Consider the following 61,020-nt stretch of genomic DNA (forward strand, 5'->3'; position numbering starts at 1 on the left):
TTAAAGCTTTCGTGACTGCAGGGATTCATCTTCTTGATTCTTTCGGTAAAGTCACGTAGAAGGGAAATAATAAAATAATAAAAATAAACATAATAAAATAATTTTCACGACGTTTCGGCCACAAAGCAAGCAGCCGTCCTCAGGTGAAGAACAGGTCTGTCGGAAAGACAGCGTCTGAATGGGCACCACCAAGCTTGGCAGCGTATATCTCCCCCCCTCCAACCCAGCTTAAATATACGCTGCCAAGCCTGGTGGTGCCCATTCAGACGCTGTCTTTCCGACAGCCCTGTTCTTCACCTGAGGACGGCTGCTTGCGTTGTGGCCGAAACGTCGTGAGAATTATTTTATGTTTTATTTTTATTATTTCCCTTCTACGTGACTTTACCGAAAGAACCAAGAAGATTTATCAGCATCGTCATATATTATACTCCACGGTAAAGCAAGTGTGTGCGTGTATGGCAATGTTGCCGCAAGTCTGTTAAAGGCTACACGGGGGGTCTTTGTTTTTGCTGTTGTCTTTGTGTATGGGAACAGGAGCGGTGGTGCAGTGGTTAGCGCCGGAGTTCGAATCCCGCTCACGGCCAACACCGGTGACGATTATCTGACCTGGTCCTGGGCCTCCCCTATGTCGACTCAGTCTCAAATGAGTACCCTGGTGCGATGTGTAAACATCACCACTGGGGAGACAAAGGTGGCGGGGCGTAGCGTTGGCCAACCTCGTGTGCCGTGCCGGCCTTCATATACTCTACTCGCTAACAGCACTTGCCCCAACAGTTTGTTGGGGGATCTTTTGTCTTCGTGTTCGGGAATGAGGAACATGTACCGGTGTGTGTGTGGCACGTCCTTCTCAGTCGCCTGACAAAAGGGGTTAAATCAACTCATCTCCCTTCTTGAGTTGAACGGCTTCGTCGTTTCAGCGGCGTCGCACGCACTTGAGCTCGCTCGGCTCAATGGCTCCGAGTCTCCATGCCACCACCACCCCATCGAAGATGCCAACCCTTGACCCCCCCACAACGCTTGCGGCAAGGGCTCTCTCCCTCTCTCTCTCTCTCCCTCTCGACGCGAGAGAGTTTCTTTCGGCGTCATGTTATTTTGGCGTGCAGCGATAGACGCACGCAGCTGCGCCAAGCACCCGCGCGTACTGCGCAGTGAAATGTGTGCACAGCCTACGCGGTCCCATACAGGTGTTCGAGGCAGGCTACATCATCGGCGTCGTCCACATGACGAGCGCGCACCGATAAGCACGGACGGGTGAGCCCACGCACTCCCTCACCTGCGAGAGCCCATACCTTGGTGGCCGGCCAACAAGCCGAGCCCTGCCTGGGACACGATGGGGCGGCCACCACAAAGGGGACCCTTCATCTGCACACAACGCATCGGACTGTGTGCGCTGTGGACTGACCTCGTGGGTTATAACCAGGAGAGTGGTCTCAAGTTAGGGGTTTCGTTTCAGATGTCCCCATGCCCACGATGTCACATTTTCGGACAGTTCGAAAACGAGCACAAAAATTTTGGATTATTGGAAATTTCGTATCTCGGTTCAACTTTAGGATTATTTTTTCGAGTTTGATATGAAAATCGGGAATACATCCTCGTCTCGTGCACAGTTTAGCTCTTCAAATTTGTTTCTTCGCGTTTGTTGTGGATATTGTCTACGGAATGATCATCCCCATAAACCCAGTTTGTTTATGGCACCTCAAGATGTATTGCACGCGGAGCGCAGCATCAATAATAAATTATGCCTGTGGCGTAGAGTGTCGTCAGAATATCGTGCCACGCAGTCTCCTATTGGCACGCTGGGCCCCTCTCTCCTGCCGAGATTAGCCCAACTTTGGCCCCGATGCCTTTCGTCTTGGGGCAGCCAGTTAAAGACTCTGGGGCAAAGATTATTTTGGACATGAAAGCATATATCGGTCAACAGCGATACACCGCAGACACCAACAACACGCGATAAGAGACAGCGTTTGGTAAAGCCAGTTTCTTAGCTGTCGCATGTGCAGGCGGTGCAACTGCACAGGCCGGTGGTACGAACAGGATAGAAATTTGACAAGTGGTGCCCTTTTTCGTTATTTGCACCGGGGCCCATACCAACCACACTATTCCATTTAAAACTCCTGTATTTACAGTCATCTGTAGACTAAAATAGAGACCCATCGGCTCTATGAAAGTCCATGTTGTAGGTCTATCAGTGTTACACACAGACTCTCATAGATATATATACACAACCCATAGACTCACGGAATGACTCATCAAGGACCGACAGATTCAGTGGCAGATTGGACTCAGTGGCAGATTGGACTCAGTCGCGTGGCTATTAAGTGTAGGTGGGGACACCTGCAAGAAAGCTCACGGACCAGTAGGGTTCTAGGTTCCAGGCTATGAAGACGGGGAGGGAATTGACAAGAGGGCTCCATTTATATCTTCTCATTGGGGCCACTCCCAACCACATTACACCACTATTACACCTGTGTTCAGAAACAGTAACCCACAATAGCTCAACTGATGATATTATTATCATCGTCGTTCGGCATGCAATCATTCAAACCCCTCCCACGCGATGCCATGAATGTGTCACGATTTGGGGCGAGATTCGAATGAGTCCACTTCGTACGTGGACGGCCACTTTGTCTGTCAATCCACTGCTGGATGAGCGTCTTCCCCATGCCGTGCGGTTGTTTGGCCATACGTCACCACGCTGGTCAGTGCAGATTGGTGAGGGTGGGGGTGAGAGTTGGGGAGCATATCAGTACAGCACAACAAATGCACACAGCCCCCGCGGCGACGTTTGTGCACGATGGCCACCCATCCAAAGTACACCGCGGGCTCAACCCTGCGTCAAGCGAACGTACCCGGTTGGGGGGGTTGGGGGGGTCGGGGTGTAAAAAGTCCGCGTGCGTACAGGGAGGGGGGTAGGGGGTCAAGTTTTTGCGTATCTACTAAATAGATGGCCCGTTAAGCCTTGTAGCCTTTTGGGGCAAGGGCTGTTTGTGAGCAACTATTATAACGCCGAGCACGTCGGGAAGAGTTCAGTTAGCACCACGCCTGCCAGCCTCTATCTTCTCAATGCTCATGTTTACACAATGTATGCCTGCAACTCATTGAAGACTCAGTCTACCTAGCGGATGGTCCTGGATTGGTTCAGATAATCGCCACTGGTGTTGGCCGTGAAGGGGAATCGAATTCAGGTCGCCGACTTTGTAGCGCGGTGCGTTAACCACTGCACCACCGCTCCCCGATACACATCCACAGAGTGGCCCGGACACTCACAAATGGCTATAGAGGATTGAGTCATTATTCACTCGGGGGCCTTTGCCATTCCACTGCTTAATGCAGCCTCTGTCCTGCCTGTCGATCGTGGGAGGTGAATTGGCCATGCCTCACCACGCTGGTGAGTGCGGGTTGATGAAGGGATGGCAGGGGATGCTCTTGAACCAGGGCGGGATTAAAGTGATCAGGAGCCGAAGGCTGTTCGGAGGGAAGGAGCCTAATTATGTACGGTATTACATATTTGTAAAAGATAAATATTCCGAAGTCATCAAACATGTATTTACTTACTCACATATGTTACTTTCACAAATATATTCGAGTTCAAAGTAAATGCATCAAACATAAATGGCTCACCACGGCTGACTTCAAACAATATCTTTCTGCCTATCTTCAGCTGTGGCAAAGTCACGGAACGAAGTCACCGTAATTCAAAGACAAAAAAAATGTTCCGATGGCCGCGCCATTTCAACGTGGGATGGTGGGCCTGTAAATTATAAATAAAAAACTTTTTTATTTTACCACGTAAGGTCGACTGAGCCCTGTAGCTCTTCTTTCGAAGCGATCCGGCTACAAATGATGGCTCAACAAAGTGGCTTATCGTATGCGTATTGACAGTGGCCAAGTACTCTAAAGGCACGTGTGTGTTTTTATGTGGAGGGGAAAAACTGGAGGAAAAATACACGGGACCACGGGGAGAACACGCAGACTCCAAATATACAGGAGGCGTCAAGGTCGGGATAGAACCCACGACCTCCTGTATACCAGGCGAGGTAGTCAACATCTCGCCACTGCGGCACTCCCATCATCACGCCACCCCTAAACAACATGAGGACCTCAGACCCTTTTTAAATCCTTTATATTAAGTTCGCATGCTTGCTTGCGTGCTTGCTTGCTTGCTTACGACCGTGCAAATCTTTCGGTCGTTTTTTAACCCACTTCCCGTGATCCAATCGAGCTGACATTTTCCACACAGACTCGTTGTGCCAGACAATTAATGTTCGTGAAAAAAAATTCCCTAAATGTTACACTTTTTAGGCAAAAAAAATTATTTTACATATATTCAAATATAACTCATTCATCGCTTTGGCTGAACGTCACAGTATAAGAGCCCAGAGCGTAACCCCTCCACAGGCCGTGGCGGAGTAGCGCAGTTGGTAGCGCCCTCGCTTCCCATGCCAAAGGTCGTGGGATCGATCCCCGCGTCCTCCACAGGCGAATATATTTTTAAATCCTTTATATTAAGTTCGCTGCCACGCATATAAAGGATTTATAGTGAAAAACTTTGTTTTTACGGGTTTACTTGTTACCCTTCGGGTTAATCCGGCCATATCGAGAGAACCAATTCAGATATCCCTCGCCACTGATGTTATCCATGGGCAGGAATCAAACTCCTGTCACATCAGACTCGTAGGTCAGTGCGATAACCACTGCGCCCCCCCCACACCCCTCCCCGTGTACACAGACACAGGCGTGGTGGCCACGGGAGCTCGCTCAGACCCTCGCATATGGCTTCCAGGGGGATTAACGACGCACCACAATAAGTGTGGCGTCACATCAGCCTCCCGCAGGCGAGCGTCTCCATGGAGTGAAGACAAACAACGGAGCCCGGCCTGTGGTGGTGCCGCCGCTGCTGCTGCTGCTGCTCGACTCCCGTGCGCGTGATGCGGAGGGGAGTTGCCAGGACTCCCCGGCGTCTTGTGCGTACGCCGCGGCTTCTTTGTGGGACGGAGCCAGCAGGAGTCCCCCCCCCCAACCCCGCCTTTGTTGTCTTAAAGACACTAAGAGCTGGACGCTGCCTCTCAAAGGCTGGCGTGACATCACGGAGAGTGGCAGTAGCGTGGGTGCTGCCCCCGTCTCGGCGCACGTGATGGTGGTGGTGGTTTCCATGCGGTGGTCGTAGGGCCGTGTGGTGGAAGGAGCTTCTCCACCCAACACCACCCTCCCTATTCTTAGGTTTTTTCGGTAAAGTCACGTAGGTAAAACATTTAAATTAATACAAGTAAAATAAAACAAAATAAAAAATCACGACGTTTCGGAAGCAACACAAGCCTCCGTCTTCAGGTGGAACCGTCACAGCCACGACAGCAATATCAAGTAAATGAGAGATCACAAGAAATACCACCCCGTATATATAATGGTTGAGGGGGGAAGTGCCAGGAACGGCACACTTTTTATTAATATGGTAAGGTGAGGCTGAAGACTAAGAATAGACTGCATAACAAAGGACTGAGCCTTTGTTATGGAGAGGTGCGGTTTGTAACTAACACCTAGCATACATAACAAAAGTGTGAAAAAAAGAAAGCAAGTAAAAACTAAAACTGGTAAAACAACAAACTGGCTGTCTATCAGTGGCGGCTCGTCAATAGAGGGCGCAGGGGCGCCGCCCCCATCAATATTCAAGAAATATATATATACAAAATTTATATAAAAATACATAAATAAAATATTTTTTTCATACGATGTGCCGGCTGGTAGTAAGAAAAGCATCAGCATTTAATAAAAACTGGCTTTAATCGGTCAACTATTTTCTATGTTTTTCAATGTGTTTCATGCGGGGCGCCGGACAAATGGATGTCTATGTGAGACTTTACATTTTCGGACAGCATGTGACCTGAAGCTGGTCTCTAATTGGTTTCTTAAAGATTCTCCTCGGGGCGCAAGTCGTTGCGTCCCTGGCCAATCAGAATTGGATACATGTTATTTTATCCAATCTGATTGGTTCTCGTCACCTGTCATTCAAATTTACGCTGTAGGCCACTACTGCGAGTGCGAAGGCGACACCACTTTGACACTTGCTAGGCTGATCAAATTTTTTGTGTAAACAATGGCAGCAGTTCATCCAAATTCTGTAATTTATTTACAAAAAAACCCTTTCACAAGGCTTTCGCTGGAAGAAATAAAAAAGATAAAGGATCTCGGACCGGACCAACCCGATTTACAAATCCAGCAGCAGGCCAGTGACAGAGGACGAAGCTACACACGAAGCTTCACCCGCGCTTGTTATGAGAAACGGAGGTGGCTGGCTGGATGTGATGTTAGCAATTCTCTTTTTTGTTTTCCCTGTCTTTTATTTCAAAGTGTCGGCACTGAAGTTTTGTGGACAACGACGGGGGTAAGAGACCTCAAACATCTCTCTGACAAATGCAAACGTCATGAAAGTAGCCGCAGCCATATTGATAATAGCATGAAACTAACGTTTTTATGTTCAAGTAGGAAACATGCTTTTTGGTACTTTGGTCTGAAATGTATATAAAAGAGAAACATTTATGTTCAAGTAGGAAACATGCTTTTTGGTACTTTGGTCTGAAATGTATATAAAAGAGAAACATTTATGTTCAAGTAGGAAACATGCTTTTTGGTACTTTGGTCTGAAATGTATATAAAAGAGAAACATTTATGTTCAAGTAGGAAACATGCTTTTTGGTACTTCTTTTGGTCTGAAATGTAAATAAAGATCATCAAAATTTATATTAAAGTAGTCAAAATGGTTTTTGGTACTGCTTTATATTTATTTGCCCCCCTCAATAAAATAAAAAAAATGCGCCCCCCCAAAAATAAATATCACCAGCCGCCACTGCTGTCTATCAATAACCTGTAATAGTTGTCTGTCAAATAAGATGGTCCAAATAAGTGTAGTTACATCTCTCTCCACACCACCACCGCCACCCACACACACAACCCTTTATAATTCGGATCGATTTGATTACGTATAATCCGGGTTCATTGTCTTTGGTGACACTTTCATCAAACGTTCATCACACGTCCATCCTGGTTGGATCACGCGTGCGTTCTCTACGGCCCAGATCACTCTCACTGGTGTCTTCAGTTCTCGCTTGGTGGTAAACAGAAAACAATTACTTGAAACTTGTTGTTAAGAAGAGCCAATGGCCGAAACGTTACCCAATACATATTTCCCCCCCCTCTTTATGATCAGTGTTGTTCAAAACACGGTGCGTTTTTTTGTTATTTTGTGCTTTTGCACCACTGTGCCAAGACGGTATCACGAAAATATGTGAAAGCTGCAGGAAGTATGGACTTGGGTTTCTGATGCAGATCTCATCACTGAAGGGATTTAAAGTTTTTGCAAGGCCTAATTTAAAGACAATGTTAATTGCACGCCATTCAGTGAATTATGACTAAAATTATCCTGAAATCAAAATACAGATCCAACACATATACATATGAAGGGATTCATCTCACACGGCGTTCAACAAAGGTATATTTCATGAGGACCCACAGGTAACGCAGCCGGTCACACAGCAGGTAACACTCGCTCCAGCAACTCCTCACTCGGAACTCCCCTCGTCTCTCTCCATTTACACACATATAATATATTTCTGAATTATTTAACTGAAATGTCACTTTATTCTGAAACATTGACTTTTTTTTTCGAGTTTATCAGCACATCACCGGAAATGTCGTAAACGCTTTCCCTTCCACCCCTTGAAGCCCTTTTGTCAATCTTCGAGTGAAGGCCTTCACCGTGCCCTATCAGTCGTGGGGGTAACTGAACAGACTTCACCACGCTGGTGAGTGCGGGTTGGTGAAGCGGGGGGAGGAGCGGGGCAGGACCAGAACAGACACTCACCGCTCATGCCGGGAATCGAACTCAGGCCAAAACGTTCAGAACAATGTGCTAACCACTTCACCACCGCTCCCTCCACCCAGTAAACTATTTTTTTGTTATCCAATGAAGTGGCACAATCAAACTGATGTTCAAAAATCGATTACGTAAATACTATTAAGCTATGTGAATTTTTATGTTTTATTTAACCACGTAAGGCCCACTGAACTATATAGCTCTTTTTTAGAAGCCACCTGACCACAGAAAATAGCTCAACGAAGTAGCTTATCATGCGGAAATATATAGTAGCCAAAAACTCTAAACGAACGTTGATTCCAAATGTGAAGGTAAAAACCAGAGGACCCGGAGAAACATCCACGCGACCACGGGGAGAGCCATGCAAACTCCAAATATACAACAGGCGTCAGGGTCGGGATCGAACCCACGACCTTTTGTACACCAGTCGAGGTAGTTAACATCACACCACGCTCGTCTAATAGAATCTCCTGCCACTTACAGAAGTTATAAAGCCCTCAAACTGAGATGGCATCATCAAGCCCACCTGCACCCCCACACTTTTACAAGCTGCCTCACCCAAACGGTGACGACAATCCCACCTGCCCGCGTGGGAAGCACGTGTCAGCTGCGTCGCTTGAATACACTCCACACAGCTGACGGGTATAAACAGCAGAGCGAAGCCCTCGCGTGAACACAAGCAGCTCGCGATTCATAGCTAGAGAATGATAATTAAACGGAGGGCTAGGTGAAGAAGTGAAGGTCTGTTGTGCCTAAGCAAATGGCTCTGGAGAATTGGGAGTGCGCGTTTGATCGCCATCTAAATCTTTGGGATGTGTATGGTTCTTACGAGAATTCAGTGGAATTGGCAGGAACTATTGCACTCTAGCGAGACATGGGTTACGTGTATCGTGGGACGAGACAAGGCTTCTGTACTGGGTGAATAATTGATCCATCACAACTTGAATTTGCGCAGTCGTCTCCGACACCTGTTGACAACAACAACACAGTGGCATAGCAGAGTTAGCCTGCCCCCCTTCCCGCCCCCCTCTTCGTAGCCTGGGGCTTGGACCCATCTGGCCCGCAGGACCCACGGTGCAGTTGCACCGCCTGCGCACTCAACGGCTATGCCATTGGCTTTGGCAAATGCCGTTTTAATAAGTAATATTAAAAAAACTTTTTTAAAAACACTCTTTTATGAAATGTACTAGTAATGGCAGAACTCCACGACTCCAGGAAGTGGCCCCGAAGCTTGGCATAACGTAAGGGGACCGTGGCCAATTACATCCAACGTCAGTTGACTGTGGACCATAAGACCCAAGCCGAAACATAACATGTAAACCATATTTAAAAATATAGCTTTGTTTTATGTTTTATGATAGAATATAGTATTGTCATCAGTATGACATAAGTATACCAAGTTTGCAGTCAATATCACATTGGGAAGTGGGTTCAAATTGAGTTACAAGATTTGAGGATACAACAACGACAACATACAGTGAGTTAAATAAAAAAGCGTGCAATAATATAAAAAAGACCCGGTGTTGTTGTGAGATGTCTCTCGCATCTGCCTGGCGACTGCTTCGTGTTCCCGTCCAGGATGACGTATTGGCCCAACGTTTTAACTCGCCCATCCATTCTCCGACATAATTGTGGGGTTTCTTTTTCCTTTTTTAATCTCAGCAGCACACGCTGTGATTAGGTAATTTCACACTATATCACTACGACCATTGTATTCTTATTGAAGCGTGGGGGGGGGGGGGTGCTCACGCCGGAGAGCATTTGTTAAGATTGCAGAAAAAACTTTTGTTCCAATTTTGACCTGAAAATTTGTTCTCTTGAGATAATTGCTTTTTAAAAAATCACTTGTTGTACACCGGTGCGTAGACAAGATTATTTTGTAAATAAACGCGTGAAACAATTAATTAGAACAAGTGACAATTCGTAATCTTCGGCCACGACACCGACAACAGCAGCAGCCCTTCCGCCAAATCGTCAGAGATCCCGTCTGTCACTCGCCTCTCACCTGCTCCGCAATGAAAGGAGCGACTGATTGATGCTCCCCGAGGAGCCACTGGCCCCCTCCCACGCCCAGCTGTAGAGACACAGCTGGGGCACTGCTGGGTGCCCCCCCGGGGTCTGTAGGGAGCACAGCAGCTTGCCTTGTCCCTGGGTGACTGCCCTTTTGTGCCTCGTGTTTGTGCGATTGCGCGCGCGAGCTGAGCGCCCTTCAAGGAGCCAACGCCCGCCCGCTCCACCGGCTTTGGTTGGGGGGTGCTGCTACTGCTGCTGCTGGGGAACGGGCGAAGGGAGAGAGAGGGGTGGGGAGATGGGAATCGCTGGGGGTGGAGGAGCGACCGCCGCTGATGAGGTTGGGAGCCGCCCAAGAAACCGTTCCCACAACTGTGGAGGAGCGTTTCAATGTTTGATGTCGGTCAATTTGCCCCGTGCTGCAAAACAACTCCCTTCCCGCCGCCGAAGCACCAAAATCTCTCCCCATTCCTCTCGGTCACACGCGCAGACGCTCACCCTCACTGCTGTGGCAACAGCTCAGCTGGGGGACCATCAACTCCACGACTGGGCAGAGACGAAATAGCTTCATAGCTCATCGGATTTCTCCAAGATAAATAAAGATTCGGATTCTGAACAGCCCTGGGTCCTCGCTTGAGACACGACTCGCGAGAAGTGTCGACTTTCCTGCTTCTCTTGTTAAACACTTTGATTCCGTCTGGCCAATGATGAGCAACTCTTAGAGATATTCAGTTATAAGTGATTTAGCCATTGCATGCTTCGCCTGAGAATTGGTAAATACGTGTGAACACACGGACGTTATTTGAAACTCTTTAAGGCGTCAAAACATAATAAACTCGCTTTTTGGTCCCAAAGGATGATGGCCAAATATTAGTCCGACAGATGGACATCTCAATAACATGCAATTCAAATGTGTAATTTAATTCCATTTGTTATTGGTAAAGTATACAACTTCAAGTAATTGGTAATGTGTATCTCGATTACACTAATCCAGTCATTTGTAATTTGAAAGTTTTTTTCCACGTATCTGCATGAGAGGACTTACAGTCCCCCACGATTCTATGCAAACTCATCTACAGTTGCCCAGAGAGTACACACAGCAGAACGACAGCAGCCACCACCCTTCAAACCAAGGGACCCAGAGCCCTGGAAGAACCCAATAATCAATAATGTACATTTTCTCACAGACACGGTAAACAGTCTTGTATAAGATCACGTAAGAGCCTGGAACATGTATACGACCTATATCATGATGGGTCTCTTTTGTTTTTGATCAGGTAAGGCCCACTGAGCTAGAAAGCTCTTTTTCAGAAATGACCTGGACATCACAAATGACAGCTCAACAAAGTGGCTTATCACGTGGGGACATTTAAATCAGCCAAATACTCTTAAACACATGATTATAAATGTGGAAGGAAAAACCAGAGAACCCAGGGAAAAACCAAGAGACCACGGGTAGAACATCCAAACTCCAAATATATAGGCGTCGGGGTTGGGATCGAACCCACGACCACCTGTATACCAGACGAGGTAGTTAACATCTCGCCAGTGTGGTGCCGCTAAAAAGTGTTGCATGCACCCTCGGGGTAACAACATCTGAGGGTGCATTCTTTGCTAAATGACACAAAAGTGTAAAACTTTAGTACGTGCATTAAACTGTCTGTACTATAACCAGCTGGCAGCATTACCAGCATGTGATCCTAAAGTTACGGAGACTTGAGAGAAATACAATTGGGTTCCCACTCAATTGGAGCGCTGACTCGGTGGTGGAAATTCCACATTCCAATGGAATGGCAAAGTCTTTCTACAAGACCACAGACTGCAGACTTGCCCACAACGTGAAGGTACCAGAGTTCGTCTACCCCAGAGGAATAAAAGCCTTGACCGGCTTGGAAGCAGCCCCCCACTCGACGACTGCAGTCACCTGCCCGGAAATCAGAGGTCGCAACCGGGTACCCGATACCCGTACCCTACCCGATACCCGGCTACCCGTACGCGACCCTGGTGCGGCCGGGTACGGGTAGGCCGTGAGTCACTGGTGAGTCACCGTTTGTCACTCATTTTCCAACGTCTTGTCTCTTCTCACAATTCAAGTTCCTAGAATCAACCCACTCGCGCCTGCAACATGGCTTCATCCCAGAGGTCGCAATCAGGTACCCGATACCCGTACCCTACCCGTATCCGGCCAGGTACGGGTAGGGTACGGCCCGGTACGGGTACCCGTTTGCGACCCTGGTGCGGCCGGGTACGGGTAAGGAATCAAAACCCGTTTGCGACCTCTGCCGGAAATGCACGTGGTGGGTAATGTTTGAATAAACTCAACTCGGCTGTTTCGCTGGGATTGTGATCCCCTAGTCCCGGGTATTGTCATGCCATGCAGCGATACCGATCGTCGTGATGGATGGCAGGCAATGCCATGGCAGTCTGCGAGCAGGCTCCGTGTCACACGTGTGACCCCTTGTGGTTAAAAATGGAACGCTGCGTATTACTCCAATCCGTACAATCGGATTCCCCGCAAGACCGTCCGAGCATTCAAACTTAAGGTTCCGTTTGTGCCCAGAAGGTTGTGAAAAACTCCTCTCGCGAACTGCCACGGATCTCCGACGAGTGCGGTTCAAGGATAACTTTCACTTCAAGTTCTGGACATTTTACCAGCGCATTGAATGCAGCTAAGTCTATATATTCTAAGAGACATTCTACTGTTGCTGCAAATGTGTGTCCTATCGATGTTGTGAATGAAGCCTCCATACCAAAAGCATAGAATACTTATAACATGTCCACCGCCGTCACAGGACATGTCTTCATATCCTCATCACTTTATTTAAACCCTTTGCACCACTCAAAACACAAGTCAGCATTAGGCATGTGCCTGAAGACGGTGGAGGCAACACAGCGATTTCCAACCATTTTTATTTTACCAGACAAGGCCCACCGAGTTCTAAAACTCTTTCAGAAGTCTCCTGGCCACAAGTGATAGTTTAACAAAGTGGCTCATCACGTGGAAATGTATTGCAGCCAAATACTCGAAAAGCATATTTCTAAATGTGGGAGAGAAAAACTTGAGGACCTGGAGAAAAATCTACGCGACCACAGTGAGACCAGGCAGACACTGAGCGTCAGGATCGGGATCGAACCCACAACGCCCTGCATACCAGGAGAGGTAGTCAACATCTCGCCACCGTAACGCCCTCATGGTGGTGAGATTTCTCATTGTAGCGCCAGTTGCAGTGCGTTACAGGAGGCAGTGGCCTGGTGGATGAATTACCACAACTGCCCGATTAAAATGTATTGTTGAGGCTACACGATAAGCTTGGCAAGAGTGTTCCACAGTGGTGGCTCGGCAGTGGTGGAGCACGCTTGTAATCCAGCACGGCAGTAGAGGTGAGGAGGGTTCGTGGATTGCACAAATGTTGTGAAACTCCCTTCCCGTGGGGGTGCCATAGCCTGGCTTGCCAGGGGAAGGCAGTGCAGCAAAAATACTGACTTCCACCGGATCCCGTCTGTCGAGAGCTAGCGAGCTTCACGCTTGCACGTGCAGGGTTTTACACGCTTTTATTTAACTCACTCCATCTGTTGTCGTATCCTCAAAAAATATTGTAACTCAATTTTGACCAACTTCCCAATGTGCTATCGACTGCATACTTGGTATACTTGTCATGATGACAAGACTATATTCTATCATTCAAATTAAAAATATATATTTTTAACATTTTACACGCTTTTAACTCGCTGTTGTCGTATCCTCAAATCTTGTAACTCAATTTCAACCGTCTTCCCAATGTCGTATCGACTGCAAACTTGGTATAGGTATGTCATACTGATGACAATACTATATTCTATCATTAAAAACAATATATTTTAAAACAATATTTTTAACAGCTCTAATTGTCCACGCTCAACTCACGTTGCCTGTCAATCACCACGGTCCCTTACGTCACGGCAAGCCTCGAGGAGCCACGCCCAGGGGCGGGGCATGTGGAAGGAGGGGAGGGGCGATGGGGGCAGGTGGAGGGGCAGCTCGGACAGTACATTTTTAAAAAGAGTGTTTTAAAAAAGTATTTTTAAATATTTTATTCTCCTGATGCTCCCGTTTCCTCCAACATAACATAACTCAATTGGTGGATAACCCCTCAAAACATAGCGGACCACCATCCCTTGCTCGTCTGTCGTCCCTTGTGTGCCTCGCAGTATTCGCTCACTCTTGCAGTCACTCGGTGTCAATGACAAGTAGAAATGAATGCGTGCAGGAATATCCAAACAAAATATAAATATATATACAGTACCTGCAACTCAAACGTCAAATCAACAGCCTTTATTTCACTATAAATATTCAGATTTTAATATACAGAACTATTCATCTCAGTTAAGGCGCTGTAACGTCAATTACACAAAAATCAACCAAGAAGTTATCTTGATGCCACAACCTTGCAGTCATTACGTAAAGAATGATGAATTGCTATTTTAAGAGGCACACGTCTATATATAGCAAATACGTTGCTTTCCAACACACTTATAATCAACACCAATTCATAACTTGATGTGGTTAGTGGATATTAGAACACAGCACCGACGGCAGTGAAAGATGTTGGTTAATTTCCATCGGACCATCACGACGACGCTTAGAAGCCAGATTTCCTCCGGTTTGCGTCTCAAAATCCTCAGCATGTCATGTGACTTAAGACGTGGCTATGGCTGGTATCGTGAGTTTGTGTACGACAGAGACTGCCTTCTAATTGAGGCAAAGTAACCACAGGAAAATCCAAACACACAGCAGGCACGGCTCAGGATTTTACTTTTAATAATATTTATTGGAGGCAATTACATCAGCGAAAACTGATAGTAAGTGTCAATAAACAAAGCTTTATACTCGCATCACCATTGTCCTTATTATCCAAAGTTACCACTGTCCATTTTATAAATCGCGTAAAAAAATAAAACTTCATTTTTGTACAACTGCAGGGATTTCTCTGGGGTCCAAAACGCATCCTATTTTTTTTTCATTTTTTATTTTTGTTTAAATTTAACTTCAGCCAATAACGGCATTCATCCATTCACAGCGCGAGGAGAGACGAAAGAGCAGATAATTTACATAATATACCAATTTTCCACCCAGTAACGCACAGCCAATGGATATAGGCAACTTTGAATAATGGAGGGGGTTCTTCTTTGCAACATTTTGGTAAGGGGGAGGGAAAGAGACATTGCCAAGAAAGGAAAATTAAAGCAAAAAAAATACTCCACAACTACAAGATGGCAAAGGAATAGAAACACGAAAGAAAAACGTAAAATCAAATTTTAATTACAAGAGTGTAAGCATAAAAAAACCAAGAGTTGCTTATGTACATGCAGTGCCATTCGCAACCATTTATAAAATAAGCTAAAATTCACAACGGCAGCCCCCTTTTAGACTCTGCACGCATCCACTCTTTCCCAACTTGCACTCGTTCCCCAATTGCTCGGAGAAAAACAACAACGCTCCAGTGCGCTCACGCGCGGCATTTCTCAACGCACTGCTACGAGCTCGCGTGCACGCAAGCACGCACGCCCCAACAACAACACCTATGTCACCCTGCACCACGCACGCACAAGCAGACCGTCTCAGACTCAAACGAGGAAATACCACGGGCCCAAAGCTGAATGCTGACACTTAAATGAACGACAAAGCGTTCAAAAAGAAATGCGGCCGAAGACGTGGGGCACGGTTATAACCCAAAGTCACTGTCCACGTATTTTTTCCCTCCCCTTGTCTTTATTTCTGGCCCCAGCTACTCCTGCCAACAAGCGAGAGCTCGCCGACGCACGCCGTTTGCGACCGTGCCGAACGGGTTCATCGCAAGCACGGACTGGGGGGGGACGCGTCACACGCACGCCTGTGCCGCCACACGTCCATGCAAAGCCTAAAAGCCTTGCTCGACCAGTTCTAATTACGTGTTCGATTTAGTTTGCTTGCTTTAAAAAACAAATCTCATGTACTAAGAGTTCTTCTATTTAGCCCTCGATAAAAAGCCGTCTCGGTAATCGGTTATAAAGCCCCAGCGAGGGGCTCCGGCGTTGCTTGCGAGGGAGATGGCGGCGGTGCGGGGCATGCAGCGCGGGCGGCCAGGGGGAGAGGGCCTCCCCCACCCCCCCGCACGTTACTTGCGGCGGCGAACTGCGGTCTTGTATTTACGGTTTTTGAGGGTGGCGCTAGAACTACCCTGGAACTGGTTCGCTGGGCTCCCGGACATCCTGTGAAAGCAGAACGAAGCGAGGGGGTGGGGGGGACACAGAAATACTTCAGAACGGGCCGACCCTGCGCGCCCACCCCCCCCTCCCAATTCACAAGCGACCTCAATGACGAAGCAATTGCCCTTCACAGGCGTGCGCTTGCTAAATGCGATCGTCTTGCGCAGCCTGAGAAATCCTGTACTGCCCCCTGCAGGCGTATAGCTATTCCTCCGCATGTGGGGCAGAAAGGGTGAATGTTAATCTCTAAGCTACCCCAGCTGACAATTATTAAGGTCGGAAGTCACTGACCCTCCACGATTTGATGAATTGTCATGATTTAAGAAGCCGCAAAATTTAATTTGCAAAATAAATTAATTTGGTGTTGCTGTTCATGTATAAAATCTATGCATGTAACAAAATAAAGTACTATTACAACTCTAAAATTATTAACTGCACAATTCTACGCATATTTTTGGAGCGTAATAACCAAATTTACTCGATAAATTAAGAAGTTTTCTAACAATCCTTGTTCAAGATTAAACAGGAGCTGGGTCAAAAACAAATGTTACGTGCCGATGAGAAAGTAGGACTTAAGAACGTGGCTGTGAACAGTTGTGGGGTGGGGGGAGCTCACCCGATGTTGAACCCTGGACGGGCGTTGAACTGGAAGGTGCCAGGCGCCTGCTGTGGGCTCCCTCCAAACGTCAAGCTGCTCCCGCTGGGACCCGGCGCAGGACTCGCTGCTCCGAAGTTGAAGCCTTGAGCTGCTGCTGCCGGGGCAGCGCCAGAGAACTGGAAACTCCCGGAGCCTGACCGCGTACGACGACACGGCATTGGTAAATGACATCTGCATCTGCTCAATAATTGTCATTGAGAAAAAGTTGGGAGATGCGTCCCAATGTAGGACCCCCACTGAGCTATTTCGCTCTTTCAGAAGTGACCCGGCCACAAATGATAGTTTAACAAAGCGGCTTATATGAACATTTAAAGCAGCCAAAAACTCTAAAAGACATGTTTCTAAATGTGGAGGGAAACACTGCACGACCTGGAAAAAACACTCGCCCACGGGGAGAACACGCAAACTCCAAATATACAGACGTCAGGGTCAGGATCAAACCCACGACCTCCTGAATACCGGGCGAAGGCGTTAACATCTCGTCACCTCGACACCTGAATACACCGTCAGTAAATGTAACACCAAGAAAGGTGAGCGAGCACGAGTCTGGTTCTCAATGTTCCATCTCTGCAGTGGTTGTCCTATTGGGTTTGCTCTCTTCAATAGCTGCCACTCCGTCACCGCTCTGATCCATCGGCCAAAATCCCCATCAGCGAAGAGTCCTGCCCAAGCTCACTTGCTTGAACACTCAATACGATGCCACTGCGTGCTTTCCTCTTTACTTCTCAGTGCAATGCCAAGCAAGCATCACGCGCAATTACTTCGTTTGATGCACTCCTCAGCTTTTGTAAAATTTTGTCTGTCTGTGCCCAATACAATGAAAATCAATATCCCATTGTGCCCACAACGGCACACGTTGGTTCGTTCGTTTTCAGTCCGCTTGTCCTGGTGAGGGTCGCGGCGGCAGCATGCCGAGTAGTGCGTCCGGACCTCCCTTTCCTTGGCGACAGACTCTAGCCCTTCCTGGGGAATTCCCAGGCGTTCCGGGGCCAGCTGAGCGACATCGTCCTGCCGGCGTGTCCTGGGCTGGCCCCAGGGTCCTCGCCACATGGGTTGTCATTGTTTTCATATAATTTAGCAAATTCGCAATTAATTAAATCGCACTCAAAATTCGATGCGTGCATCACATTCTCTAACACTTTGTTCTTTACCCTAAAATGGAGTGCAAGAATGGATTTTGGAATCGGTGAACCGACGAGGTCTTCAGATGCTCGGCGTGCACTGCCACTCACCAGCGGGCTGCCCAGCGGCGCCACCAGGTCCGAACGCCGGCTTCTGCACCGCGGCCGAGAACAACGGCTGCTGCCCTCCGGCGGGCGCTGCCCCCGAGCCAAACGCGGGCGCTTGCTGCTGATTGGCCGAGAAGCCAAAAGCTGGCGGGGCCAACTGCGAGGGCCCCGAGGAGCCGAACGCAGGCGGCTGGGTGGGCGGCTGCTGCCTGAAGGGTGCCCCGCCGGGGCCGCCCCCGCCATCGCCGCCGCCGCTGCTGCCAGGCTGGGTGCCGAAGGCGTGAGCGGCGCCCGCCGGGGAAGCGGATGAAGCGGTGCCGAACGTGGGCAGGGAGCTGCCGGGCGCCGAGAAGATGGAACTCGAGCCGGAGCCGAAGCCTGGATTGTAGCAGAGGAAGAGCGGGGGGGAGGGGAGCAGCAGCGTGGTAAGCGCGGAAAAACACATCGCACACAACACACACGCGCGCCCCGTCACGGTTAGTGCAGCTTCGCAAGCAGGGGTAGAGATCTACTCTGGTAAAGATGACCTGTGTGTAAATCGCAAGCCAATGCATCCAAGAATTAACAATTAAATTATTAGGTTCATCATCACCTGCATTGTCCACCAAAATAGTTATCATTCATCGTCATGCGCTACCGTTTATCGTTACTAATTTTTTCCGTAATTTTGTTTCCCGTTCACGCTCCTATTCTATATGACTTCCCAGCTTCCTGTTTTCTCTCTGCCTCCAGCCGAGTCGCGTTCTGCTCCGAAGCCTCCAAGGACACAATCTTCCCACCTTTTTCTTGTCCTGGACCCTGATTTTTGACAAGGGAAATTTCCACAATCCCCTTCATGTGACCATAACATTTTGGTCTTGCCTGCTGCATTCCAGCCATTTGCCTTTCCCCCCCCCCCCCCCCCCCCGTGTCTGATGTGCTCATTCCCTCATCCTATTCCCGTCTCATTTTGCCAACCACGCTGCAAAGGAATTAGCTGGAATCTTAATTTAATTAGTTCAATTTTTCCAAGCAGCCATTTGTCGAGTTATATAATTATGTAAACATGATTAGCCCGTTAGCAGGTCGGCAACGAGTCTGAAAGGGAGTTGGCGCCGAGGGAATAATTAAGCGTGGTGGTGGTGCATTTATTTGGAGGAAGATGGAACCATCTGTGCTCTGGCACTGCCCAACATGAGTTTGACGCTTCGTTAAATGAAAACACAGACCAGAGCATGTCATCATTGCACACTCGTGTGACATAACCTGACCGTGATTGCGACGTCTTACTTTCCTCACTAAAAAAATTCTAATGTGTTGAAGTCCCAGGACCACACTTCCCAATCTACATAAATACACAAAAACTTCCATTTGCCATGTGGGTTACATCTTCCTATATCTGGAGGACCAGCACAAGGTCCAAGAGAGCGACTGAATGTAATGCACATTGAGTACGAAAGACTGTGGTGCATTTGAGTGTTGAGCACGTCACATGAGTGTTGAGCATGCTGGAAGTGTGGCGCGTCATGCTGACGAGCACTGGTGATGACCACGCAGCATAGGCAACAAAACGAGCGCCAGTGTTCGCGAGCGTTGTGCCGCATGTGCAGCGCGGGTGAAATGTGCCGTGCTGGCGAGTTCCCGCAGACGAGCGTGGTGACGGTGAGCAAGCCGCCAAGCTCTCGCCGCAGACCTGCGCCGCTGGAGCTGGCTGCGCCCGTGACTCCACCGAATCCGAAGGGTGTGACGGCGGCCGTGGCGGCGCTGGCCGCGCTCCCGGCCGAGGGTCCGAACATGTACGTGGAGCCGCCCGACCCCGGAGCCCCTGCGACGCCGGAGTTTGCGGCCGGCGCGTCGGTCTTGGGCAACGCGCCGAACACCGGCGGTGCCGCGGCCGCGTTGGTCGCGGTCGCGTTGGTCACGCCCGGGTCCGTCTTGCCAAACACAAACGGCGCCACCGGCGTGGCAGAGTTGTTAGCGGCGGTGCCCGCGAGCTGCTGCTGGGACTCGTGGCCCGGCCCGAACAAGAAGGTCGTGGTAGGCTTGTCGAGCTTAGCCGAAGGGGCGAAGCCGAACGGCGCAATCTGCGCGGACGAGCAGGCGGGGGCGGCTCCGGTCGCGGCGGGGTCGGGCTTGGCGGCCGACACGGAGGCCGCGGGGCCGAACATGAAGGGCGGGGCAGCCCCAATGGAGGTGGAGGGACCGGCGTTGGCCGCGGGCGCGTCCGGTTTGACGGGGACGCCGAACGCGATGGGCTTCGTGCCGAACGAGAAGGAGCTGCCGCTCGCGGGCGCTGCAGCAGACGAGGAGGGCGCAGGGGTCGCGGCACCAAAAAGGCCCGGGGTGGCCGCAGCGGATGGGTTCATGGTGGCGAAGCCGAATGGTTTCTTGGCTGTTGGTTCATCTACAAAAGGAACAGCGGAGATGGAGGGGGGGGAGCGTACAGGAAATGTGTAGGGGTCAGGTGACAATAGTTGTCAGAGTAAAGAAATACCAAAATACTCCACGATAAATAAGAAATGTGTTCCTGGGAAATACTACTTAAATCTAAATTATTCAAAGCAAACTCTAATTTCCCATCGCCATAATGGTAAAATCAGTGGTTGTTCCTAGCCGAGATTTCTGGAACAAACACCAAGACAACATACCTTTAAGCTAATATTAAATACAAATAACTATTTAAAACTTGCCAGAGATAGTTTCAAAGTTTGCTGATCAATGATGATGCCTAGTTGGGTGAGCAGGGGGTGGAGTTATGCAGATGAAAAAGCAGGATCACCTGCCTCTTCATCTGACGATGAAGCTAAAGTCACAGAAATATTCCCCAAAGGAAGCTTTTCTTCTGGGCTCTTTTCTCAACATTGTCTTGATTGTACAACTCTTTAAAATATATATCCAAAGACAGCTTTTTCTGCTGGCCCAGCTCCTTGTAGCAGTGAATGCCAGTTAATACTCGTGGTGGTGCTGGTGGTATCATCTCCTCGGCCTCTTCCTATCAGATTACTCATCTAATAGGGCCTCACCATGGGATTCAAGCAACTACACCACCAGTGTCGAGTCCAGCTTGAGAGAGAACTCACCACATGGTGGAGGGATCTCCGGTGGTACACGCTAGACATGCACATTATGGATGGTGTTACGTAGCCAAATAGCCTGCGTTCCACCCTTCCAGTGAATTCCTCGTTTTAAAATTGTGCAACATTTGTGTTTGCTATTTTTGTCCAAAGAATGTAACGGAAATAGGTTCCCTAATAAAGAAATGTGTTCCCTATTAATCAAAAACGCATATATGCGAAACAACACAGCATGCTGCAACTCATCGCGGTGGATACCAGTACAGACCTCGTGAACTGTTTATATTGGCTACCGTATATACAAATATACAAACACAAATACCGTTTTACAATTGTCATTTCTGCCGACAATAACTTTCATATTTGTCATCCGAGCTATGCCAACAGCAACACAGAAACTACCACTTGCCCATTGCGATATTCAAACCGACAACCGCAATCCTTTTCCAAAAGGGAAGCAACACCGACGACCCATCATCATAAAAAAGCACGCCGCCGATCGGTGTCGCGCACAAACCTGCGTCCGTCTTCTGCGCCGCCTCTTTGGAGAAGCTGAACCCCGTCGCCAACGGCGGCACGGCCTTCCCCTCGGGCCCGGCGCCGCCCGAACGCTTCACGCCGCCGAACGCACCGAAAGTCGCCGTGGCCGCCGGCTGCTCTGCGGCGCCGCTCGTTTTGAACTGGAAGCCGCCAAACGTGGCCGGTGCCGCCTCTTTGTCGGGCGCGAACGCGAACCCCGCCCCGGGCTTGCTGGCATCTGCACCGCCGGCCAGCGCATTTTGTCCAAACGACGGAGTCGCGACGCCGAACTGAAAAGTGCCGCCGCTCGGGCCCTTCGGTTCTGCGATCTTTGCGGTCGACGCGGCGGCAGATGAATCGGTGGTGGCGGCGGCGGAGACGGTGGAGTTACCGGCACCAACTTTGGTACCGAACGTGAAGGTGGCGGCGGACGTCTGTGCCATTTCCGCGGCGTCGCTTGACGGGAGCTTGAAACCGCCGCCAAAAGTCACGGTGGAGTCGTTGGCTGGGGCGGTAGTGCCGAACGTGAAGCCCCTTGCTGCTGCCAGGCCACTCGTGTCCGTGACGCCACTAGCACCAGCGGTTGAGGAAGGGGCAGTAGTAGTAGTGTCTTTGCTGGCCGATGTGGAGCCCGTGCCGAACTTGAAGCCGCCCTGGCTGTTGAACGAGAAGGTGGCGGCGGCGCTGGGCAGGGCACTGGCGGCAGAGTCGTCTGACGAGAGGCCGAATGAGAATGTCGGCCGGTCGGGCTGCGCTGCGGCCTGCGCTGCTGAAACAAATGCAAAGGTCGATGAGCCTTGCAGACTGTGGGGACCAATGATGTTGAGACAGCCTATTAACATTCAGGCCATCAAGGAGAATGAATGGGTGCTGTCGGTGGGTGGTGGGGCCAGGCGCATGGTGGGGGTGGGTGAATGGTGGGAAAAGAGGAGGTTGTTGGCTGAGGGTTTACACCTGTGGGTTGGGTAGGTGGTGGGACCAACTGCCGGAGCGAAATGGGTGGCAGGGCTGGGGGTGTGTGGGGCAGCGAGGTCCCAGCAGTGGGGCCAGGGTTCGCACCCAAGGGCTGGGTGGCCGAGTGGCTGGCGGTGTGAAGGCGAGTGTTGAAGCTGGGGTGGTGGGGGCAGATGACGGTGGGTGGAATTCTCACCTGAGGGCCGGGCGGCTCCAGGCCGTTCGGTGGAGCAGCAGGCGCACACGTCGGTGCTCGCCGAGTTGGACACCATGCACGTGTCGCAGTCCCACGAGCCCGCAGGACGCTTGAACTTGTCTCCAAAACCGACCGGGGTGGCTGCTGGTGCCGCGGACGACATGGGGGCTTTGCCACCTGCAGGGATGGGAAACGGGACGTGTCATCACTCCACGCACAGGACCCAAGTTGTGCCAAGCACAGTGTTTTAAGTCTTCTGATGATGTCATTAAAATTACAACAATGATCAATCGACAAATGTTCCCTTTAATCCCATAGTTAACCCCATATACTTGACTCAAGTTGTTTTGTGCAATCTGATACTGGGAATTGTGTGACAGGAACATTTGTGGAAATTAACCCGACACAAGCAGCATGTGACTCAGACTAAGCTACAGATTCCTCAAGCAAACCTTTGCCAACTCGCACCACTCCCAAATCCTTGTCCTGAGTGTTGCGATAGCTCAAACGGCACCCAGAGCCTCGATTTCCTCTGCTGCCCAGTGACGTAGGCTTCGCGGATTCAATCCATTGTCTTGTGCAATGTTTCAACGTTAAACGTAAATATCTTGATTTGAAGCTTTCGTGACTGCAGGAATCCAATACTATTTGGTTCTTTCGGTAAAGTCACGTAGGTAGAAAATAAAATAAATCACGACGTTTCGGGCACAACACAAGTGTCCGTCATCAGATAGTATAAACGTAAATATGTTGCAACAAAAACTGGGACCCGATCCCATGACTTGGTATGCATGGGGCTACTTGGGGAAGGGCCTACTAAACATCGTCACGAAAAAAAGGATTGCAACTAATGATTGTGTGCTTGACGATGGTCAACGAATGGATTATACCGATGAGGTTAACGTACGATGATGAGAAAAAGATGATGATGACACTGCTGACGGTTATGCCAATTGATAATGATGATAGACAGCCAAGGAGCTGGCCAGCGGGTGATAACGAATGACCGTGAAGCTGCTGCTAACGACGTGTGTTGGTGACACTACCGATGACAATTGATAGTTTTTTTGGCGTCATCTGGTCCAACCCATGTGAGACTAGGCTCTAAGGAAAGCTGTCTCGGGTGTGGACCAATCAACTTCAAGGACAGTGCACATTATCAGAGTTGTGTTTTTTGTTTGCATTATGACTGCAGGTATTGTGGTCTATGCAAACATGACTCCTTGTAAAAAGGTGTCAGTTTGGTTGCCAGATAGAAGGGTAAAAAAACAATTATCATATTTTTACTGGAAAATGAGGTTCCAATGGTGACTACCGATGACGTCGATGATGACGGAGTGACGCGTCGAGGGCTCACCGGACTTGGCGGTCTGACAGGCCGCGCACGAGCCACTGCCGGCCTTGTTCTGCACCATGCACACATCGCAGTCCCACGCGCCCTCTGGCCGGACAAACAGGGAGGCCAGGCTGGAGGCGCCGGCGGCGGCGGCTGCCGAGGGCTTTGTGTACGCAGGCGGCGGCACCGATGATGCGGGCGCTCTCGTTATCGAGGCGGGAGCGGTGGAAACGCCGCTCGAGAAGAAGGTGGAGGCGGCCGAAGAGGAGGAGGTGGACAGCGGTGGGGCGAGCGCGGACCGCTTGGGGGCGAGGCCGGCGCGCGGCGTGTCGCACGCCACGCAGCGGGAGCTCTCGCCGCGGTTTGACACCATGCACGTGTCGCAGTCCCACGAGCCGGGAGGGGCAGCAAACTGCTCGGCGAGCGAGGGCCCCGCAGCCTGCGGCAGTTTGGCGTTGGCCTGCAACAAAACGGTGACAATGGAAGATCCCCCGCCCGCCCCATTAACAGCCTGCTTGAGAAAAGGCCCCATCGTAGTCGTCTTCATTGCCTGTCGTCAGGTTAGGCGAGCACGTGGGTACCAAAACTTAGACATACGTAAATGGATATTGCAAGGCTGTTCGGAGACCGCTCCCACCAATTTCCAATGCATGTGGCATCATTTAAAAAATAACGTTGTTTATGCAAACTAGGTGTACAGTACAGAAACAATGGCAATTTCATTTAAAGATATTTGCTAAGCTTGGCTTATTATCCTGGCCCTGCTTATCCACATCACAATTTACAAAAGTCTTGTGGTGACAACGAGCCCAGTTTTGAAATCATACATAAGACGGGCGTGTGCCGTTGGAGAGAGCTTTGGTGAAGAGATATCCGTAAGCCCTCAAAGTAAATTATTTCCATTAAATCTCCATCAACTTCCCCAGAATACATACAATGCACCATACAATTCACCTCCACGGCGATTTGATGAACCGACATGATTCAAGGTAGGGATATGCTTTTAGAACAAGTTAATTGTCTTAATTATAATTTTGTTTCTGCATTAGTTTCGTTTGCACTGTTAGTGTACATTTAACATTACAATCTTCACAAAATGTTAACACTTTCACACGTGATTCGACGCATGTATCGTGAACGGATGTGTTCAATTGGTACATTGTCAAAATTGTGGTACATTTTATTTTATAAATGCGGTATATTTGACCCTATCATGGATTCGAACATAACTGCTATCATTGGGAGTACTGCCGCAAAGTGATGAAACTTTGGAACCCCTCAACTCCGCAAACGATCACATGTCAAGCAACGACCCTCGAATACGACGCCACTTCTGCAGTCTTATGAAGAGGCCTCTCACCCAGCACTTGTCCTTTACAATCTGCAGAGAATCGCTTCACAAAGCACCCATCCATCAGTCTATAGATATTCAGCCTTCAGCGATCGTTCATACCAAATTCAAACATCATATTACATGTATTGTTTTATGTGCGCAGCCACTGCCCAACTCCTCAGAAACCCAGTTTTATAAACTCACACTATTTTATGTTACCAGGCAATGTCCACTGAGCTATGTAGCTCTTTTTCAGAAGCGACTTAGCCGAAAATAAAGCTCAACGAAGTGGCTTATCATGTGGAAATATATAGCAGCCAAATACTCCAAACGCATGTTTCTAAATGTTGAGGTAAAATCCGGAAGATCCAGAGAAAAATCCACGCGACCACTGGGAGAACATGCAAACTCCAAATATACAGCAGGCGTCAGGGTCGGGATCGAATGCACGACTCCTGCATACCAGGCGAGGTAGGCAACATCTCGCCACCACGGCGAACGCCTGCCCAGAATCAAAGCTAGGATTCTCTGTGTGTCTGGTTCAGTATTCTTGACATCCATAATTGAATTCTCAAAGTCATATACCCAGAGGCCCTTGCAATCAATCAGTCAAAACAGCCAGCGAGTGCTGCAGGGTTAGGATTGCGTCCTACTCACAGCTGGAATGCTGGAAGGGGCTGTGGCTCGCTTGGGCGTGGGCTTGGAGGCCTGGCAGGCCACGCACGTCACGTGCGACGCCTGGTTCTGCACCATGCACGCGTTGCATTCCCACGAGCCCTCGGGCGGCCGGAAGCGATCTCCGAACCCAGAGGCGGTTGGTCGCACCTCGCCACCACTACCGCCGCTCGCCGCCGCCGCCTCGCCGAAGCCTGGCCCTGGGAAAGAATTCAGAAGGCAAATGCATGTGTGACTACGTGAAGAGTTGAGCATTCAACAGCAGACTGCCGACTAATGGCATCGCGATAGGGAAGGTCGGCAGAGGCGGTGTCACGCTTAAAGACGCAACCCATAAAGTTGTTGTTGTTTTTCTAGATACACGCCGAGGCTGTGCGCGCTGGGCTGTCCGATACGGGTTTGCAGCTTCGTTAAATGAGGATGAAAAATTATTTATATTTGAAAAACTTTTTTTAAACACGCTTTTATGAAATGTACTAAAAAGTACATGAATGTACTGTATTAATGGAAGAACTCCACGACTCCAGGAAGTGGCCCCGAAGCTTGCCATAACACAAGGGACCGTGGGGGCAATTACAATCAACGTTAGTTGACCGTGGACAATTAGACCCAAGCCGAAACATAACATATAAAGAAGAATGTTTAAAAAAATATATTTTTTATGATAGAATATAGTATTGTCATCAGTATGACATAAGTATACCAAGTTTGCAGTCGATAACACATTGGGAAGTGGGTTAAAATTGAGTTATAAGATTTGAGGCTACAACAACAACGACAACAACGACAACAACGACAACACACGGCGAGTTAAATAAAAGCGTGTAATCCCGTTTAAAATGCCACCACAGACATGGCTGCCATGTCGCTCCAGTGACAATCACTGCAAACCCACGGGAACTACGTCAAGTGTTGTCATGTTCAGCCTGTGACCAAACTGCTCGGAAAGCGCCCGATCTCGTCGGATCTCAGAAACCGCGAAGGCTTCAGCCTGGATAATTGCTTGGACTTGCGGCCATCACGTGCTCAGCAGGTGTTGCAGGCTCCTGCTGAAAAATGTTGTCAGCAGAGGGACGTGCAGCCAAATTCATGGTTGGACTATACTCTACTCAATATCTATGCTCACCACCATCAACCCCCACTAACGAGCATGAAGTGTGGTTAAATAGCGCACCACGACCCACACGGTGTGTGGAAGCCCTTATCCAGCGGTGGATTGACACAAAGGGCTTCAACGTGTGCACCATGACGTTTCTCATTAACGAAGCCTCAAGCTCGTATCGGACAGCCGAGTATGCACGGGTTCTGTACGCTTCATTGTAATGTGGATCCATCGTCACCGACCTTTGGGTGCTGAAGAGGCCTTTAGGATGTCGAGCACACTGCCAGACTTGAGAGTCTTGGCTGCCTTGAAGGGACCTCCTTCAGAGTCATTGTCCTCATCTGAGGAACAACCACGGGGGGTGGGGGGCTCGATTATTAATTATTAAGCATCTTCCTAACGAAAATCAACTACCGTAAATTAAAGGAACCGACATGGACTTGATGCAAAGTTGGGCTCAAAATGAGCAAAACAAGAGTCGCTCACAGTAAGCCGGCTAAACCAAACAGAATTGGTTCACAATTGATATGTAGGTTATACCGCAAGGCAAAATACAGGGACTCTTCTACTTACGAACGAGCTAAGTTCCAGAGGTCCGTTTGTAAGTCGATTTGTTCTTAAGTTCAACTTTACTCCTGTCGATTCCAAACATGTTGTGCGGCATGTACACTAAACACGGAGAATGGCTTTAAAAGTTGTATAATAGCCTGTAGATGTAGATGCCGGTGGGTCTTCATGTTCTGCAGATGTAGATGCAACCACTGCCATTCTATTGCGCATCGGTTGACCTTACGACTCTCGGTCCAAACAGGCAACTGGACATACGGACAGGTTTGTTCGTATCTCTCAAAGTTCGTAAGTCGAATGTTCATAAGTAGAGTCCCTACACATTCTTTTTTATTGTAACGTGTCGAAGAGAATTGACGGACGTACCATTGCTTCGCTTGCTCATCCCCTTTGATCCCTTGAGATCCCCGGCCGGGGACGTGGCACCACCACTCCGCTCCTTGTGGCCAGACAGCGCCGCTGCCGCCGCCACTACGCCCACCGACGGGACCGGCGTGGTCTGTGTCGCCGAGGGCAATCTGAACGCGAACCCTGCAGCCGCTGGGGTGGGGAGACGCACCACGGCACAAACCAAACATTGGACGGATTGCGTGGACTCACAAATGCGAATCCTGAACACGTTTTTTTTTTGTCTCGTTTGTCCCACTCCCTTTGGTTGTGCCGTCTCACCGGTACTTGCGATCTCATTTGTAGGCAGGTAAAAGTGTACTACTTTGCGATTAGAATCGTTAAGCTCATGATGCGAGCATCAAGACACTCTGCGGTTCACGCAACTATTGAACGTGATAAGTTCACGACAATATTGGAAAAAAGATCGATGGTCGAATGAAATCGCAATCCCGAATTGTGATATTTCATTGAATTACAATGAGGGCAAATCATTTAATGCCAAATCATTCGTAGTGTCTCACATGTGCTGTCTTTGTCTGAGTTCATTCTGAACGTCAGCTAAAAATGGAAAAAAAATGCCTAAGATTTACATTAATAACTCAATTATCCATTCATCCACACAATTAGATGCACAGAAGGAGATCATTTAAATCAACGAATCCATGAATCATCACGTGCCGTATAATTTGGCACTCAAACGGGACGGACAAAAGGCAAAACAGCCAATCAAAGCAAAATCCTTCTTCTACATCTCCCCAGTTAAAATAAGTCTAGTTTTATATGATGATAATTATTACTTATTACTGGTAGGAAACCTCCTGGTTACACCAGCCCACAGGAGATTATTGTGTCTGTCCATCCATCGTGCATCCAAAAATGAGAGGGGTGGGGCTGGGTGGAGAGGGGAGGGTGGGGAGGGGCTGGGTGGGGAGTGGGAGGCGTGGGGCTGGGTGGGGAGGGGCTGGTCACCCCGTGGTGCCCTTATAAAACTCAACGTTTAACCTACTCATGCCTGGCTTGTGCCCGCTCTCACAGTCAGCCATATTTGCAGAATACACCACGCTGCCCTTGACCCTGGCCATTGACCGAGCAACCCAACATTCCAACCAGCTCCCTCCACAGGAATGAATGTGTTTTGTCATGCCACACGAGTTTCCTGGCTGCCACGAGAAGCCATACCTGTGCCGGAGCTGGGCAGGGTGGTAGGGGTCGTCACTAGGCCAGCTTTAGTGACCGGCGTGCTGAACTGGAATGGTGGCTGCACCAATGTAGCCCCGGTCGTGCGAAGAGAGAGACGCAAGTACCGCAAAACACACGCACACACACGCACGCATTCATGACATGGGGAAAAAGCACACATGTGCTGGCGCGTACCACAAGGACGTTTGAAATGTACGCCGCGCAGAATCAAATCGCAGACCGTCCGGGATCACTTTTTTCAACGAGGTTCAAGCCCTCGTGTGTTTGCATTGCTCATCTCAAGCAGCCTGCGGGCGACGTGCCACGTGTTAATGGCAGGGCTCTCACCGGTTGGCTGGTGGGCGGCTGCTCGATCTCGGTGGCCTTGACGGGCGGAGTTGTGAACGCAAACGGCGTCTGCAAGGACAACGATGCCACCTTGAACGCAATGCACTGGTGTGTACTCTGCGGTGGTGTACACGGGTGTATATTTTGTGGGTACACAAATGTAGTAGCGGTGTGCACCACGTGGTGGCGAAGAGTTTAGGCAGTGGTGGTGTATGCACCTCCGATTAGCACGGTTGGCTACGTTCGGTACGAAAGCAGATCAACAAACATACATGCTATCCAATGGCAACTTGCTTACACGACATTGTCGTGTTCACTATGATTGTATGTTGTACATTCCCATCCACACCATGAAGCGATACACACAAGCATGTAAACCACCATACACTCCGTACACTGTTGAAGAGTACCATCCGATAACAGACTGATGCACACCACAGTTTACAGACACACAGTAGGCAACACCGACATGTTCACTGAACACTATAATTGTACACCAAGTCCAGCGCGATGTGGAATGAGCACCTTGTCAGTAGAGCCACTCCCACCACCACCACCACCTCCGCTGCTGCTGCCGATGGCGGCGGCAAGGGCAGCAGACCGCGTGTTGGCCGGTGTGGAGGTGGCCACAGGGCCAAAGCTGAATGATGGCAGGGCGCCAGCACGGATGGGGAGGGGCACGCTCGGCAGCGCTACGTCCGACTCCTGCAATGCAAACCAGGCCCACAAATGGCGACTCCGCTCTCCTCTCTCAAGCGGCCATCCTTGCACGCACGTCTCGTGGGGCTCGTCAGCGCCGACACGGCGTCACGGCGAGATCTAACGGCGGGAACGCGATGTTGCCCCCTTCAACTTAAAACGAGAGCAATGACTACACACACTGCTCGACTTGGCGAACGTCTGGAATCCAGCATTTTGGAGGCAAGGGCTGGTGGGTTTGTGAATCGCCCAAACCCACTGTTGCTGCAAGGTGGTACTGAAGCACATTTGTGCACTCACCTGTGCATCTCAATTACCGGACTTCTCCAAGGCTATTGTTTGGTGAAGGCGTCTCTGCAGCGGTAGTGGGTTCCATGCAGCGGCAGTTGAATCAACAATTTGTGGATTATATAATTTGCATTTCCTTTGTCAATCCACTGCTGCATGAACGCCTCTGTTTGCCATATCGGTTGTGGGGGTCAATAACCGTACTTCACCATGCTTTGTTAGTGCGGGTTAGTGAAGAGGGGGTACACACGCCCAGGACGAGATAAATATCACTCGCCACCGAATAAAACTTGTGCTTTTGACAACCACTGCGCCTCTGCTCCACCCAAAGTGAAATATACGACACCAGTAGTAAATAATAGCATGGACATAAGTGCCAATTCCTCAAGAAAAAAAGCATTAAGAGTAGGAGAAAACTTTCCTAAGATTAACAAATAAAAAAAATTAATCTCGCAGAGTAGCTCAACCTTATTCAGAAAAAGAAACCAACATTTTCTGCCCGAGCTAAATTTCAGTTAACCGTCATGAATGGGGAAGTTGTAGCATAGATTTCCACCTAAACCACGAGGTGGGGAAGGGGATTGCTGGCAAAGGGACCCCCACCCAGAGCTTTTCTTGGCACGAGAAAATGCTTGGTGCAGCTCAACTTGTGCAATCGCCGCGACGCAGCAATAAAGCAGGAAGCGACCACACGACCGAGCCGCCTCCTTGTGCACGCTCACTCGAAGCCAGAGCGCAGCTGCTGCACACACGTCGCACGCAGACAGCAAGCGACGGCTGTGCGCAGCTGTGGGAGCTCCGCAGTCACCGCGACGGCTGCGCAACCACAGCGGTAAGAGTCCGACAATCGTGTGTCTGTGCTCACGTGACCGATAGTGCCGGCGTTGATGCCCACGTCCCATCAATTATAATTATTATCATGTTTGCACATGCGCGCATGTACGAATGTCTGAAAAAGCTCGTTCAAACCCAGGCAAGACATTTTAATTTGAAATAACATGTTGCAGTAGGTATAAACAACCAATTATCATATTTTGTTACTGGCAAATGAGGTTCCAATGGTGTAAATGCTTAACCCCGAGCTCTCATACTCTGATGGTGCATTGTCTTTGAGTTGTGCGCCTTTTGGCGTCATCTGGTCCAACACCATGTGAGACTAGGCTCGAAAGAAAGCTGTCTCGGGTGTGGACCAATCAATTTCAAGGACAGTGCATACATTATCAGAGTTATGTTTTTTGTTTGCATTCTGACCGCAGGTATTGTGGTCAATGCAAACAAGGTGTCAGTTTTGTTGCCAGATAAAAGGGTAAAAAAACAATTATCATATGCTGCAGTAGACAATCAACAAGTGGTATTTTTTTTGCAATGATACTATTCGTGGGCACGCGCACTCCGTACTGGGAACGCTTCTGGGGAATTTTCTTAAGGCGACAAGTGTTAGTCACACGGATTTCTGAACACCCTGACACATGGCGGAGTTGTAAACACAGCTGAAGGGACAGCCCCCCGCCTGCTTCACAAGTAATGTTCGTGCGAGGCGAGGGAGCGGGCAACAAAGAGCGGCTGTAACGAGCAAACACTGTGGCTTGTCTTATTAGTGGCAGGTGGTCACTGACAATAAACACACCCCGTGAAGTTCATCTCAATTGCCAAAGAGCTTTAACCCCCCCCCCCCCCCACTTTCACAGCAGCCCGGGGGGGGGGACTGCTTATTGCAGCCGAGTGGTCAACGTTGGTAAAGAATTGCAGACGCGCGTGGTCTCAATTACACAGTTACGGGCATCTCCCTCACACTCCCTCAGCTGACAGCGGATAACCGTTCATTGCATCGGATTTGCTACACAGCCACCACACATTGGTGTGATATACTCTGGTTCTGCATACAATGGGGTTTTTTTTGGAAACCCCTAAAAGCTGGGAGGAGGGTTGCTACTTTTTTCGTCAAAGTCACACTGCACGAGTTCAAAACTGCGACGGTGTGCGCACACAGCAATGCGCGTGTCTCCACGTCGCGGGGAAACCTCACGTGCCAGGACGTCCTAGTTTGGTACTGTACAGCAACTACTGTAGCAAGGGATTGTGCATTAGAAGAGTCGCTTCAGTGTGTATTAACCTTCCTTTAATATATTTACATCGTGTTAGGGGTAATGTAAATAACAATGGAAGCTGTAAATGGGCAAAATTTTGGTTTCCACGGTAATAATGGTAAATAAAGCTGTTACGCAGGGCACCCTACCCCTCCACCACTGAGGACATTACGCAAGGGACCGGGGATAGCTGGCACGGACAAACAACACGGTCACGGCAATAAGGCTGTGGGGTTAAAATCCCTGGCAGGGTGAATTCAACCCATCATCCCCGATGCAGGTAAAAAATTAGCAACGCCGAGTTAGCTGCACCAGGCGGACCTCAAGTTCCGTTGAAAACAAATGTTGAGTTAATAAGAGACTGGACCTTCTGTTCGAAGAACAATTAGGAACATCTACCGATGGATCAGTACTAGCAATGAAGAACAAGGATTGACGTTTGGAGAATGAAGACACGCAAGTTGTATATCAGATAGCACTGGGTTGGAAAACGCCGATAACCCACGTTCCCCCCTGTGCCGCCATTTTCATAGCACTATATCCACACAAAACAGAGGTTCCCTCTGTAGCCTTAACAAACTGTTGGGGAGGCCAAGGACCGGTTCATATAATCGTCATTCGTTGGCCGTGAGCAGGAATCAAACTCAAGTCGCTGGGTTTGTAGCGCAGCGCGCTAACCGCTGCACTACCGCTCCCCCCACACACACGAGCATCCCACACACGCACACTCACCGATTCATCGTCTTTCTGGGCCGAGAAGTGGACGGCAATCCGCTCACGCTTCATCTTGCCGCCACCACCACCGCCGCCGCCACCGCCCCCCCTGGGCAGCCCGTTGGCTACTGGGGTCGCCAGCTCGGCAAGGGCCTTGGGAGGCCCAGGCAGCGAGGCCTTGCTGCTGCAAACAAAAAAGGTAACGGGTCAAAGCAACGTTCTCCAACACTGCTACGCGGATGGAGTCAGACTACTTAAGTAACCGATTACTGATCGTCGGTTCAATTATTTGATGAATTAAACAAAATGTAAAAGGAATTGAACGATAACAATAAAGGTCGAGGTGCCCCACTCTCCATGCTGGCGAAAGGAACCCAAAGCTAAAATAAGTCATCTGCAAAGCTTAAGACCACAACAGAATAGGTCAGCGTATGGACACTTTAACCCCTCCATCCGCAATATGCAGATCGTCTTAACTGTGGTGTACCCAGATACAGCTGAGAAATGTACAAAAGGTGAAGTAAATAAAAATATTCGTTCACAGACTGCACATGACTCACCTTTGCAGTGTGCGATTGTCACAGGAAGTTCCCGGCTGAGTGGAGTCCTGAAAAAGACAAATGAAAACACCGCCATTGGGAAAGTGTTCCTCGTGACTCGCAGCACCCACAGCCGAAGAGGCCTTTGTTCAATAGGAAACGTGCATCAACAGAGTGCTTTAGGGACAGTCAACAATCCCATGTGTGACACAGAGACGGATGGATTCGTAAGCAGCGACGGTGTGCTCCTTAAAGACAGACACCTCAAAATACAGAGCTCTTACGTGGCTAGAGTCAAATCTAGGTTGTGCGTCCCAGGCTATTCCCAAGAGAGAACAAAGCTGAGTTAATTAGAAAAATAACTTACATTTTAGCCTGTTCAAGCATCAAGGAAAAGTCACTCTCATGTTTAATACAACATAAATGGGGAGTATAAAATAAAATAAATCTTGCAACAATTGTTTCTTGCAACAATTGCAATTGTTTCTTGCTGTGGTTGTCCCACCTGATGACGGGCGCTTGTGTTGCGCCCGAAACGTCGCGATTTATTTTATTTTATTTTATAAATCCGTGACTTTACCGAAAGAACCAAAGAGTATGGATCCCTGCAGTCACGAAAACTTCCAATCTAGATTAATGGTGAGCTCTATAAATCGGGGACCTACGGATAAGTGTGTCATTTATGAAGCTTCAGATAAGTGACACACAGTATGGGACACCCAGTATCGTTAATAAGGGCTTTATTTATTCATTCAATCTTCCTCTGACACAATTTTTACCCGATCAAGACTTTGGCAGTCCGACATCCCGTTCATACTGAACTGACGATCCGTAACTATGCATACATGTTGAACTTCTTTGGCACCGTACATAGTCAACCGCGCTAACCGGATATTCGGGGGAAGGACAAACTCAACAAAAAAAGCAGTTCTAAAGAATATAGTTTTTAATCTAGATTTACAAGTGCATAGCTCCAGTGGCTTCCTAATGTCGGAAGAGCATTCCAGACGGCCGCAGAAGCGCATCCGTAAGTGCAGCGGATGCAGTGAACGTCTTTGTTTGATGGCCAGCAAAAACGACGGTAAATGGTGCACCATCGCCTCGTTGGGAATCGTGGCTACGCTGTGCCGATAAACAATCAACAGAAACAAGGCTGGCGCTGGTTATGATGCAAGACAGTGGGGGAGCTGTGTACTGCACTGGTAATTATGGACTGGTATGGGGTCACCAAGAGAGTTATTGACCAATGCGTTTCATTTTCACTTGTGCACCACTGCCAAAGAAGAATCACACAAAATTAATATTTCACTTTCCTTTCACTTGTGTGTGTGTATATATATTGCCAAATTGCTAAGATACAATTTTGACCATTTAAGACTTGTGAAAATAATCGTTTTATTGGAGTCTGTGTGCACAAAATGTTCATGCAAGAATAAATTAATGAATTCACACAAATCGTGCGGAGTGTTTTTTGGAAACTCTGCAGGTTCATGCAAATTTTGCATCCAATATCGATGACACATGAACCACAATAAAAAATGTAATCAAATCACGACCCCGAACTATGCCAACTTCTTGTCGAATGGGGCAAATAATTACATTTAGCTTGCGAGGTGGTATTGTTACATTGTGTGATCCATCAAGCCGGAGAGTGAAACATCATCCGGCTTTGTGCACATGTCCCTTGGTTGTGCGTCCTCTATAAACGCAGAGCCATGGCAAATGTAGCACTATGTATAGCACTGCGCTCACTGCAGAAACGCCAAAGTTCAAAATGTACCCATAGATTTAAATCGATACACTTCTACCCACCCACAATTCAATGAACTGTCGCTATTTGTGGTTACAATTTAATCCAAGAAGACACGTCTTTGTTTGTGCACATCGTGTTAATGTTCACTGGCTCTAAAACAATGCCTGCACTGTGTTGCCACTATTAGCTTAAAGGAAGCATTTGCATTCAATTAATGCAATCCGACTGAATTGTCAAATAATCAATTCTGACATGTACAATTGGAATCACGTACTGTGAGCATTAGATCAATTTTAATCGATAAACAGTTATCGCCACGTCAAAGGAGAGACATTATTGAACAGCACCGTTCAAATTTCAGTTCATCTTTCGAAGTCGGCTCAATGCAGCCTGGAGATTTCCACTGATGTTGCGGCAGAACACATTTCAGTTAGTCCCAGAGAGAAAACCTGGTCATAGGCCCCAGCCAGCCTGGCAACAGCGGAGAGCTTAGGAGAGGCAATCAGCTTCTCAAGTCTATATATATATATATATAACGATCGCTCGGGCAGCGGGAGGAGAGCAGGCGGACAGGAGTGTGAGCCCGCAACGTAATGTTCCCGGGCTGGAAATAGCAAAGCACCGCGCGGACGCGCATGCTAACGAGACGGGTCGCACGTCACCCGCCCCCGGATACTCCTCTTGGGTGTACCGCGGCCACGTGACGCTTGGCTCAAGGCTCATACAGCCCGCACCGAGTGACCGTGCTTCCATGGGACATAATGGATCCATGAGAGAATAAATGATTCATCATGTTAATGTTTCGGGGGGGGGGGGGGGGTATTTTTGCCCAAACAAAAAACTCTACTGGAACGGGAATTGTCAGAAAAGATACGGATTTTTCATCAGCAAAATAATCGATCAATGAATGCTCAACCATCGCTCAATTACTGCTCGATCACAGACGCAGGTATTCAAAATGTCATAGCTCTATAAGTGCTTGATTACATTGACACGAATTTAACATCTAAAGCTCGACTGAATACACATTCACAATATCATAGCTCGGTCACTGCTCGAGCATACAGACACGTGCATTTAAAATCAGTTTAACACGTAGGCTTGTGGGAATTGTCAGAAAGGATATAATGTATTATTCAAAATTTAATCGCTTGATCATTGCTCAATCGCATAGAAACACATTCCAAATTTCAGCTTGGTCAGTGCTCAATTTAAGTAATATAGTAAATTACAATTGTGATTATTACGCCTGATTGAATTAAAGCCATTGTCTTTACTCACTGATTGCTCGCCTTTGCCGAACATCACGTGATTATACGATTTGCAGTCTGTGGTGCTGCTCGCAGCCGTTGGGAGGGTAAAATTCCCAATTATTGATCTACCGATACAGCTGCAGGTAATAAATCTTGCAATTCACACTGGCGAGTATTTATTTATAGATCTTGTGTATGAGCTTAGTCTGTGTGAGAAAGTGAGTCAGAGGAAAAAAAAAACTAACAACTTAAAGATCAGCGTCTGGTTTCATTTATTTATCATACAGAAAGGTTAGTTTTGATTTTCACTTGTTATCATCACTATCATCACCATGTATGTAATGTGGAAATAACAGATTACATCATAACCAACTGACATGTGCTGTACAGCGCAAGTCTACACTGCATCACGGCACTGCTGTAATCACTACTCCACTAGTGTACTACACTGTCAGACAGCACGAGTTTTTATTATAGCAGCATTAAATACTGTTGTGACACGTGTTTTTCTGCGTTCCGCTTTAGTTGAGTGCATCTTTACATGTCGCTGTAAGGACCTTCCGATTTTCTTCTGCTCATCCTCTGCTTCACAGCTGCGAGCAGCACCACAGACTGCTTTCCACTGGACGCAATTTCGGCCCAATATTCCCAAGCTAAAACACGGGAGGACCTTAACGAGGCAGACCAAGAACGGCGAGGAATACCCAAACTCGGCAAAGAGAGCCAACGCGATCCTCACGGCCCAAGCGGCAAAGCTGCTCAGTATTTTACGAGCATCCTACAAAACACCGTAATCACATCCAAAGTGGCCCCCGGACGAGAGGTTGGCCTTCCAGCAATGGAGGGCCATTAATCAGAGAAGTGGGTGCGTGACGGTGACGTTCGCGCCAAGGCGGCATCGTTGAACAACCTCTCCCCCCAGGCCTCTCGCCTAATTGCTCACGCGTGACGCGCACTCGGCGGCGTCCACGCTCGTTTGTTCGATGCTTGGGAGGAGCGTGGTTTTGTTCCCGTGTCGGGTCAAGAGAGAACAGCTGTAATGGGGGTCCTGCAAGAGACGCCACCCACCTCCCTCCCATCACTTCCTGTAGCAAGGTGCGAGCATATTTGAATTCAGTGTATTCGGAAAGGAAGACCGAAGGGAAAGAAATTAAGCGGTGTGGGTAAACCTTGTATCATACAATGTCGGAGTGCAGATGTGTAGAAATTATATGTATAGTGTGGCCAAAAAGTCAGGACACGTGGTTCATTCGCTTACTTTAATAATCTGTTTTCATCGTTTAGTCTTTAAGTTAACATTTTATCTATAATCGTTATTAATATCGATGTTTCTTCTTCATGTGGCGTCACCTCAAATCCGTCGGTTACAAAACTCGACCAAGAACCTTGAATTAAAACAAAACAATTGATTAACGTTGAAAGATTACACCTATAATCTTAAAAAACGAAATCCTTAATTATTTTCAAAAGAGATTGCATGCATGAATTAATGTTAATGGCAGTCAGATTTAACATTTAGTAAAATAAATTAAATAACCGTGTCATTTATTCAAATAAATATAATTATCCTACTTGCTGACTTATGTGATTTACTCAAATAAATATTACCCTACTTGGTGACTTTTAGGCCAACTTGTATATTACCAAAGAAAGCAACCACGAAATGATGGGTGAGCCAATAAATTATCCTTATGGCAGTAGCCCGGGGGACCAAATAATACTAAATGGACCAAGGCCATTACATTTTTTTTTCAGGGGTGTACTTAACTCCACAACTGGCGCACCAATCAATCCGAAATTCTTGCCACTCCGTGATGTCGATACGCAGCGAGGACGATTGCGCCGAAACCCTGAACGCTCGCGGTACGCACCGTAGTGGTGCATCGTGTACAGCTCGTCGAGATGAGTCGATCGCCGCATCGCCAACTCATCAACAGACTAAAAGTGACTGCATCACGGACATGATGCGAGAGCCAGGGTACAGCCATAAGGTGCAATTGTACACAGGGTGGTCCAGATGTCTTGTGACCCCCAATTAACCCCTTTTTTTTTCCTTTGCATATTAATTTTATATTTTAACCTTACTTCAACAATATTCAGTTTAAAAAATATTAAATGGGGGTCACAAGACATCTGAACCACCCTGTCCTATGCCTTCAGAATTAATGACGATATTATTACCAGTGATTCATTTAACGAGAGGAGCAGACTGAAAGAGATTGGATGCAGATCTACTCAAACGAATGCACATGGCAACAGATGCATCTCATTCTCTTGCAGGCATGTGTGTGGGAAGGGAGCTGGAAAGGTGGTTGCCTCTTCTCTACTCCCACCTGTCTAACAAGCGCGAGGCACCTCTGCATGTGGGGAGCTTGGTGTCGGTGTGTCTGCATGTGTGCGAGCGCGTGGATGAACCTGTTGGTCTCCGCGTGCCTGGGTTCCTGCGTGCCTGTGCGTTCCTGATAAGAGAGCAGGTGCCTACGAGTGTGCGTGGGTGGCTTCGCACATGGACGTCCAAGTGTCAACCATTATGTAACTGCACGTGTTACACTCCACCACCACAGTTTTTTCACAACTCCACATGAAAGGCGTGCATTGTTGCGCAACGTTAACGGCAGGCTGCTGAAGCAGCTCGTGCAGGACGGTGGCTTTGCTGGCTCTTAGGAGAGCCAAGGTAATCCCCCTGGGACAGCGCCTGTGCCGAACGTTTGGTTATTTTTCTTTTATTTTGGCACCGAAATGTCTAAAGCTTCATTTTGTTCTCTGCGTATCACACGTAGAAACCGTTACGCAACTCTTCCTCACGGGTACACAACCAATGCCATACATTTTTTTTCACTCTGAATAATTAAGCGTAATTATACCGACATTTCAAAATAACAGATTTATGTATAGTTGTTAACCCGTAAGTGGGAGCACGGTTTGCCTTTTTCTATGGGCTTTAGCATCACATATCATGAGAGGAATGTTACTTGATTTTACTGGGGATTGGGATGATATATAAGTGTTAAGCACAAAACGTACAGCAATTTAGAACTGAGGTAGACCAAATCATGAGAACATTTTCACATTACAAATCAGTCAGTCACGATCACCCATATATTAATTACTCTGGCTGTGAATGCGCTGTACAAAATAAACCAACTCGTGACACTCAATACATGAAATAAAAAAGTTACCTCATTAACAATTCACATATTGGAGCCAATATTTACACAACGTATGCAGACCATAACAAATCCGCATGCAAGAGGGAGCCCTACTGCACCACGTGCATGCGACTGCAATCCATAACTTCACTGGGTACAGAGGAGACGCACAGATTCCTGCGGTGTCAAGTTACGAAGCAAATGCCACCGTAGAGAGCGAGTAAGATGATAGAGAGCGCCGGACCGAAAGTAACACTGGCGGCAGTGGTTGCAATGTTCACTCACGACGGCGAGAGAAGCCTCCATTATGGTGCTAGTGATGGCAATAAACTTAATTTGGAGATTTCGTGACTGCAGGAATTACTCTTTGGTTCTTTCGGTAAAGTCACGTAGAAAGATAAAATAATAAAGTAAATACTGTACTAGCATACGACGTTTCGATTGCAACACAAGCAATCGTCATCAGGTATAAATACATTACATTTCTAAGTATACTAGATTTGTGTTTCTATTTCATTTATACCTGATGATGATTGCTTGTGTTGCAATCGAAACGTCGTGTGCTAGTCTTTAATTTATTAGTTTATCTTTCTACGTGACTTTACCGAAAGAACCAAATAGTGATGGTAATGTTAATTCGTGGTGGCGAGGGAATCCTGCGTGATGGTGGTGGCCGCGATGGCGAAATTGACTCACGCTCGCAAGGGAAGACTGTGCGACAGCGGTGGTGGTGGTTGAGGGCGACGGTGAAGCGGTTCGTGAAGGCCCTGCCCACGAGCGGCGGTAGAGCGAGCGGCTGGACGAGACGGCGGCCGCACGCGGCGTCACCAGCTGCTGCACGGGCGGCCGCTGTGGCTGCAGCTGTCGACGCAGGTGGGACGTGGGCACAGCCGTCACACGTTAGTGAAGCTCACGGGTGCACAACTCGCACAGTCAAAAATATTTTGTGTACCTAGGGTGAGTGTGTAGTGAGATGCACCGTCTCGTGTAAGGGAAAAATGCGTCAATTTACACAACTAACATCACGTAATTGTTATATTCTTTTAGTTGGAAGTAATCAAACAGATTGTGCTAACGGCATTGGCAATGGCCTACTACTGAGAGTTCAGTTAAATTGCATCATCCGTCTTGTTTTCACTTCTTTAATTTACACCAGAAATGGCTGCACAACTGCGGTCGGATTTCAGCCACCAATTCTGTGCTAAGTACCATGTAGTGAGCCCAACATTTAAACGCGTCTCATGAGACTGCACTGTAGGGTTTCTTCAGGGAGGCCAAACATCTCTCAAAACTCCCAGTTGACGTCTGCTCAGTCTCAATGAGGCAATTCATTCTGTCAATAAGGCCATGGAAGTGTCATTCCTACTGCTGGCCTTCTAGAGTTCCCTTTACCACCTGGCAGTCCACTTTGCAGATACCCTGCTCTTCAAGCCCAAATCTTCTCCTCTGCCTACAACTTATTCACAATATATTTATTCCAACGTTTCATCATGGTGTCATTTACTTCACCTTTTTTCTCAAAAGCCTTCCACTACCTCTGTAGAACTCCGCCTACAAAAACAACAAACCACCACCCCCCTCTTTCACTTGCTTCCAAGATGCGCCAGTCCCCCCTGTAATTATGACATTTTTATATGTAATTGCAGTTTGATTATACATCCAAAACTGATTGTAAAATGTGCGACTCACCCTGTGAGCTCGCAGACTCGACACTGGGTCGAGGTACGATGACCCAGACAGCTGAGAACACACAGCGGGGACGCACAGTTTCCAACACAATTAATAAACCAACATTTTCACTGCACAGTGACATTTATAAATACACGGCACATCTGATTAAAGATAACTACCAAACCCTCATTGAGTAACACCATCCCAAATGCATTAACCAAACAATTTACTCTCGTTTAAGTACCTCGCCAAGATTGGAATTGGTTTCCCTGACCATCAGAAGCACACTGCAACACTAGTTCGATCTCCAACACAAATAGTCCCCGAGTTACGATGGTCTGACTTACGATATTTCGATCTTACGATGGCGATACGACAAAATTGTAAAATATTTTACATTTCGCGCGGCAGGCAAACGCAGCGGCGTACAAATCTTGGCGAGTACAGTACAATGATACGTTACGATACGTTCAATGTATGTATGATACATAGCTTTAGCGATTTCATTTTAGGGTTACCACGATACAATACATTCAATGCATGTTAAAAGTTTTTATAGCAGATAGGATTGTTTCCTGAAAAAACTTTCTATTAAATTGCAGTTCATATAGGTAGGCTAAGAATTTACCTTGTTTTTTTACTTTACATTTTACTGTGCAATACAGTATTGTAATTCATAAATACATACAGTATATAGTTGATACAGTACGGTACTGTAAATTGCTCTGTTTTGCTAAATTATCACCATTCTTTAAGACTCCTGGGTAGGCTAGGCCATCTTCGACTTGCGATATTTTCGACTTACGATGGGGTCGTCGTAACGCATCTATATCATAAGTAGAGGACTACCTGTACTAGTTAATCAATTTCCGTACGTTGTGGCAGATGTGGTGCGATATATACGACGCTTACAGAAGGGGATGTGTTGCTCGAGGGAATCTTGAGGGCATCCTAAAAACAACAAGAAATGTTGACTAAGTACCTTTTACAACAATATGCCAACACTGACTTGTTCAAGTAAAATAAAAATTAGTTTATTACAGATGTATTCCAGCATCTGTTTTACTTGTTTTCCATCATGTGGATATTTACAGAGAATAGTTCAGTTTCTGGTTTGAGATTGAGTGGTTACCGCCCATTTCTTGTTTCCCGCAAGCTAATTTCAAACAACAAATATATGGTAGAATCAATACAAATGCTGAAACATGGGAAGTTCCAAGAACTATAATACTATAAACTGGTTTTATTGTACCAGGCAAGTTATTTACGCGATTTAACCCAAATACCTCTATTACGGAGGTAAGGGCCACCGAGATATAGAGCTCTTTTTCAGAGGCCACTGGCCACAAATGATAGCAGCAAATACTCTAAACGCATGTTTCTTAATGTGGAGGGAAAAGCCGGAGAACCCGAAGAAAAATCCATGCGACCATGGGGCACATAATTCAAACGCCAAATATACAGGCGAGGGTCAGGGTCGGTATAGAACCTATGACCTCCTGTATACCAGGCGAGGTAGTTAACATCACCAGTGTGGCACCCCTAAAAAAACAAGTAACCTGTGAAGCCATGGAGCCACCCTGTACAATTAACAAAGAAGAATTGTCACAGGGTGAAAGGATACTCGTACAGAACCATCACAGCGGCACGTGTTACGATACTTTACGTGAATTTTCTGCACAGGGGACAGGCACTCTGCCAGGAATCTCACTCCGCCACATGGCCACATGTTGCCCTGGCTAAATATAATGTAAACTGCAGACCCGTAAAGAGAAGGCAGTCAAATGAGCACGCATTATAACTTGCTTATTTTAAGGAGCACCCCCATCTGCTTGTTTTGAAAATGTTAATGGATATGTTTTTTGTATTTGGCTTCATAGGTAGGAATGCGGATGAAACATTTTAATTATTATTACTTGATATTTGGATCTATTTCAGTTTGTGTTTTAGCTGCGACAAAGAGCAAGACGTTGGAAGCCAGTGCATTAACTGAGGATTCTCCTCCATGCACTGGAATATATTGCAATGGGACGGTTTTCAGGCGATACCAGTGTGCAGAGGAATTAAACTATGTTCGCAGTTCTAAACCATCAGTAAAAATGCTAAATTATTGTAGCGGTGAGAATCTGTAATAACACTACCTGTGCTATCAAAGAATAAATGAATTTTACCCACTTTTTTTACTTAATTTCACAAATCCAACGAATGAATGCAAAAGTCACGATCACACGGATCAGGGCGAAAAAGCGGTTCTCACCGACAGCGGAGACGACAGCTTCTCGAGCGACTGGAGAATGCGGCGAGCGGTAACGCTGGTGACTGCCGACGTGAGCCTGGGAGTAGCCGGCTTCGCCTTGACCTGCACGCGGTAGGGAGCCTGCGCACAACACGCCCGGGCAGGTGCATGTTACACGCACAGCACGAACGCTGCCAAAAACAAAAGCCCAGCAAACTGGAGCAAGGAATGCCCAGGAACGCCACGTGGGCAAGCACGGCCAGATATGACAACGGACGAGTCGACATTGATCGAAAACGATGCGGTCACGAATCAAGTTGAAATTATCGTTGCAAGGTCAAGAAAATAACGAATCCAAATAAAGTGGCGTTTAATGCTGACAAGAATAAAATAACCCGACTGAAATATAAGTACAAAGTGAAAGCTGAATTTTCGGAGAAGGAGGGGGCACGGTGGGAGATATTTTTTTTTCAAGTTGTGTTAGAGGATGGTAGTAGGTAACTGGTTACCCGGTAGAGGCTGGCAGGTGGTTGTAGATAAGTGGTGGGACAGCAGCAAGCGACTGGTTACCTGGTAGGGAGTGATTGATTACTGCGATTACCTGGTAAGGGGCGACAGGCAGTTTGCGTTGTGATGGCCGTGACATGGCAGATGCCCCGCCATACGTGGTTTTCCCTGCGTAGAAAGTGGACTCTCCCCGCTGACCAGAGCCCAGTCCTCCAGCCTGGAGCAACGCACGCCAGCCCATGTTACTAGTGCCGTCCATTATTGCAACTCACTACTCGACGTCTGCCAAAAACATTATCTCGCTGCACGTGTTGTGACGAGTAATGACCGTGTCCGTCTAGTGCTCGCCGAGCTGCATTGGCTTCCAGTTGCCAAACATAAACATCGTAAGGTCGCACTCATTACACACAAAGTGCTTTCCACAAATAAACCACAATACCTTGCTGATCGTCAAGGAGCATTAACCATCACGCAAACGCCACTCATCCTCGCGGCAGCTTTTGGCTTGCCATCGATCAAAGACGGTTACCGTATTGCGCGGTTTCAGATTCACTTCTGCGGCCATCTGGAATGCTCTGCCTTCCGATATTAGGAAGCCACTGGAGCTATGCACTTTAAAATCTCGATTGAAAACTAATTTCTTTAGTACTGCTTTTGGTGTCTCATTTGTTGTCCTTTCCCCGCACCTCCGATAAGCACAGTTGGCTACGTATGGTGCAAAATAAGTTCCACATACAGCGGTACAGCCAGTGATCACAAGCACAAAGCAGACTAATTACTCGTCGATAATGTAATGCAATTCCTGAAGGCGCCCACATAAGTTAAAAACGCTGCCTAACGCAGAAGGCCACATTTCGATTACGATTGGCTGTGAAAACTTAAGTGCCAAATAGATATTATTACAGAATCCGAACAGGAGTACATTGGGGGCCACCAATCGGTGACCCCACATTGGGGGCCACCAATCGGTGACCCCCAATGTTTGAGTCATTAACCAGTTTCACCGAACCGTAATAACCTCAGGGTAGCTCGAGTGACCAGTGCCAATCTCTAAACAAGTAATGATTCGATTCAAGTCCATTCTTATACACTCACGATGTACGTTCCAATTTATTAGCGTAAATGTCTTTATATTACATATAATCATTTTAGGCTCATTCAAAGAGGCAGAATACATGAGAACACAAACGAGATGGTACAAATGTGTTAAAAAAACTATTAATTAAATCGTATGATGGTGCACACACACACAGGTAACCCACCACTTTAGGAGGTATGGGTTCGTAGACCATAGAAAAGTTATGAAATTCCCAATACTGCTTGGGCTACCAGGTGACCAGGAGATAGCAGCACAAATGGTTTATGAATCCACACATGCAGAACTTTGTTATTCTTTCTGATGCAGTTTCCTTCAGCTATGCATATTGTACTACAGAAATGGCAGTGTTACCTACACGCGTTATCTCCAGCGACTACAGTTTACTCCCACGGGAAAAACCCTCATTGTTGAAATCAGCCAAACATTAAGTGCAAGACCCCGCTGAAAAAGCCTTAAGTCAGCGAGGCTTTCCAGGGTAAAATCAACATGTGAGGCTTATGACAACTTTCATCGTGCAATTCGTTGCTGGCTATCTGGCAACAGTGATACCAAAAACACATTACTCCAATTGCTGATTGTGTCAATACAATTCATGAATCATGGTGGGGTGAATAACGACATGCCAACAAACATCCCTTTGCTCTTTGCCCAACTCTTGTCCACTGGTCCTATCAACATTGACCCCCGTTGATGCCACACCCTCCGGTCATCAGCTCCATTGAGGCACAATTCACCCTTCAGGTTTTCCACGTGGTCAGATCGCTGTCCACACACACGGACAACACGAGCCTGCTGCTGCTGCTACGACTGCAACCGCCCGCAGAAATCAAGTGGACGAAAAATGCGAGAAGGGCCGTTGTCTCTTGCATCTTTACAAACATTGTATTTGGTCTGCAATCACTCCCTCGTTGAGCAATTATCTCAAATACCTCTCTTGCTCCGGTGCCTCGAAATGTACTGTACATTTGAGAGGCACGGTATGAATAATAAATGACGATGCTGCATGGGGCTTACCGTGCGGGAGCTGTCAAACACCGTCAGGTTGAACGAGGGCTTCTTGGCGCTGTGAGCCGACGGTTGCGGGGTCGAGCGAGCGGGCAGCTCCGCCCCCATGCACCACAGAGGCTGCAGCAGCACTGCCGAACCACGCGGCTGCATGCTCACATCTGCGGGTACAACCAGGAGCAACGATCACCCCCGTTAAAACCGAAGTCGTCACAGCGCCACGTGATGCTAGCGAGCAACTGTTAAGGCTGGTAAGACATATGTAGCAGGGGTGATGCGGCATATAACCTGTAACAGACTGATAAAACGTTTTCACCCTTTTTTCTGCCATCAAAACAGGTGTTAAGATGTTAACACACCAAACTGAAACCTTTTACAAGGAATCACGTCTGCATTAACTACAATGCTTGTAGTCAGAATGCAAACAAAAAACACTGATAATATATGCATTGTCCTCGAAACTGATTGGTCCACACCAGAGACAGCTTTCTTTTGAGCCTGGGAAAAACCTATTATCAAATTTTGGTACTGGCAAAGGAGGTCCCATGATGAAGATGCTCACCCCGAGCTCTCATTACTGATATAGCATTGTCTTTGGGCTGACCGCCATTTGGCGTCCTCTGCTCTAACACCGTTTGAGACGAGGCTCAGAAGAAAGCTGTCTCTGGTGTGGACCAATCAGTTTCAAGGACAATGCATATATTATCAGAGTATGTTTTTTGTTTGCCTTCTGACCACAAGCATTATGGTTAATGCCGACATGATTCCTTGAAAAAGGTTTCAGTTTGGTGTTATAACATCTTAACACCTGTTTTGTTGCCAGAAAAAAGGGGAAAACCCTATGATCATATTTTGGTACTGGCAAAGGAGGTCCCATGCTGTAACAGACTGTTTGGGGCAAATGCTGTTCGTGAGCACCTATGAAGGCCGGCACGATACATGAGGGGGCGAGTGGCCAGCACCATGCCCAACTGTCTCCTTGGTGGCAGCGTTTACACACCGCACGAGGTACTTATTTGAAGGCCGAGATGGCCTACGGGAAAAGCCCAGGGCCGGTTCAGACAACCGTTACTTGTGTTGCCCGCGAGTGAAAATCGAACGCGAGTCGACGGGTTCATAGCGCAGCATGCTAACCGCTACACTGTAGCAGGTGTACTTTTGATGCAGTCAACTTAGGATACACACCCATGATTTCAACAGATAAACCTTATGGTGGTACCCCGGGGTACCACGGCACCCCGGTTCTCGCATCATGTCTGTGATGCAGACATTTTTAGTCTGTTGATGGTCGGCGATCGACTCATCTCGACGAGCTGTACACGATGCACCACTACGGTGCGTACGAGCGTTCAGGGTTTCAGCGCAATCGTCCTCGCTGCGTTTCTAAATCGCGGAGTAGCACTGATTTCGGATTGATACCCCAGTCGCAGAGTTAAGTACACCCCTGGAAAAAAGTGTCCCAGAAATAAAATATTTAATTGCCTCAGCCATTTTGTATTATTTGGTACCCTGAGGTACCGCCATAAGGATCAGATGTTGCTCATCACTGATGTTAGCCGTGGCCAAAAATTTAACGCTGGTCACACGGTTTGTAGCAGACTGCACTAACCACTGTGGGAATGCCCTCCCACATACCCAACCGCACAAAGACATGAATTCACATCCATATGGACAGTGGCATGGTCATGTAACACTGAAGGAAAATGAAAGACAAAAAATGTAATGGCTATGGATTATTTATGCATTTCATTTATACATGTGCTTTCAGTTATGCATTTGAGTTGCATCCCAGGCATGAGTTTAGAGCTTTGCGTGCCATTATAGCATTGCAGTGACATCGATGTGATGTCACTTCCAAACAAGGTAACATGTAAATGCAGTGACGTGACTGCAGAACTAAAGTGATGCATTTAACCATAACTTTAAAGTATTTTTTTTTACTCATCAAGTCTTCTTTTCAGGGGAATCACGCAGTGCAAACCCATGGAAGAATGTGCAGTTGTGGTGACATTGCAAAGAGTTATCAGGAAGGTCTCTCATCTGTTTGAAAGCGCAAGCAAACATTTTGAGCAGTGCATTTTGACAAGATCAGGCGCAAACATCTCCATGCACCGAGATACAAGCACTGTGACATCACCGCCACATCTTTCACCGCACCTCTCCACCACATTCACAATCCCCCCACCATATCAAAGTTTCTGAGACCACAACACCCTCCCTGTCGATTCAGCGGATTCTCTCCACGTGCCTGCCTAAGGCTACTGATTGTATCCGCGAACTCCACAGTGGAGGTCAGATAGCAAAAATTTTCTATCCAGGGCACCCAGAGCAAATACATTATGCTAAAATTGAGTGCCAGTCTGCTTCATCGGTCATCACAACATGCTCCTTTGCCACCAACTGTGCAAAGCCCCAGCATGCCAAGTCTTTAAAGTGGGTGGTTCTGTAAAGCTTGCCTACAGGACACTGTCTCACCCACAAATGGCAACCCTGGACATCATGTTCATTAGAAATACGACTGCAGACAGGCGTTTTGCACGCAGGACACGATGCACTCTGCAGGACGTCTTGCATTGACCGTGCGGCTCACTGGGAGCTTAATGCCCCCCCACCCCCCTCTACTGTGAACGTGCTGTGTTCACATAACCAACAGTGCAAGAAAAAGTCATGAAAAATTATCTGAAGCCAGCGGATTCCAAAAAGAAAACCAACTGGTCAGCAAACATTTAAACCTTTCAAATCTTAGCCTCATAAAGCATTTGGCTGGTAATGTAAATCTAATAAGGATCAATGAGGACTCGCAAACCTTGAAACTTTGTGAAATATTAACCGGCAGCACAAGCTGCAAGAAAACTATGCATCACCAGTCTGCCGGTTTCAAAAATAACACTTTGGACACCACCAATTTGCCTCAAGCCTGCCGACTAACAGTGCTAATGTTAAACCCACAAACAAAAATACTAAGTCAAAACTCAAGTCGTTTTATCATCATCAAAATGACCTTTAAATTGTACTATTAAGAAACACGCAATCTTTAAAAAACTACCATTTTTTATTTCTAGATACATACCTAGGCTGTGCATAGAGCTGTCCAAAATAAATATGAAGTTGTCAGAACAATATAAAGCCAGCTGAGCGAGTAATTAAGACACTATTGACTATACTGTACCGCCATACCACTCGTACATTGCAACTCGCAACGTATATATCTCTAGAGCGCTGGGAGTGCCTAAATGTGCATTTAAGAGGTTTTTTTCTCATTAATAAAATCTTTTCATTCCTGTTCAACCACCTAGGGCACACTTGAATCTGCAAAAAAAGTAACCGTTTGGTCTTTGTACAGAGAACCATTTTTGGCTCTTTTCATCTTAACTTGAAGACTAAAAAATATTTTAAATTGGCACTGCACCAATCCAAAAGTTAAAAGTTGTTTAACAGGATTTGTTCTTTGAACTTAAAACACCACTTGCTACTGCATGATGCTCTGAAACCATTATTTTTAATACAGCGCTTGGATTCTCAATTTTCAAAAGGACAAACGTCTCCAACGAAATCAAACCACAAACACCCACGACGCTGTCGGCATCAGGACATGGCAATGCCCCACACCCCCCCCCCCACCCCTGAAGCACTCTTAATTCTACTTTGCGCCTGTCCAGGCGTTATGACATTATCGGCGGGTTTACAGTGCGCAATGACAAGAGCATGATGCGTTCACCCAGCTGCTGTACGCAAAGGGTACAGTGCGTGCGTGCGAGAAACAAAACCACAAAACAAATATTACAAGCGCGACTACCGCCACGAACGGTGTCAGTATTCATCATAGCCATTAGACTGTCACCGTGCAGATTGCAAGAATTTGAGGAATCCTTGTAATGGGACAACTCGGTTGGTGCAGCTAAACAAATGCACATTCCAGGAATTATTTCAAAGATACTTCTGTGACGAACAAACTTCCACTTAAATAATGACCTTCACCCAGGTATGCCTCGCCGAGTAAGACCTGCATTGGCAAGTCCATTCATTAATAAATGTCAAGTTGGAAAAAGATCCACTGTTGTACTGCCATCTCCTGGCCACCTCACCGTCCAAGCCTATAACATCTAGCATGCTCAGACAGCTCCCATCCAAGTATGAACCAGGCTCAGGCCTGTTTAGCTTCTCAGATCCGACAAGATCAAGCACATTCAGTTGATTTGCAGGGCTGAGATGTCCTGATGATCCCCAATAAACAATAAAGCCAGTCAACACTTGCAATGTTTATTTTATCCGTATAGAGCAATGGTTCTTAATCTGGGGTGCACCCACCCACTGGGGGTAAGAGATTCCCTTTCTGGTGGTGCGAGACATGCCAGATTTTTTGAGAAGGTAAATAATTTGAACACAAATTAAGCACTGCCACGTAGGTACAACTACTTTGTTTCATCCAACTTATGTATGAATCCCTGCAGTCACGAAAGCTTTAAATCGAAATTTTACCGCCACTACGGGGTGGGATTCCACAAAACTTTAAAATCCTTCAACAAACTCCGGGATAAGAAGGCTCAGCTAATCGAGTCTCTCACCTTTCTCAAGAAATGCCGCGACTCTAAGGTAATACCAATCGCATTTACACTAACCTCTGCCTCTTGAAATGCAAATTCCTTTGTCAAGGCGCTCTTCCCCCTCCTTCCCAGCTTAAATAGACTCCAAGCCTGGGGTGTGTCATTCAGACTGTGTCTTCTCGACAGACCTGTTCTTCACCTGAGGACGGCTGCTTGCGTTGTGGCCGAAACGTGGTGAGAATTATTTAATTATGTTTTATTTTTATTATTTTATTATTTCCATTATGAATCCCTGTAGTCACAAAAGATTTAAATCGAAAAATCAAACCTGTGTATTTATTAACATTATACTTTTTTTTACAATTGATAACCAAAGGGGTGCAAAGGCTGCAGCAAAGGTTAAGAACCACTGTTATAGCAGATCCCTTGGGACTGTGGTATCCACAATGAGCTCCTCCACCTCTGCCACACTCATGCGGTTCTTCCTGTTTCTGCTACAATCATTCCAAACGTCTTATTCACGCCTTCCTCTATGCCTCTTCCCATGGGCACTTTTATTTTTTATCAGCCACCTCTTGACACGTGCAGAAAGTAGCTCAGCTACTTTTCTGCCGTAATACTTAACACAGCCACGACTACAATCCATTGTTACTCACAATACATGTTTTTTTAAGAACACATTATTGCCAATTGTTATTTTTTATTCATTATTTCAGGGAGAGCCTGCAGATACTCTGCAGCCTCTATGGATTCTACATGGACCAGAAGGACGAATAAATAACCAATTCTTGAAAGGAATCGCAACCACATCATGACAATTTGTGGGGGGGTACACTCTTAGGATTTTTCGGTAAAGTCACGTAGGTAAAAAATAACATTACTAAAAGTAATAGAAATAAAATGAAAAAATCACGACGTTTCGGAGGCAACACAAGTCTCTGTCATCAGGTGGGACCGTCACAGCTAAAATTACTAATTTTAAAAAACGGCCACACTTTCTGATCCACCTTGACAAATGTATCGTCACTGCAGACCCACCTGGTTAAAGATTTTAGAATCACGGTTACCTGGTCATAAACCAAACATCCACTCCTGTTATTTGTGGGGTATGCACCGTCAGCAGAAGGCAGTGCGGAAAATTACATTACCATACACCTAACTCTGCTGCTCAATCTCCGCTCCTTGCCTTGACCAGCATGGATGGAGCTTGGTTAAATACACTGCAAGGCGTGGGGAGGCCCTTGTCCAGCAAGACTGACAAAAAACCAGAAGTACGTGAAAAATATCATTACTTCCATGCCTTTCGACTTTCAAGCCATCTTGAGGTTGTCAGAGATCGAGTCCCAAAAATGCCCCCCCCGACACAATTTTCAGTTCAAAGGGGGATCTCTGTTGCATTACATTTGGTTCACCAACCGCAGATGATCTAATTCAGCACAAAGACCAAGTAAAAAGCACACTCCTATGCTTTACTAAACAGCACACCCTAGAGGTTAGGGTAAGATAGAAAGTTTAAAGATAACAACACAACTCTATGCGGCGGTCCCATTCTCTGCCACCGTAGGGAGTTCGATAAAATGCATCAACTGCTGCAGGTGCCCGGATGCACGAATCTTCAACATGCGGTATATAATGCAGCACAGCAACCCAAAATTTAACAGCGTTATGCAACAACACTGCGCAACATCTATAAGTCACCGGAAAACACTGACGACAGGAGGACCTCCCTATAACCCAACAATGACCCTACATTTTATATTACACTGCTGGCAGCGAAGACATTCAGTATCTCCATCAATGAGCACAATTCGCCTCATTTTCCAACTGATATCTTTACTCCTGCACAGGTAAATCAGTCTGCAAGAGCATCTATAGTATGCATGTGCTGTGTCTATGTTCACTCTGTAAAATGGGACAGCATTCAACATTGCCTTGCAACACACAAAAAAATGTATATATTGCTTAAGTAACACAATTTCACTATGTTTAATCTGTTGTTTTTAGCTGCAAAGAGATTATCCGCTTAAGACCAAATCACTCGGAATGCTTCCAATCTCAGAAGCTAATCAATGTTGAGCTTGGATAGTGCTTAGATGGGTGACCACCTTACATAACAGGTTATAATTTTGGACATCAGACACTAGCCGAAATCGATTATTCTACTATAGTTAGTATGCCCCCACATCTATGCTCCCTGTCCTTCACCAACCCACACTGAGGGTGAAGTATGGTCAAACAACACGTTTGGCATGGGGAAGGTCCTCTCCCAGAAGTGGATTGGCAACAAGGCTGTCCATGTACTTGGAGATGGTGCTCCACTCAAGAAGAACCACAGAATGAAATGTAAGCGTGTGTTAACAAAGCTGAGCACAAGCTGACAGATGCTGCGACAAATAATGGTTACTCGAGAAAACACTCCCAATAGTCACCGCCTTGCAGACAATATGGAGGATATTGCATATCGTATACTACTTAAACGTAAACCAAAACTCAAGAGCATTATTGGGAAAAAGTACAGCTAATCATTTGCAAGCAATTGTAATGGCATCGGTTATACGAATACAATTTTACAATGCTAAGTAGATGTAGTGTAAATATTTGTAAAAACCGCACTAATTTCCTTTTCGGCCATGTGTCCACATTCCATCAACTCCAACTTAATTTTAATGTCGCCCATAACTAAATACATCTAAAGCAAATTAGATGTTTTTACAACCATCTTCATGATCTACTTTTACAGCTTAAGCAGGAAGAACGTAACGTCAAGTCCGTCAATTTAGCCGCGACAAGTCCACAGCGTTGACAGCTCTGACGAGCTGATAAATAAAGCGAACAATCGTTTCAAGTCAAACTCTCACCACAATTCCCAAGCGGCACAAACACGACCGCCCAGGACTTCATCTGCGTTTGTAACCACCGCAGTGGGGCTATCCCCTCTCAACTCTACACGTGTTTACAAAGCAGCCCACTGGTTTGGTGGTCATAAACAGCACATGTGCAGGCTGGCAGGGAGGGAGGAGGGGCATTGTGGGGAGACAATGGCTGCCACCCAACACAAGTAGACAACCAGGATGGGGCAGGCGATGGGCGCCCAATATTTTTTTCGCACAGGCGCAGTTCAAGCGGGGTCAGGGACTGCAAACCCCTCTCCCCTTACGGAGTCAATAAAAAACATCAATAACAAAGCACGAGGCTAATGGGCACGCACGCTCGTTATACGACCTCTCATCAACCATGGGTGCTGCACTGGGAGAGAGTTCAACTGTACAAAGGCAAGGCCAACGTCGCCCAGGGGAAGGAATTTAACTGGCAGTGGAGAGAGAATGGCCATTGTGTCACAGCGGGAGCTTAACGTTTTTTGCAGATAGGCGGCACCACACTCCCAAAAATCTGATATCAAAGATTCCTCCAAAATGGGCAGATATGGCCAGTATCAATTCACTTAATATTTTATCTTTCTTGTAATGTTGCAATCTATTCATGCTGCAATCTATTGATGAAGGTGAATTTCAAACGTTTTGGGGGCAGGATGACCAATAGATACCACCGGTAGGGACACAAGGTGCCCTCGAGAAGAGAGAGAATAGGAAGTGGAATGCTAATTTAAGTGTGCGTAGATGTAAACGCCAACACCCTTGGAAATAAGATCCAGGCTCTCCAGCTTCTACCCATACACACACACAGATACACACTCCAAATGAAATTACCAACCATCCCAAGTGCAGCCCTGAGACTCAGAAAAGGTCTTAAAAAGGGTACAAGGCTAATTGGTATGAACACTTATCAAACGGCAGTGGTTATTGCACTGTGGCCGCTGTCGTGCGCGCTTGGGAGTTGTGGCGAAAGTTTGCCTTGAAACAAATAGCAGCTGATATATCAGCTTGTAAGAGCTGTCAACACTGTGGACTTGTTCAATTCCCGGCAATGTGCTAACATCAGTGGCGAGTGATAATTGATTCGGTTCCAGGCCTTTGCCATCACCAAGTTACACTGATCAGTGCGGTTGAAATACGATCAAATAACCCCCATGACAAAGATGGAGTGGGGAAGGCCTTCATCCAGAAGCAGACCGACATATGGCTGTACAAGATCACATTCACCAACCCAGCGGAGTAGCAGTGGCTGTACCCTTGTCGGAGGCGCGTGATGAGAACCCGCTGGTGGTAGACACGCTGTCGTCCTCGCACTGCGAGCTCGAGTCGCGCACGTCCCTCGCGACGCCGTCAGCGCCGCTCAGCACTGGCATCGTCTGCCCACTCCTCGTCCCGGTGACAACCGCACTGGCAGAACCAGAGCCGACCCCCGCCTCTCGGCCAGTGGCGGCCACATCCCTGGCGTCGCCGGGCTTGGGCCCTGCGGCGTTCCCAGCTGCCGGGAGCCAGGACTGCAGCGCCAGGGAGCCGTGCTGCGTCGCGTGCGAGCGGTCGATGGGCTGCCGCTTTTGGGGGCCACGCGTCCTAGGGAACGGCACCGTGTAGGTGTAGCCAGAGGTAGCGGCGGTGCTCGTGCTCGGCTTGGCACCATCCCCGGCCACTTCGCAGTTCTGCTGGGCGTCGTGGTTGAGGCCGGCGAAGGAGAAGCTGTCCAGTGGTGCCGGCCTCGCCTCTTCAGGGTCCAGCGAGCTGGATGGGGATCTCGAAGGTGCAGAGGACGTCGGCGGTGCCGCCTCTGCCGCTGTGGAGTCGTCTGTGCGGAAGTAGCTCTGCAGCCAGGACGGGATGAGGTTCTTCACGTTGTCGGTGACGCGGCCCAGCAAGCCCTGCGGCGGCACATGGGATGGGAAGATCGATATGCACGCTGTTAACAAAGCGGCAACTGTGGCAAAGAGGACGCACCTCGTGACCCACCTCGCGACCCACCTATGAAACCTAAGGATCTTTTAATAATAGATTCATTGATTACAATCGATTCCTACACTATACGCCGTGTTTTTACCCGGAATATTAATTACGATTCACACAAAAAGTGCAGTTAGATTTAGAGTGATGGAACATACAAGACAAAATTACACGTAAACTTAAAACCAGAGACGGCACAAAAGAGACAATAAAAACCATATGCATGACAGTATCAACGCGGTATTACGAACAGTACAGAGCTCGAATTGAAACATTCATTTGTACGGTACACCTCCATTACAGTCCGGCCATGCTACTACAACACTGCATTCTTACCAATCTTCTAATCATTTATAGCGGGCACACCAAAGCACAAGCCACAAAAAAATATGAATCTATAAACCTACAAGGTAAATTCAGGCACGTGGCCTTCATGAAACCCAGCTACTCAGCACCACGTGTGTGTGTGTCCTCCCGGGACGTGAGGCAAGCGGCATTATATAACGACAATGCGTGGGAATCGCCACTGTTGAGCCACATCATGGGATACACGCATGCGCGACTGCGGGTTTCCCTGCTCGTGTGCACTGTGAACGAGCTGGCTTGGCGAGGGCGACCGGCAATCATTAATGTTTCAAACGTTAAGACAGAACGACCACTGCATGGCCGCAGTTACGAACACATTAAAACCAAGACCCCCACCCCCGTGTAGCCTTAACAAACTGTAGGGGTAAGTGCTGTTAGCGAGACCCTAGCAAAGCCGGCTCGGCACACGAGGGGGTTGTGGGTGGCCAACACCACGCCCGGCCGCCTTTGTCTCCCCAGTGGCGATGTTTACACGTCGCACCAGGTACCCATTCAAGGCTGAGTCGACCTAGAGAAGGCCCAGGGCCGGTTCAGATGACAATCGTCACTGGTGTTTCCCGTGAGCGACAAACGAACCCGGGTCGCCAGGTTCAGAGCACAGCGTGCTAACCGCTACACTTCCGCTCCCTACACTTAACAACACACACACACGTGCCCACCAGTGTTTATATAATGATAACTTAGTTTTAACGGACACTAAAAAGAACTCGCGAACCCAGTGCCACGTGCATTTTTGCTTTAAAGCGCCGGTATATATTTAAATCGGGGTTCTATGAATGGCAAAATTAATGGTAAACTGGAAATATCGCTCGGGAGAGGGCGGGGGCCGTTTCGATACCATCGCTTGCCATCATATAAACCACAAATATCTTGAAAAAGGTGACGGGCAGCTCAAGGCATTGAAAATGTCGCGAATTGTAAAAAAGACAAAAGTGTTTTTTTCCCGCCCAAATCGAGAACGGGGCAGAGGCGCTCACGGGCCCCGTTCCCTGCACCCGAAATCAGCGGTGGAAGAAGCAGTAGTTCCCACATGCCCATGCTGGGACAAAGTAAAACCAAGTAGCGTTCGATAAAAACATTTGCGATAAAGAAAACATCGTCAGCTTACGGACGCAATCGGAAGCAGGGAACAACTGATGAGCACGGAAAAAAAGAAGCGATCTGGGTAGAGTATGTAGCAGATGTACCGGGAAAACAAGCCCCCCTCCCACACACACACACGGAGCAAAGAGCAATCATTGCGACCAAAGCCGGAATGATTGCCGATAGATACTACACAGTACGTGAGAACTCGCCCTAGATGATCGATAGCCGGCACACAGAGATGGTGGTGCATTGATATCAACCCGTGAAGAAGCAACAACAACAGCGGCGGTGAGATGGTGATGACATGGCATGCACGTTAGAGATGACAACGACGGAGCCGAGGGCTCCATCCAGTCGTGGATTAATCACGGACTCAAAGGATAGTTTATGGACACAGCAATGATCGCATGTTGGGACTTCTTTCGCACCGTACGCAAGCAAAACCGTGGCAATCGGAGGTTGCGGTAATCATGCGATGAAGTTGCATCTCGGCGATGTTGATGGGGACGATCGACGACCTATTTAGGCCTCTGCAAAAATGACATGACAAAGATTTCCGCTGCCAATTATTCCTTGTTGACTGGCGATCTTTCTTGACTGTCGAGTCATGATGATAACGAGTCCTCTAGCGACTGATGAATGCCGATAATGTTCGATTTCTGTGCCCATAATCGATTCGTGATTTTGATCAGCATTTCATCGCTGTCGATCATTTCCGCAAAACAGCCGATCCGTGATCATTTTGAACAATTTACGTCCAAAAAAATAACTAAACGATTATTTTAAACGGCCTTGCCCGACCGCAAGTTGACGATTTATCGATTACCCACTACGAACCATCGCCGTCCAGGAGCAACCGTCCACAATTGCTCGCGATGTCAGCCTGTTACCGACGATGCTTTGGACGTTTACAAACAAAACTCGCACTGCTCCCGATGTTATATCACACAGGAAGATGACGAAGACGACTACGAATTGATTGTTCGCGACAAATTAACATTTGTAAGAAATCCCACGCGAACTGGCCGCGCACTGTACCCATCCCCGCCACCGCACTGTACCCGCGGCGTGGCAGGCAATAGTCGCTCGCAAACTCAACGCAGCTCCACCACAAACACAGCACACACAGCTCCACAAGAGCTTCTCCCCCACCCCCGTCGCTTGATACCGAAGACAATGCTGGCTTGGCAAGGCAACAACGCCACCGTTTCACTGTGACAAGTGGTGGCGATGACGATGATGGCGATGGGGGGGGGGGGGGGGACCGGCCTCGCCTGGATTCCCGGCCGCACAGCCTTCGCTAGGCCGTCGGCCGAGAATCTATCCCAGCCAGGAGGGTGGTGGTGGTGGTAGTGGGGTGGTGGGAGTAGGGTCGGGCCGTGAGGCCTTAGCTCACTTTGTTCCTCGCGTACGGCTTCCCAGCTCCGTGCTGACGTTTGCTGCGTATCTTGCCGCCTCCTCCCGCGGTCGCCATTGCGTCGAAAATAATGAAAACGAGTAAGAGTCGTGGTGGTGGTGGAGAGAGATAGAAGAACCCGCGCGTGTATAATAGCCGCGTGCGTGGGGGGGGGGGGTGGTCTTGTCGTTGTTGTGTCCGTTCACTCGTTGTTTTGAACGTTTAAAACAAAACAAAATATAACTGCGAAACGCTCACAAGTCCCACGTCGCTGCCACTTCCCAAACAAATTGTTTTTGTTTCCCCCCCCGGGCCTTCTCCTCCTGAGCGCTGCTGCTGCTGCCGCCGCCGCCGCCTCGCCAGGTGGAGGGGTGGGGGCGCACGAACGGCGCCTTATATAGCGGCGCGGCCGAGATGGCGGCGCCAGGCGCGGCGCTGATTGGACAACGAAGGGGTTGGCGCTCACGTGGGCTGCGCGTCACAACCGGGTGGGGGTGGATTTGCCACAAGCGCGTGGCTGGAGATTTTGTTTTCTTAAACGTTAGTAATTCTCTTGTTTGGGTCTTTCGGTAAAGTCACGTAGATAGGTTCGAAGATAATAATAGTTTTTTTTGTTATTTTCTTTGGGCCTATCTGCGTGACTTTACCGAAAGACCCAAAGAATATGAATTCTTGCAGTCACGAAAGCTTTGACGTCAAAATTTCGTTTCAATCCTCTGCTCTCGGTATTTTAAAACTATATATGTAAATAAACTCCTTAAAAAGGTTTCAAAACGACGGTTGTATTAACAACTTCGTTTAACTCACAACCGAGAAGTACGTCAATGAAGCGGTGCCTGCTCCCACATCAACGCTTACTTTAATTAATCGATTACTTTCGTGACTCGTTCACACGGAGCAGGCGATTCCACAGTTTAGGGACCGCGGCGTTTTTTACCTACACATATATATAAATAATAAGGCGTCCATACAAAATGTGAATTACTTTAAAGTAGCGACTTAATTGATTCATTGATGACGATTTTGATACAGGCATGCGTTGTCACCGGATCTGAGTTCGTGAGCAAAACGTGGAATTGATTGAACAATAGGAAGTCGACTAATTTTTGATTACAAGATTTGACCACGGCGAACATTAGGAGTCAAGTTAAGTCAAACCGTTGAAACACAAACTAAACTAAAGTTGATCATCGATTAGGGGCCGTCCATAAATGACGTCACGCGATTTTGGACGATTTTTGACCCCCCCCCCCCCCCCTTCGTCACGTGGCATCACAAAAAGTCAGACCCCCCTCAAATATGACGTCACAAAGCTCTGCCCCCCCCCAAATAAAACACGCTTCAAATCGCTTTAAACTATTGTCATTGTAGTGCGTATTTAATGTGGCGCTGCACTCTGATGTTGTAGGAGAACACATTTATTTAAAAGTCTATTTAATTAAGTAGAACGTGTCGTCTATATTTATTTAAAGTTGCGCATTTTGATGTGACGTCACATTTCTCACCCCCCCCCCCCACCTCGTCACACATCGTCACAAATGTCTGACCCCCCCCTAGATGCGTGACGTCATTTATGAACGGCCCCTAAATCCGGCGCCCGATTATCCGGCTTCCCACGTTTACCCGGCAGTCCAAAGGTTTTAGCCAGTCCGGCGATCAGCACCATGTGCGCGACAAAAAAATAAACTCTGCTCGATGTCAGTGTCAAGTATTATATAGACGACATTATACACTGCATACAACAATTTAACAAGTGAAAACACTGCACGATATAGATTTTTCATGACTAATAGAGTGATAAAAACATAAAATGTACAGTCCGACGATCGTCAAACACAATCGTGTCGTTGAAACAAGAGCGTGGTAATACTACGCACATCACCCCATGCACAGTCTCCGAGATTGGAGTGGTAAGTACGTACGCCACAGCAAATACGGCAACTTTTTTTACAGCAGGACATTTATTTTTGTCTATCTGGTATGTTGATTTTTGCCATTTTCATAGTAAACAAATTTAAAACACATTAAAAAAACGTACACAACACCTACAAACATGTTATGCATGAATGTGCAAAAATAAGCAATTTTAAGTAAATCTTGACCTAAATATTTCGTGACTGCAGGAATAAATATTATATGGGTCTTTCGG

General features: G+C 47.6%; 1 protein-coding gene across 9 annotated transcripts; it reads right to left on the reverse strand.

Moving 5' to 3' along the window:
* Positions 1–14,167: 14,167 nt before the first annotated feature.
* LOC133349246 (nuclear pore complex protein Nup153-like) lies at positions 14,168–59,242 on the reverse strand. Of its 9 annotated transcripts, none has more exons than XM_061562575.1 (23): positions 58,872–59,242; positions 55,290–55,944; positions 46,651–46,802; positions 44,632–44,754; positions 44,052–44,171; positions 42,707–42,745; positions 41,813–41,863; positions 40,820–40,984; positions 33,990–34,036; positions 33,448–33,610; positions 30,167–30,346; positions 29,642–29,710; positions 29,294–29,372; positions 28,091–28,264; positions 27,400–27,498; positions 26,038–26,255; positions 24,069–24,507; positions 22,712–22,888; positions 21,560–22,330; positions 19,662–20,372; positions 17,993–18,367; positions 16,719–16,893; positions 14,168–16,105 (listed from the first exon to the last, which is right to left on the reverse strand). In XM_061562575.1, exons 1-23 carry the CDS (start codon positions 58,947–58,949, stop codon positions 16,012–16,014), a joined length of 5,154 nt encoding a protein of 1,717 aa, XP_061418559.1. In that variant the 5' UTR covers positions 58,950–59,242; the 3' UTR covers positions 14,168–16,011. The 9 variants fall into 9 exon arrangements, with proteins under 9 accessions (XP_061418559.1, XP_061418562.1, XP_061418561.1 ...); XM_061562578.1 differs by having other exon boundaries at positions 28,091–28,255; positions 29,294–29,360; positions 33,448–33,613; XM_061562577.1 differs by having other exon boundaries at positions 29,294–29,360; positions 33,448–33,613.
* Between the last annotated feature and the right edge of the window lie 1,778 nt (positions 59,243–61,020).

This window comes from Lethenteron reissneri, chromosome 29, assembly GCF_015708825.2.
Source record: "Lethenteron reissneri isolate LAM-NWPU_2019-01 chromosome 29, ASM1570882v1, whole genome shotgun sequence".
NCBI classification, from domain to species: Eukaryota; Metazoa; Chordata; class Hyperoartia; order Petromyzontiformes; family Petromyzontidae; genus Lethenteron; species Lethenteron reissneri.

Excerpts from the sequence above, each read along its gene's own strand:
- LOC133349246 (XM_061562573.1), bottom strand. The coding sequence starts at position 58,949 with ATGGCGACCGCGGGAGGAGGCGGCAAGATACGCAGCAAACGTCAGCAC. Across the intron at positions 30,347-33,447 it reads CCCAGAAAGACGATGAATCG|GAGTCGGACGTAGCGCTGCC; the intron begins GTGAGTGTGCGT and ends TTTGCATTGCAG. Across the intron at positions 28,265-29,293 it reads CCTGCCCAGCTCCGGCACAG|CGGCTGCAGGGTTCGCGTTC; the intron begins GTATGGCTTCTC and ends TCCCCACCCCAG.